Raw genomic sequence first — 67979 nt, 5'->3', positions numbered from 1 at the left:
CGGCCTGGGGCGGAGCGCTCCAAGCCTCACTCAGCGCAGAGAGGGGTGGGACCCCGATAGATGAGGCAGGGCGTGGCTCGGGTCTGCCGCCTTCTGGCTCCCCCCCCCCCCCCCCAGTACAAGGATTGGAGCAAGCTCACCTTGGCAGGGGAGATCTCCATAGTTGGGCCTCTTGTCCGATAGGGCGGGCAGGGACTTGGCAGTGGGCAGGGAGCCGCCCACCGAGTGTCTCTGAAATGATGGACGCGTGTGGCCTGTCACCCCCCAATCACCCCCCGGGGCGCCCCCCTCACTCCCCCCTCCCCCCGGAGAGGCCCGGCCCTCACCTGCATGGGGGACACGGCGGCCGCTGGGGGCGTCTTCAGAGGACTCGGGCTCAGGGGGGTTCGAGGAATGGCAGTGGCGGGGGCGGGGCTCGGTCCTGTCAGAAACGAGAAGATGGCAGGGCTCGCGGGCACAGGGACCCCACCAGGAAGGGCCGATGCCCCCAGCCCAGCCTCTGGCCTGCCCCAGCCCCGCGCCCCACTCCCCAGGCTTCTCCCCGGCCAGCCCCCCCAATCCATGACCCCCCAGGCCGCAGCCATCACCTTGGGACGCGCTGTCGAACGACTTGATGAGGGTCTTCACGGTGGGCGTGGGCTCGGAGGACGCGGACGACCGCCTGCTCAGCCCCATGCCCTGGCGCAGGGCGGCCAGGTCCCTCTCCACCGTGTTCATGTAATTGTACACGCGGCCCCGCTCCTCCTCCTGCCTGCCGACGACCGAGGGGGCGTTACAGCGGCCCAGGGCCCCCGAGCGGCCTGAGCCTGGCTCCCCCAGACCTCCCGGGGGGGGATAGGGGGCGTCTCCACTTGGGTCCTGGTGGTGTCCCCCCAACCCGGCAAAGGAGCGACGCCCACTGAGGCTCCTCCCGCAGAGAAGGCCTCGGCTTCTGCGCCCCTCCCCCTCCATGGCACCTTCTCCCCCCATCTCCCCATCACCACTTCCTCCCCTCCTCAGGCCCCCATGAGTTCTTCCTTGGTCACTGTCTCACTTTTCTGGACTGTGGACGCGGCTGGTGCCGTGCCCAGCCCCTCCCCCGTCACACTGGGCCTGGGTCCTCCGGTTCCCCTGCAGGAAGTGCCCCCCGCTCTGGGCCTCCCCTGCCTTTTCCTGCTTCCCCCACCCCCGCACGAGGAAGCTCCGAGGAGTGTGTGGGGGTCCCTGGCTGTGCTCCCCCCTTACTTTCTGGACTTGAGCTCCTCCAGCTCCTTGGAGAGCTTCTCGTTCTTCTCTTGGGCCTCCTGGAGCCGCCGCTTCAGGTCCCCCACCTCCTCCTGGGCCTCCGACTTGATGTCGTTGGCGATGACCACGGCCGTCTGCAGGTCGGCCTGGAACTGCCGCCACTCGGCCGACTCCTCCTGCAGGGGAAGGTGTGATCCCGCGAGACCCCGCCCCTGCATGGATCCCCCATGGCCCCCTGACACCCAGCCCCCCAATGCCTGGGTCCCCCAAACCCAGGCCCCCAATGCCAGGCCCCTCCTACCCGCAGCCTCCGGTGCAGCGTCTTGACCTCTCTGTCCATGTCGTGCTTCTGGTCCTGCAGCTTCTTGACCGTGTCTGCGAGAACAAGGAGGGGCCGGGTGAGCCAAGGGGGAATCGGGCGCCGGGGCGACCACGGAGATGCAGACCACGCGGCCTGGGGGGCTCCTGAGCCTGTCCTTCCAGAAGCCCCAGGCCGGGGAGGCCCTGCACGGGGCACAGGCTGACGTCGGGCTGCCTCCCTTGACCAGCTCCAGCCAACAACTCCGTCTGCTTGGCAAGCAAGAGCTCAGGTGGGGGGGGGAGGGCAGGATCGTGGCGCCCATTCTGCCGTCAGGGAAACCGAGGCCCAGGGTCCCAGAGCCGGCGACCACCTGAGGCCGGACCCAGACGTGCTCCTTCTGACTTTGGGGGGGGGGGGTCTCTGGCCACCCCCTTGGGCATCCTCCGTCCATCGGGCCCTGCCACGTTTTCTGGCCCGTTCCATCCCGGGAGGGTCCTCTCCCTCTGCTCAGGGGCACGCCCCCCCCCCCCAGCTCCTGGCCCGCAGAGTCTCTCTCTGTTTCTGCCCTTCCACAGCCCTTGTCTGCCCCCCTTCCATGCCCCCAAGCGGGTCAAGCCAGAGAAAAGCAAGCAGATTTTTCCAGGCAGTTCCTCACATGGCCACGAGGGGGAACCAGAGCGCTGGGTCTCCTCAGTGCTACTGGGAGTCACTGCGAAGGTTTGCCTTAGTTTTCTGACTTGCCCGTTCTCTTGGCATTCTCCAACTCAGAGGAGGCCAGAAGCCCCTCCCCCATCCACAGCTGACCCCCAGAAGAGCCTGTTCCTCCCCAGGGAGAAGGCGGGCCACAGCAAGCTTCCCCCCTCCCGCCCCCCGGCCCCCCAAGCGGGCACGCACTCTCCAAGTCGGAGATGACAAGGTTGTCGTGGAGCTTCACCGCCCGATGCTGCTCCACCTCGTCCTCCAGCTCAAAGATGGTCTCCTTCATGTCTCCCCGCTCCGTCTCCTTCTCCTCCAGCTCGGAGCGCAGCTTCTCTAACTCCAGGTTGAGCTCTGCCATCTTCTTCTGGGCCTCTTCCTGGAAGCCCCCATACTCCTCCTGGACCTAAAGCCGAGAACCAGGGAGGAAGAGGAAGAGGAGGAAGGGTGCTCCCCCAGAGCCTCCTCCCCCAGCAATGGAACGGGGTTGGGGGAGCTGGAGGACTTGGGGGGATTTCTTTCTGGGTTACAGCTTTGAAAAAGTCCTGGCTCACCTTGGGGGCCAGAGGCCACAGGCTAGTGGGAGAGAGCAGGTGCCACAGGAGCAGAAAAGTGAGGAAACTCAGGGCACCGGGGACAGTCTTTGTCCCAAGGCCTGAGAGAAGCGGGTCTAATACCACCACGGGCCATTTCTGTCATTACACCCCAAAGAGTCCTGAAGCATCAGGCCCCCCACTCCCTGCCGGAGGAGGGGCCCTGGGCACCCCATCTGGCTGGAACATCCTAGCAATGTCTCAGGAGATCTGAAAACGGCCACAGTGGCAGGCAATCCTGGCCCCAACCACTGCGGGCACAATTCCGAGGGGCCAGGGGCCTGGGAAGTGAGGGCGAGAACAACCTACAGATTCACAGGTCCCCCAGGGAACACAGACAAGCCCAAACATGGAGGACAGCATCCAGCGTGAGACTCAGGCTCGGCAGCACTCCCTGTGACCGTACAAAGGTCAGAGCTCCAGCCGGCACCAGATCACTGGTGAAATGCAGAGAACATGGGCGGACAGACATCCGAGGCCGTCCTCTCTTCTCCCACCAGGCTCCTTCACTTGGGGACCTCATCGCTGCCTTGGGAGTCAAAGAGCCAACATCTCTGCTGACCCTCACTGTCACATCTCCAACCAGAGGTAGTGGACGTCCGAAACATAACCAGTCCAAAGCAGAACTCATTTTTCCCCCACCCCTTCCATTCCATCTTCCCTATTGCTGTTGAGGGCAACATCCCCTCCCCATCTTTCAACATAGGAGTCATTCTAGTCTCCTCACTCTCTCACCCTCCCTACAGCCAATCGGCTGCGAAACCTGCCCACTAGACTTTGGTACCATCTCTGGTCCATTTCACCTCTGCTACATTTCTTGTCCATTTCACCTCCACACTATCTCTGGTCCATTTCACCTCTGCTACATTTCTTGTCCATTTCACCTTCACACTATCTCTGGTCCATTTCACCTCTGCTACATTTCTTGTCCATTTCACCTCCACACTATCTCTGGTCCATTTCACCTCTGCTACATTTCTTGTCCATTTCACCTTCACACTATCTCTGGTCCATTTCACCTCTGCTACATTTCTTGTCCATTTCATCTCCACACTATCTCTGGTCCATTTCACCTCTGCTACATTTCTTGTCCATTTCACCTCCACACCATCTCTGGTCCATTTCTACCACCTTTGCAGGACCACTTCAATAATTCCTTCCCTCATGCCCATCAATTGGAGAATGGCTGAATACATTGTGGTATATGAATACTATAGAATATTACTGTTCTGTAAGAAATGACTAACAGGATGATTTCAGAAAGGCCTGGAGAGACTGACATGAACTGATGCTGAGTGAAATGAGCAGAACCAGGAGATCATTACATACTTCAACAACAATACTATATGATGATCAATTCTAATGGACGAGGCCCTCTCCAACAATGAGATGAACCAAATCAGTTCCAACAGAGCAGTAATGAACTGAATCAGCTACACTCAGTGAAAGAACTCTGGGAGATGACTATAAACCACTACGTAGAATTCCCAATCCCTCTAATTTTGTCTGTCTGCATTTTGGATTTCCTTCACAGGCTAATTGTACACTCTTTCAAAGTCCAATTCTTTTTGTACAGCAAAACAACTGTTTGGCCATGTATATATATATTTAAATTATAATGTAACATATTTAACATGTATTGGTCAACCTGCCATCTGTGGGGGGGAGGAGGGGAAAAATTGGAACAAATGGTTTGGCAATTGTCAATGTTATAAAATTACCCATACAACTATCTGGTAAATAAAAACTATTATTTAAAAAAAAAAAAAAATTCCTTCCCTCCTCTGACTGCCCCCCCCCCAATCCAAGACTACTAGTAGCTCCTGGGGACCTGCTTCTCCCCACTCCAGTCCGTCCTCCATTCAGCCTCCAAAGCAAACTTCCTAAAACCCAGGTCTAAGCATATCACCTCTCAGTCAACCAGTAGTTCTCTATCACTTCCAGCATCAAAGAGAAAATGCGATTTGACATTTAAAGCCCTTCCTCCCCTGGTACCTCCTTTTTCTAATCTTATGGCATCTCACTCCCCACCCTCCCTCTGACCCTCTATCAGCGGTTCCCTCCCTGAAACGCTTGCTCTCCCTGCTCAGCTCTGACTGCTGGCTGACCACCCTGGCTTCCTTTCATACCAATTAAAACCTCACATTTTACAAGACTTCCCTGACGGCTCTTAATGCCAGGGCCTTCCCTCCAGTCTTTCTTTTTTATCCCACATAGAGCTTGCTCCCTACCTACCTGTCAACACGTTGCTTCTCCCATCAGATAGTGACCTTCTTCGCCTTTTTTTGTGTGCCCAATATCTAGCACGGGGCCCGGCATGTAGCGGGTGATCAGTCCTTTCTGTGATCATTGCTCTCTCTCCCTGTGAGCACCTCACCAGTCAGCCCTGGTGCCCGCCTCCTGTCCCCCTTTGGGTTGCTGCTTACCTTAGTGATGGTGTCCTGTAGACGGGCAACGTCGGCCCGGGCGTGGTTCAGATCCTCTTGCAGGCCGCTGGCTAGGGCCTCGGCCTTGTCCTTTTCCAGGCGCACGCCATCTAAGAGGTCCTGGATGTCGGACTTGTCCCCCGAGCTGTGGAGAGAGTAGAGCTCGGCCACGCGCTGCTTCTCACTCTCCAGCTGGGCGCGCAGGCGGCCCAGCTCCAGCTGGTCCCCAGCCACGGTGGCCTGGTGTTGCTCAAGAGCGGCGGTCAGGGAGGAGCTGTTCTTCTGCTCAGCCTCCAGGGCACGCTCCATGTGGAGGTTGCGCTCCTTGAGGGCGCCGATGAGCTCCTGGGCATCTTTGTTATCCTGCTCGGCCATCTGCAGGGCGGCACTGAGGTGTTGCTGCACGCCCAGCAGCTGCTCGCGCTCAAAGCGCGCGTTCTCCATCATCTCGAGGAAGCGCTGCTCGAGCTCCAGGTAGCGACTGCTCTTGACGTCCTCGTCGAGCACGTAGGCGACGTGGTGCTCGTCGAGCAGCGAGCGCAGGTACTCGAGCTGGCGGCCCAGGAGCTCCAGGCGCTCGCTCTGCTGGCACAGGGACTGCAGCAGCAGCAGCCGCTCCTCGCCCAGGCGCTCGTTCTCGCCTCCCAGCTCCTGCGAGATCTGCTGCAGGTCCGCCAGCTCCTGCAGCGTGGCCTGGAGCTCCTCAGACGTGCTGTGCTGGTTCTCCTCCATCTGCTGCAGGCGCTCCGTCAGGCACGCCACCGAGGCCGCCTCACCCTGCTCCCGCGCCCCCCGCCGCTGCCGCCCACGGCCCCGCAGCCCCTCGGCCTCCGAGCACGAGGACGACGCCGAGGGGGAGCGGGAGGAGCCCCGGGCGTCCAAGGCGTCGTCGCTCGATGTCAGCGGCTGGTAGACCTCGCTGCACTCGCTGTCCAGGTTGTCCAGGGACGCGCTCTGAGGGCGGCCCATGGGAGCCGGCTCGTCCGAGGTCAGCAGGTCCTCTAGAGAGCCTTGGGCCGAGCCCTCGGCCGACGAGGCCAGCGTGCCCGCGTCCCCGGGGCTGCCGCTCGGCGCCGCCGCCGCCGTTATCTCGGGGCTCAGGGACTGGCAGTCGAACAGTTTCTCGGGCTGATCGAGCCCCTGCTCAAGCGAGAAGCCCAGGGCGTTCAGCCGGTCCTTCAGCATCCGGTTTTCGTTCTTCAGCTGGTTGAGCTTCTGGTGGACGCTGGCGTTCTGGTCCTGGAGCTGCAGCAAGGTGGACTCTGCGTGGGCGGCGCCCTCCGGGGGCTCCTCCCGCAGCCCCAGCTGCCCCCGCATGTCCCGCAGCTCGTTCTGCAGGTGCATGATCTCCACGTCCTTGGCCTTGGCCAGCCCCAGCAGGTCCTGCACCTTGGCCTCCAAGGCCGCCTTGTCGCTTATCTGGTTGTCCGACTTGGACTTGCTCATGCGCACGTCGGTCTCGGCGCCGCCGCGGCTGCGGGAGCGCTTGGTCGGGGCCAGCGTGGGGTCGCTGGGGCCCTGGCCCGGGCCGGGCACCCTCTTGCTCAGGCTCAGACGGGAGCGCTCCCGCAGCCGCTCCCGGGCAGAGCCAGACTCTTTGCTCCCAGCAGATGTGTTTCTTTTGGAGTTGGCCCCTGTAGGGACAGAGAAAACCAGGCTTTCACCCCCGTCCCGGACTCCCCAGATGCCCCCTAACTAGAAGCAGCAGAGTGGCCCTTTGGGGGGTGACCCCCTCCACCCGGACAATGGGGGAAACTCAGGAAGCCCCGAAGGGTGAAGAGATTCTTGTTGCCAGCTCCGAAAGCAGGGATGGGCTTCCCAGAGCAGGCCCTCAAGGGCCTTTCGGGGAGGGTCAAGGGTGAGGCTCTGAGCCAGCGTGGGCAGGGGAGGCCGGACAAGACACTCCCCCCGCCCTGCCCCCGGCTTCTTCAGCTTCCTCCCCTGAGAAATCGGGGTTAGCTCCAGGCGAGATGAGCTCCCAGCGTCCTCCTGACCCAAGGGCTCCGGGCACCTCGGCCTCCAAGTGAGGGCGCAAAACTGGGCCCATGGGCCCAGGACGCCCCAGGTGGGGAGCGGGGGAGGACACTCGTTCTGTCCTGCCAGGGCCGGGCATGGGCCTACTTCTCACAGGGCCACTCTGGACAGAAGAGCGAATTCCCTGAGGACCAGAAACGCTCCCAGATGGGGACAGCAGCGCTGAGCAGACCCCGCCTCCTCCACGGGGAAGACTGAGGCTGGGGGCCAAGGCCTCTGGAGAGCAGTTTCTCCCCGCAGGCCCAGGAAGGCCGAAGCCCCCTGCCCTCGGGCCCATGAGGATGGATGGGACAGCCCCACGCCCCCAAACTGGCCCACCCAGACCGAGGCCAAAGTGAGACCCCCCCCAACCACCAGGCCGTGAGGGAGGGAGGGGTGCCAGGACCTGCGCTGGGCTTGGGCTTGCCCTCGGTGGCGCTGGCGGCGGGGACGCTGGGGGCGGGGGTCGCCGCCGGGCAGGGTTTCTTCCCTCTCATGCTGTTTGTCCCTGGGGCTCCTCCAGCAACACCAGCCAGGAGGTCATCGTTGCTTTTGGCCTGTGGGAGAGAGAAAAACATGGCAGCCCCAGAGCCACAAAGAGGAGGCCCGGGGCCATGGTCCTGCTCCCTGGAGATCTGGGGGGGAGGGGATGGGACAGGAAGAATCAGGGCTGGCGTCACCCCAGGCCCTGGACACAGCGGGACCAAGGCCCAGAAAAGGGAGGCCGGGCAGGGAGAGCAGCCGGCCCGGGGGCTCCCTCCTCCCCCCTTTGTCTTATCCCCGACAGGCTTCAGACCCGGATGGCTGACCCAGGGGTCCCTTACCCAGCAGCCTCTTCTCCCCGACCTTCTTCTTGGCCTCCGGGACACTGATACCCTCTGTCTCTCTGACTCTCCTTCTCGGTCGCTGACTCTGTCTGTCTCTCTCTCCATGTCTCTTTTTCTCTGTCTGAATCTCTGTCTGTCTCTGTCTCCCTCAGGCTGCTCCTTCTGTCCCCACCTCCTCCTGGCCACGCCCTCTAGCCATGACTTAATGACCCTCTTTAGGACTCTACAATTGGCCTTTCCTCCCTGACCACTCCTGACATGTGTTGGCTTATACATACCCCCAAAACGCCCGTGCAAGCGCCTGTGCGCACACACACCAACACACACGGCCCCTCCCCTCTCCCTCCCGGAGATCAGCAATTACTCTGATTTTTCTGGGGGGGAGGAGGCGCTTAGCTCCTGCCGCCCGTCAGAAGACCAGAGAGGGCCGGACTCTGGGGACAAAGCAGGCTTTACGGCCCAGCTCCCGTGACCGGCCCGCTGCTCAGACCCAAGGCCGGAGGGCCAGCCCACTGTGGGGGCCCAAGCCCCAAGAAAACAGTGGCGGCTGCCGCAGGAGGGTCCAAGCCCTAGCTCCTCAGTGCCCCCCGCCCCGTACCTTGGTCAGCGAGCTCGAGCCGGACTTGGGGAGCTTGGCCCCCGGCGGGCCGTCCAGCTTGCTCTTAGCTGTCCCCGGCGGCTTGGGCGCTGAGGTGGCGGTCCTGCTCGCCTTCTTCATCCTGGGCCGCCTCGCGGTGATGCATTGACGGGCGACTCTGGGGGGAGAAACGGGGTCACCTGACCTCCCGTGGGGCTGTTCCGAGGAGAGCCACGGGCCACCCCGTCCTCAATACCCGCCAGATCTAGCCGCAGGGGCGACCCCGACGAGCTCCGGGAGGTGCCTCCGGGCCTTGGCACCGCTGGCCAAGAGGACGGGGCTGAGGAGACCCGCTGAGGGCTCTGAACGGCAGGGATGCGCCCTTACTCCACCCGGGCGTGCGCGGTCTGCCCAGCTTGGACCCAGACGCATTTCCATCCCTGAAGCCCCCGTCCCAACTGGATCCTCCCATGAGTGACGGCCCCCAAGGACCTTAGGCGTCCCCCGGGACAGACGCCGCCCTGCCAACGGTCCCCCGGCAGAGGCCCACGGGGAAGCGCACTGGGCATGCTACTGAGGAGGGTCCCCAAACCTCGCCTGGGGGAGACGCCCCTATTCCCGGCCGGGATGACCACCTCCTCCCTTGGAAGGCAGGGTCCGTCTTTTCCCTTTCTCTGGGGGCCCAGGCTCCAGGGGCCACACGTCACCTGGAGAAGATGGCCAGGCTGGAAGCAGCCCCGGCCTGGCCGCGCGCTCCCCTTCGGGCCCCTCTGTGTTTCCCCGCCCCACGGCCTGGAATGACCCGCCCGCCCCGCTCCACAAGCCGTGGCCCCGGGCATCCTGCCAGGGAGGGCCCGAGGTCTCACGGGGCCTTCCCCGTCCCGATGCCCGGCGGTCACCTCCCTTGGGCCTCCTGACCCGGGGCCCTCGCGTGCCCTCCCTGCAGACCCCGGGGGCCCTCTGCTCATCTGGTGGCCCAGCTTCCATACCCGCCAAGCCGGCCAGACTCAGCTCAGGCTCCCTCCCCGGCTCTCACACCCGAGGCTGCCAAGAGAAATCTCCCAGAGGCCCTCGGGCCAAGCTGCCATCGGTCCCTGCTTTTTCCTGCCAAGGAGCCAAATGGGCCGGCCAGCTGTTAGTCCGGCCCTGCCCGGCGGCCAAAGGATCACCAACCCCGTGGCCGGGCCGAGCCCGGCAAGGAAGCGAGCGGAGGGCGCGGGGTCTCCGGCGGGTGGGGAGGGTCCGCCGACGTGGCCCGGAGACCCTCTGCCGGCGGCCGGCTGGGGCTGAGCAGAACCAACGGGACCCGAGCCACGCTCGCGGCCCAGACTGCAGACCGGCTGCGCGGGCACACAGTAGGCCCTTTCTTCCTAAACACAGGCAGACTGCAGTCGCTGCCTCAAAACGGGCACCCGAGGCCCTGCCCCCTCCCTGGGACCACCAAACCAAGGCCTCAGGGTGGGAGTGCCCCCCACATCTTCTGGGTGAAACGGCGTTCCCTTCTCTCCTTCTGGGGTCACCCCCAACCCCCTCAGCCGCTCCCGGGGCGCTCTGCCCCACGTCCTTCTGGGCCGCCCAAAAGGAGGGACGAGGAGGAAGCCGCCGAGACCCGCACAGAAAACCAGGGAGTGAGCCCTTCTGGTCAGCCGCTCTCCCACAGCTGAAGCCCGATGACCGACCCCGGCCCCCCACCCACCGTGGGCCCTCAAGTGACCCCGGGCCCGACTGGCCCCGGGCCCCTGACTGACCCCGGCCCCCCACCCACCGTGGGCCCTCAAGTGACCCCGGGCCCCTGACTGACCCTGGCCCCCCACCCACCATGGGCCCTCAAGTGACCCCGGGCCCCTGACTGACCCCGGCCCCGACCGACCCCTGGCTGCCCACCCACCATGGGCCCTCAAGTGACCCCGGCCCCGACTGACCCCGGCTCCCCACCCACCATGGGCCCTCAAGTGACCCCGGGGTCCCCGACCGACCCCAGGCCCCTGACTGACCCCCGGCCCTCAAGTGACCCCAGCCCCGACTGACCCTGGCCCGCCACCCACCATGGGCCCCCGACTGACCCCAGGCCAGGGCAGAAGGGGAGCAGAAACCTGGGGGCCCCGGGGCTGGGCTCAGCACAAACCAAGAAGTTCAGAGCAGGGACCAGGTCTGAGGGGAGGTCACCACTGCCAGAAAGGGGGGGCGAGGGGGCGCCCATCCACAGAAATTCTGCTCACCCCAAAAAGAGCCCCAGGGGCGCCCCCCCCAGCAGGCAAGGCGGTCCCGGGGTCCTCCAGGGCCCACGTCGGCGCTGACCCCTCGCAGGGAAGGTCCCATTTCTGAGGGGCCCGTGGGGCCAGCCCCCCTTTGGGACTCTTCCCTTCCTGGGACGCAGCCTCCCGGGGGTCGGGGGCCTCCAGTGACGGCGAAGTGATCCCGGCCCCGGCGCTCCCCAGGGGCATGCTCCCACTCTACAGATGGAGAAACTGAGGTTGGGGGCGGGGCCACACCTGGGGGGGGGGCTTCGAGAGCACAGAACGCCAAAGCCGGAAGACCAGCTTCCAGCCGGAAGGGGGCTCCCTTCTCTCCCCTCCCCCCAGGGCGGGAGAGATTGGGAGGAGGGCGCGGGGGGCAAAGGCGCGGCAGCCCCTCCCCCTCTCTCACCTCGGGCCTCCTCCTGCTCCTCCTCCTCCAGACTGTCGCCGCGGCGCAGGGACGGCCTCGGGGCGCGGCTTGGGCCGAGGTCTCCCCTCGGACCCGGACCGGGACCGGACCCCGCGGTGACCGAGGGCGCGAGGAGAGGGGCGCGCGCCGGGCCCGCGAGGACGCCAGGGCGCAGGCGCGGGGCCCGCGGGGACGCGCCTCGCCTGATAGGGAAGCGCGCTTGCGCAAACTGACGTGAGGGGGCTGCCACCGACGCACGGCCGCGCCGCCGCCCGGCTTCTCCCGAGCGTCGGTCGGCCCCTGTGGGCGTCGTCGGGGCGCATGCGCGAGGTGACATAGGGAGAGCTGCCACTGCGGCTGCGCAGCAAATCGGCTTCTTCCGAACCTCGACCCGTGGTTATAGGTGTAGTCGTGGCGCATGCGCGCCTCAGGGCCTTCGCGAGGTAGTCGGTCCTTCGGTTGGCATGCGCCTAGGCTCCCACCCCGTGCGCATGCCTCGGAGCCAAGCTAGCGAGAAACTAATGATTGGAATTTCTATGGACGTTTTCCTGGGCGGGGCGTTGTCGGGGATTATCCCTTCCCCCCCTCCTCCTCCTCTTCCTCCTCCCCCTCCTCCTCCCCCTTTCCTCCCCCTTTCCTCCTCTATCCCCAGTAGATCCCTCATTCCCTTCCCCTGTCCTCATTTCCCCCTTTCTCCCCAATCCTCGCCCCCTTCCTCCTCCCATCTCCCCCTTTCTCCCCATTCCGACCCCCGGCCATTGTTCGCCTCTCTCCTGCACCCTCCTCCATCTTAATCAGAACTAGCCCTGGGCCCCCGCCCCGCGCTTAGATTGCCCTCTCCTAATTAAGCCTGACCGCCGCCTCAGGCTGCTCCCTGGGGCTCCTCCTCCGGCCGCCATCCCCCCAAATCTCTCGCCTCCCGCCTCCATCTTCGCTGGGGCTCCTCTCCTTCCTTTCCCCATCATAATTATTAAGGTCTCCTGGCCCCCACCCCTCCTGGTCAGGTCCAGATCCTCCTGATGTGTTACTCTCCCCTCACTCCCCTGACCCTCACTGGGGTTTCCATCACAGTGGCTCTCCATGGTCGCAGGCTCCTCTTCCATCTGGGCAGCTCCTTCCTCACCTGTTCCCCAGCCCACGGAAAGTGGGATGTTGACTAAAATGACTTGCCGAGTGCCCTGGTCAAAGGACCCTGGGACCCTGAAGTTATTGAACCAAGGCCTTCCTGGGGACGGAGCCTGAAGCTCCTCACCCCTTCCGAACAGACCTGATCCCGCAGTGGGCTCGGCTTGGGTGTCTACAGCCCGGGAGGAGAACCTGGGCCTTGGGGTTCCAAAATTTCTGGAGTGCCTGCCCCAAATGTGGAGCTGAGCACACACGAAGCTTTAGTGATTGACGGCGCCCTTCCTGGCGCTGGAGTCCCCGGGGCTCAGGCCCGAGGGCCGATAACCAGAACCGGCCACTGGGCTGTGCCCTCCCAGCCCCAGCATTAAGGACAGCCGCCTCCCAGACCCTGGCCCAGCTGTTTGCCATCCTGGGACAGCCAGAGGAATGTAGAAAAAGGGAAAGCGCCCAAGTTTTACCGGGAACCGAGTGTTCTCAGATGTCTGTGGGACCAGGTGGCGCCCCGGGCTGCCTCCCAGCAAGCAAGGTCTGTGCCATAGGAGATTTAACAGCTGCTGGGGCCAGTCCCCCAGCTGGGGAGGCCTAAGGCCCAGGTCTGGCAGGGCATCCCCCTCTGGACCCCAGGTTTGAGACCCAGGCCTGGCCCTTGGAGGGATCACAGCCTCCCCACGCCCTTCTTTGAGCCCTCCTTTAAAAAGCAAGGAACAGAAGTACTAGGCTCTTCCTAGGGCCTTTCTCAACCCAAATAAAGACCTTTAGGGCTGGGGCGGGTATCAGGGAGCCCTCTGGCTTTCCACATTAACCCTGAGGAAGGAATATAGGAAAAGAGAATTGGGCTCAGCAAGGGAAGGGCATCTGGGTGCTACCTCAGGGGCCCAGGGGCTTCAGAGAGATCTGGCTGAAGACCTCAAGGGGAGCCTGGGCTAGTGCAGCCATAGGTGATCCTTCAATAGAGATGGGAAATGGGGAGCATAAGAAAGGGAAAAAGGAAGGCAAAGAGGAAAGGAAGGGGGAGAGAAAGGAAAAGGAAGGGAAGGGAATAGAGAGGGAGGAGAGGGGGAGGAAGAGAAGAGGGAAAGAAGATTGTCTCTTTAATTTTTAAATGCAACACATAGAGGTGTCGAATTAGGAGGGGTTGGGGACTGCAGAAGGGGAGATTCTAGCTAGTATTTAGAAAAAGCCTGGGAGGGTTTAACTGGAGCAGAAGAAGCAGTGTTCTGGACAGGAGGCCAGACCAGGAAAATGCTCCAAACAGTGAGATGAAGGGTGAAACCGCCAGGCCAGGGTCTTTATAAAAGCAAATGTGCTAGGGAATCAGGGTATAAGAACACAGAAAAGGGGGGAGGGGCGAGTCGGGAGTCGGGAGGGGCTTTGAAAGACAGAGCCTTTTGTCTCTGCTCCAAGAGGCCATAGGGAGCCACTGGAGCTTATTGAGTGGGAGAATGATGTGATCACTTTAGGAAAATCACTTTGGTCACTGAATGGAGGGTTAGATTGACCCCACTGCCCTCGGCAGCTTTGCCATTGTCCGGGTCGACCTCAGGAGGGAAGAGAGGGCTTTTCCAGAGATGCTGCAGAGATGAAATGACAGGAAAGGTTGCAGTGATGAAATTGATCAGAGGTAATGAAGTGAAATGACAAATGTTGCAGTGGTGAAATTGACATGAGTGAACTCTATAATCACTCTGAAACTATGTTCCCTCTTGATCTGTAAAATTAACGCTCTGAAACTATGTTCCCTCTTGATCTTGGGGGGTCTCAGACTCTCCTGGGAAAGCATATCTTCCCAGACAAGTGTTAGTCAACTAGAAATCTTGGTCAAAAAGCCCCCGATTGGTCTTTTGGGGATGCCAGACACTTTCAGGAAATTCCAATTGGAGATCTGGGCTGGATATTGATATGCATCTAAGCCAGGGATTTTGGCTTTCTTTTCAACCTGAAACCCGAGCCTCAAGATTCCTTTTTAAAGGGCAATTTCTGAACTCATTCTTTGCAGAAGGTCCACAGCAGCTTGCTCTGCCTCTTTGGGATAGTGACCAGGATCCTGCCCACTGAGAAGACATTCTCTTCTGAGTACTAGCCTCCATTTCCCTAATTGGACTTTGGCACTAAAGAAGTCAGTCTCTTAGCAAAACTGGCTTCCTACCCAACAATAAACTTCCATTTTTGCCATTTAATATTTTGGGGTCGTGAATTCTTTCATGAAGAACCTGCACCGACCAAAAGGGGATTTTTAACGACTCTTGGACTGCCACTAAGTTCCTCAAAATCGATCAAAGATAATGAAGTGAAATGACATATGTTGCAGTGGTGAAATTGATCAGAGATAATGCAGAGGTGAAATGAGAAATGTTGCAGTGGTGAAATCTATGAGAGATGGGGCGGAGCTGAAATCTGCCAGAGATACAGCTGAAATCAGCAGGCCTTAGCACTGTATTGGTCTGGGTTGAGAGAGTGAGGAGCCTAGGATGAGAACCCAAGGGACTGGGAGGATGGGGGTACCTGCTACAGCAGTAGGGAAGGAGAGAGTTGGAGAATGTTTAGGGGGAACAAGAGTGAGGACAAGAGTTTAAGAAGTCTATTGGCCACGTCTGAAAGGCCAACTGTAAAAGGGGGGCAGAGGCACTGTTACTATCCCCCTGGCCAACAGTACCTCCCTCCGAGTTGTGATAACCACATGAGATAATACGTGCAAACACGGAGCCTGGCATATGGTGTTACATAAATGCCAGCTATTACTACTACTACAGACAGTGTCAGAGCTGCAGCAAGAGCAGGGAAGATGAGAATTGAGAAGAGGCCATGGGGTGTGTCTACCAAAAGCTCACTGGTGAATTGGAGAGATTTCGGAGGAAAAAGATCAAAAGGGGGGGGGGGGGCAGAGAGAACCTTCTTTGGGGCTGCCTTCCCCCAGCTATCCCACCTCCCTCTGGCTGATCCAGGTCAGACACAGACCTCATGAATGAGTGTCCCTCCTCATGCCCGGTCTTTGCACACTTGTGCTCTCTCCTCCATACCAAGGTAGAAATGTGAGTTCTTGAGGATATAGGGAAACTTCTAATTAATCTTCATTATGCCTCGGACACTTTGGCTAATCAAGGACTGTTAATCATATTTAGGGTTATGCATGGCTAAAATCTGACTGGTGGAATAAGGATAAGAGAACTTTGGGATACCTCGGGGGTCAGCCGGAGCTGACATTTGTGAACCATTCTCTGGGTGCTGCCTCGTTATGCATGCGTTGGCCCATGGTGAACCCTCTAGATAGAGCTGAACCTGTAACTTGCCTCAGTTTGCTGGTCTGGTTTTTCGATGTGCTTTATTTCCTTCGGGCATGAGTATGATTGTGATTCTGTTTAATGAAGTTGGTTCCACTTTTGAGGACTGAGAAGATGGACCAGGCTGCCCTAGGTCAATAATGATTTCTCGGACATCACGACATGGATCCCAAGGAGTTGGGCTCTGAACCTTGCTCAGGGTGATTTTCTGCTTCCTAAAGCTGTGCTGGAGCCCAGAAAGCCCCGGGTTGAACTTCAGGATTTCTGCATCGTGGTAGGGTTACTGGCCAGCAGTTTTGTACCACGTGAAAAATTTCTCCCATACCAAGGAAATTCGGGATTTCTTCACTTTTTGTCTCTTCCTGCTCCCCTCCCACCCCCCACCCCCAGAACCTGGCACAGGGCTTGGTGTGAACTTAATAATAGCTTGTTAAATGTTTAACTGACACAAAGACTGCCTTGCCCCAAAACCCACCTTCATTCTTAAGTTTTAGACCTTTTTTTTTTGGGGGGGGGTAGGACATTATCCCGGGGGGAGGGAGGTGGCCACTAAATGCAGAAAGGACCCCCAGCCATTCCACATCTCTGACATTGCCTCTAGACCCCTGCCCCCTCCAGACCATCCTCATGACTCCTGTGACTACTCCCCATCTTCTCCAGCCCTTCCCGAAATACGGTTAGCTCAGCCATCCAAGGGGGCTAAGAACGAGGCAGAGGCCCACACTTCCCTCTCAGCTCCCCGTGCCCTAGCCAGGGGCCTCTCTCCACTTCAGCACTGGGGACCCTCCCTGCCGTCCGGCCCCAAAGCCCCCGCCTCCATCCCTTCCTCCTAACCCCCCAGGGATGCCGCGGGACTTGGCCAATCACTGGAGTGGTTCCTGAGCCTCTGGCTTCGGTGCCTTTGCGTGTCTGCTGGCGGCCGTTGGGAATGGCCTGGAAGGGCATGGGGCCCGGAACGAGGCAGCTGAGGCCGGCTGGAGCCAGCTCTGGAACCCGTCACTCCCACTTCTTTCCCTTCTCTCCTCATTTAGCTGCTGTTTGTCCTTCCTGCACAATTCCTGGCTGACCCCAGAACACGGGGGAGAAGCCCCTGCCTACTTCCCTGGGGCTCCTGAGGCCTTCCCTGGCCTTGGACCGGGCCCAGAAGGAAGCATCGGCTTCCAGGGACCTCTGCTCAACCCGAGAGCCATTTGGTAGCCTTGGGCCGACTTCATCGTGTGAGACTGGACAGATCGCTCCCCTTTCTGGGCCCGTTCCCTCAGAAAAGGATTCCGGAAGGTTCCTGCCAGGGGGATGTGATGACAGGGGCCATTGGGGGGTGCCCATGATTTGTTGTTGCTGTTGTAAGATTTTCATTGGACCAAGCCTCCTCCCAGCCCTGACTGAAGTTACCTGCTCTGCTCCTCAGTGGGACTCTTCTCTAAGCCACGCCCTCTAATTAGGGGCTCCCCGCCCCACTGGCTCTGGAGGGGAAACTGAGGCAGCTGACCTCGCCCTGCCCTCCCTCCAATCCGATTCACTCTCATGTCACAGCATCCCCTCCCTGACGCCGGACAACACTCTCCTGCCTCGGTCCTGCTGCCCTGGGTCTCCCATATCCTCTTCCTAGCCTCCTCGGGCCGGCCTCCCGGGAAGCCTTTGCCCATCTCGAAGTGACCCACAACCCGGCCCAGCCCTTCGCTGGCTGGGAGCCGCAGGAGGCCGGGGGCATTTGCTTCTCCCTGCCCCCGGCACTTAGCACACTGCCAGCCCAGGGGGGCACTTCGACTGCGCGACAATCTCTGAAGAAGCAAGCCTCCCTCTCAGGCTGCGGACCTGGGGCCCCGCCGGGAGCAGGTGCCTAGGGCCAAGGCTTCGGGTGTCTCCCCACCGGAGGCGAGCTCGGGGCCCCTCCTCCCCAGGCTGAGGAGTCTCGGGCGGGCTGCTGGGATGGGGACTGGGACGGCAGGTGGCCGGCTGCCTGGGGCGGGGCTCGGGCCCTCCACCGCCAGCCCCGAGGCTCGGGGACCTCCCGGCTTCCAGGACGGCAACCCCCTCCCAGGCCACAAGACTCGTGGCCCAGAGATGGGCCCAGGAGGTGCCCGGGCGCGAGGGAGCTTGCGGGGCCTGGCTGGGGGCGCACCCTCCCTCCCGGCCGCTCAGTGTAAAGGCCTCGGGCCAGTAAAGCCCAATGCGTGGGTGGGAGCCCCAGCTCTGGGGGGGTCATGAGCCAGCCCCTCGCACCCACATGCAGAGGTCTGCTCGTTAAACTCTACAAGCGGGGGGGGGGGGGGGGGGGCGTCCGTGGCTTCCCAGCCTGGGCCCCGGGATTGCGCCATCTCCTCCTCCGTATAAGAGTGGGGGGGACCAGACAAAGGGGCCCCCACGCCTTGGCTGGCTGGCTTGCAGGAGCAGCCAGAGGGGAAAGGGCAGTGGGGGGGGCTCTGCCTCCCCCGCCCCCTCCCGCAGAAACTCCGGGGTAACGGAGACCCATCCCCGCCCTCACGAAAGGCTGCTTGGGCCGAGACGGAGGCCGCTGGCTGAGCACACTGCCCATTCGTGGCAGGGAGCTTGGTGGGGGCGGGCCCACCCGGGCCCCCAGAGTCGGGGCATCTGCAGCAGAGGTTCCCCACGGTCTCAGAAGCCGTTCTGGCCAGCCCGCCCCCCTCGGCCCCACCCCTGGGCGGCGCGGGGTCAGCTGGATGGCAAGGGGCACGGGGCACAATAAAATCTGTGGTTTAATAGTCAACATTCCACGTCCTATATAAATAAGAACTGAGGGGGGCGGGGGGCCGGGCAGGACCCCCCAATGTCTACAAGCCGCCAGAGATGGAGGGGGGAGGAGGAGGGGGAGGGGGAGGAAGAGGAGGAGGAGGAGGAGGAAGGCCCAAACCTTCTCACCTGCCAGAACCACAGGGATTCGGAGGCAGAGCAGGCCGCGGGTTGCCACCGAGGGCCCGGCCTGGCCAGATGGGCCCGGGCCGGATGGGTGGGGCCCTGGACAGGGGACGCAGGGCCCGGGAGGAGCTTCCTGCCCCCGCAAAACTCAGATAGCAGGAGAGGCCGGAGCCACCTCCCCCAGAGAAGGCTTCGCTCCCAGGCCGCCCGGCCCCGTCAGCGCAGGGGGCCCCAGAGAGGGCGGAGGAGATTCAAGTATCGGAGTCTCTTCAGACACAAAGTCAGAAGTCGGTCAGCAAGCGGAGGCCGTGGGGGCCACTGGTGGCAGTGATGGCTAAAGAAGGCCGGGCCAGGACCGGGGGTGGGGGTGGGGGGCCATTCCCCCCTGGCCCTGGGGCAGGGCCCGGATGCGCACGAGGAGGTGGGAGAGGGAGAAGCGCACAGGGGGTCTCGGGGGCAGGAGGCCTCCCGGGCCGTCCCCCTGCCTCCCTGAGAACCCCTGGTGTCCTCCCGGTCGGGGAGCCCGCCAGCTCTGGCCTCGAATCCTTGCCCTGCGGCCTCCGCTTCCACGGGAAGAGGGGCTCCTGGGCTCACTCAGGCCCCCGCAGCCCCGCCCCCACTGCACACGGGCCAGTGGTCATGTCACACTTCGGTGGAAAAAAGGATGCTCTGTCTCTTGGTGTCCGGGGCTGGCAGCGTCTCCAGCTGCAGGAAATAGAGCAGCACCTGGACCTGGGGGGGGGGGGGGAGGTGAGAGGCCAGCCTCTGCAGAGTGGCCCCAGAGCGTGAGCGAGATGCCGGGCGGAGGGCACCAGAGGGAGGATGGGCAGCCCACTCCCGGGGGTTCTCAGCTTAGCCCCGGCCTGCAGAGCCTGGCCCCCCGCCCCGTGTACGCCCCCCGAGAGGCCCCCTTACCTGGGCCATGACCTCCAGGGACCAGCTGTCCGCCATGGTGAGGGGCTGGCTCGGGGTGGGCGGCACCTTGCTCTCCTTCTCCGAAGGCCTCAGCAGGGTGGGCCCGAAGACCGTGGCCAGGTTGTGCAGCGACATCTTGTTGACCGTTTCCTTCTCGGCCACCCTGGGGGGGGGGGGCAGTGAGGGCGGAGCCCCAGCCGCCACGAAGGGGAGGAGCTTGTGTCCACTGGGCCCGTTCCCTCCCCCGCCCCCTGGGCCCCTACCTTTTCAGATGGTCCAGAAGGAAGAGGAAGGTGAGGAGGCTGGGCTCGGGCAGAGACAGCAGCAGGTTCAGCATGCAGCTCTCCTTGGCCACGGGGTCGGAGAGTGCTGCCGGGAGAGGGGGAGGGAGTGAGGGCCCCGCAAGGAGGGGGCCGCGGCCGGAGTCCCTCCCGCCTCTCACGGGGCCCTGGGAGAGCACAGAGTCCGGGGAGATGGGCACCGGGGGCACAGGACCCGGGGAGATGGGCACCGGGGGCACAGGACCCGGGGAGATGGGCACCGGGGGCACAGAGTCCGGGGAGATGGGCACCGGGGGCACAGGACCCGGGGAGATGGGCACCGGGGGCACAGGACCCGGGGAGATGGGCACCGGGGGCACAGAGTCCGGGGAGATGGGCACCGGGGGCACAGGACCCGGGGAGATGGGCACCGGGGGCACAGAGTCCGGGGAGATGGGCACCGGGGGCACAGAGTCCAGGGATTTGGGCATCGGGGGCACAGGGCCCAGGAAGATGGGCATCGGGGGCACAAGGTACCAGGGGGCACAGGGCCTGGGGAGAGCCTTCCCGGAGGAGCCGCCCCAAGGACGTACCGATGCCCTCGGCAAAGCTGGGGTAGAGCTCGTCGGTGAAGAGGGGCTCGGGCAGCTCCCGGAAGTAGAGCTTGAGCGTCCCCGCGATGGCGTTGACGTCCATCTCGCTCATCATCACGGACACGTCTTTATTGTCTGAGAGCAGATTGGGGGGGGGTTCGGACTGACCTGGGGCGATGCGCCTCCCCCCTCCCTCCAAGGCCCGGCTGCCCCCGGGGCCCCCCATCCGCACCAGTAACACTCATTTCCCCCCAGCCCGGGCCCCCCACGCCCCCTGACTCTGAACTGCCAGATCCTGCTGGGGGCGGGGCCAGCCGGCTCAGGGGAAGGGGGGTCCTGCCGACCCCACCCCCACCCCCGGCCTGGGCTCCCGGTCACTCAGGAGGAGGCTCTGGGAGAACTCACTGACGTCGAAGGCGGCCTTCAAGGCCTGGATGTCGGTGGCCACCCCCGACACGCGGTAGATGCCCACTTCCTCCATGCCCCGGCGCTCGATCTCCTCCACGCACTGGCGCACGATGTACGGCACCTTGGACCTCTCCCTCCTGCCGGGACACAGAGCCGCGGGGAGTGAGTGCGGCCCGTTCCCGGCCTGCGAGCGACGGGGAGGGAGGCAGGGCCCCTCCCCACTCTGCACCCCTCTTCTGGGGAGGATCCCAGGCTAGGATGGAGCTCAGGGTCCGGGACCCCGAGGAGAAACGAGGCGGGCCAGAATCGGGGCTCAGGAGGACCATGGCACGTGGGGGCTGTCCTAAGGAAGCTGCCCCATGACCCTGTCTGGACAATGGCCACGAGGGCCCGGCCCAGGCCTCGGGGACCCCATCTGAACAATGGCTGCGGAGGCCGGGGCCAGGCCTCGCCTCCCCCATCCCAGCAGGGCCAAGGAGGCCTTGAGCTCAAAGGCCGAGCCCCGCCCCCCCGCACAGGCCGTAGCTGGGGAGCCCCCTCCTGTGCTCGACCATCCCCCGGCCCCTGGCATTGCGTAGCTAAGGAAACTGAGGCACAGGGAGGCTAAATGACTCCCCAGGGCTTCAAGCCCGGGGTCTCTGCACCCCCTGCAGGAGGGCCCGGCCCAAGCCCGGAGTCTCTGAGCCCCCTGCGGGAGGGCCTGGCCTAAGCCTGGGGTCTCTGCGCCCCCTGCGGGAGGGCCGGCCGAAGCCCGGGGTCTCTGCGCCCCCTTTGGGAAGGCCCGGCCCAAGCCTGGGGTCTCTGCGCCCCCTGCGGGAGGGCCTGGCCTAAGCCTGGGGTCTCTGCGCCCCCTGCGGGAGGGCCCAGCCAAAGCCCGGGGTCTCTGCACCCCCTGTGGGAGGGCCGGCCGAAGCCCGGGGTCTCTGCGCCCCCTTTGGGAAGGCCTGGTTAAAGCCCGGGGTCTCTGCACCCCCTGTGGGAGGGCCGGCCGAAGCCCGGGGTCTCTGCGCCCCCTGCAGGAGGGCCCAGCCAAAGCCCGGGGTCTCTGCACCCCCTGTGGGAGGGCCGGCCGAAGCCCAGGGTCTTTGCACCCCCTTTGGGAAGGCCCGGCCCAAGCCCGGGGTCTCTGCGCCCCCTTTGAGAAGGCCTGGTTAAAGCCCGGGGTCTCTGCACCCTCTTTGGGAGGGCCGGCCGAAGCCCGGGGTCTCTGCACCCCCTTTGAGAAGGCCTGGTTAAAGCCCGGGGTCTCTGTGCCCCCTGCAGGAGGGCCCAGCGCAAGCCTGGGGTCTTTGCACCCCCTGCGGGAGGGCCTGGCCCAAGCCCGGGGTCTCTGCGCCCCCTGTGGGAAGGCCCAGCCAAAGCCCGGGGTCATTTGATCTAAGCGCCATCTCCCGCCCATCCCGCTCCTGGTCTGGCTTCCCGCTCACTGCCCCCCCCCCCCCCCGCTGGAGCCCCCAGGGGAGCGGGCCCTGGAGCCTGGCCCAAAGGCCTGGGGGGGGTAGGCTCAGCCGGCGGGCCCACCACTCACTTGGTGACCACCCCGATCTTGACCCCGAAGACGCCCGTCTGCTTGCGGGAGGGCATCCTCTTCAAGCTGAACTCCCGGCTGGTGAACTTCACGGACAGCTTCACCTCGATCTGCCCGGGGAGACGGGGGTCAGGGGTCGCCCTGCCCGCCCGGGCCCCGCCCCACCCCCCGCCGGCCCCACACTTACACCATTCATGGCGATGATGGCCCGCTGCCAGTCTTTATCCTGGAGGGCCTGGGGGTCCAGCTGAAAGACAAGGAGGGGCCCTTAGCGCCCGGCCTGAATGCCCGCTCCCGAGCACCTGGCCCCGAGGGCCCGGCCGTCGAGCACCCAGACCTTGGGGCTCGGGCCGGCGCGGAGGCTCCTCCGGGGTTCCAGGTTGGCAGGGAAGCCCGCGGAACAGGGCAGCCCGGGAGCTTCAGTGGAGGCCGGTTCCGGGGGCTTTCCCTGAGACCATCCGCCCCCGGCACCAGGCACGCAGCAGGGGGTCTCGTGCCGGCAGCCCCGCCCGGGCCCAGGTTACCTCGCCCCGGCCCGCTCTGCGGCGGATGTGGGCCCACAGCGTCCGGCCCCGGCAGAGCCCCGGCAGGGCCATGGGGAGGGCGGACCCCTCCTTCATCCTTGGCCTTGGGGCGCTGGGGTCTGGGCCGGGCTGGTGGGCCCGGCTTTTAGCTGCTCTCTCAGGAAGGCCCCGCCCCGGCCCGGGATTCCAGGGTTCCGGGAAGGGACGGCCGCCCTTTGTTTCCAGGAGCGCTCGTTTCCTTTCTGAAGCGCCTCCTTTCCAGCCGGGGCGGGGGGGGGGGGGGGGGAGCCTCAGCAGGGGCCTCCCTGGGGGACAGACCCCGTCCCGCCCGCGCCCTGCCGGCCCTCCGCCACCTCATGAGGGCTCGTCCTAGGAGGCTTCGGGGAGATCCCCGGGGACGGGGCGCTCCCTCCCCCTGCCCGTGGCCTCCGGGTGCCCAGCGAGTGGATGCCTGTTTGGCCATTGCTGTCCCGGCGGGCCGTGGGCCCCTGGAGGGGAGGGGGAAGGCAGAACACGCCGCTTCCGGCCCTTTGTGTGAGCCCGGCACTTAGCCCAATCCCCAGCATACAGGAGGCGCTGCATAAATGCTGGTGGATGACTGCAAGTCACCAAGCCTGTTCCTGGTACAGGCCACACCAGCCCCTCCCCACGGCCCCCATGATGCCCTCGAGCAGCCCCTTGCCCCCCAGAATAGCCCAGCCCGCCCCAGGCCTCGGGATGAGAAGGCGGAGGGGAGGGCCAGAGGGAGGCCCTTGGTCGGAGGAAGCTCTGGGGCCGACTGGGACTCGGGGAGTACCAGAGGGTCAGCGGGAGGAGGGAGGGAATGGGGACAGAGGAGGCCGGCGCCGGGCAGCGGTGGGCATGCCTGCCCCCTCGGAGTGCCGGCAAAAGGCGCCCGGGGGCACGGCCTTGGCTTTGGGCACGGGAACCCCAACCCGCCCCTGGGCACTTCAGAGAGCAGCCAGTGGCCTGGAGGTGCCACCAGACAGGTCGAGGGCCCCGGCGTCCATGCCCAACACATGCCCCAGATCTCTCAAAGCTCATCCTTAATCAGCCCCCCAAGAGGGGCTCACACAAGCTGGTTCCCCAAAGGGTTTAGTGCTGGCGCCCGCACGTCAGCCCCCCAGCACCCCCCAAATGCATCTGATTCCGGAAAGCTGGCGCTGCCCACGCTTGGGAGGCTGAGTAAGGAGAGCTTCCGTTCACACCAAAGCAACAGCGTAAGTCATGGAAAAGAGGGGGCTCCCTCCCTCCCTCCCTCCCTCCCAGAGGACACCCCCTGCCTCCGGGTCCAGCACTTCCTCCGTCAACAAACACCGCTGCATGGTTTCTAAGGGCGTCGGCCCCGGTGGCCGCTGGCTGAGCGGCAGGTGATTCACCCACCCCTGCCGGGAAGCCCTGGGGGGGGGGGAGCCTGCTCTGGGGCGAGCTCGGGGGCACAGCCCGGAACAACCAGCCCCAGGGCCCGGCCTGGCACCAAAAGCCAGCCCCAGCCGGCCGTTCCTAAGAGAGGCCCAATCTCCTTCTCAGCTGGCAACGGGCAGCCCGAGTCCCAAGGCAGCCTGGGATTTTGCCCGCTGAATTCTGGCTTCCCTTGAAGCTCAGCTTTAGGGTCCCCCCACTTCTCAGTCACACCCGGGGCCAGCGGTCACTGCCCCCCATTTTCAGCCTCACACCCGGGGCCAGCGGTCACTGCCCCCCATTTTCAGCCTCACACCCGGGGCCAGCACTACTTTCCCTCCGGACATCCACTCTCCTGCATATGTTCAGGACAATATCATAAGGGTCCCTCCCAGTGACAACCTCCATAAGGAAGGCGGGGGCCGGTCCCTGCTCCCGGCAGCGCGTCCCCCTGCTCCGTCGCGATCCCGCCGTCCCCACAAGTTACCGTGCTTGCGTCACCAAGCCGGGAGGCCGCCGAGGAAGCCTGGGGGGTTAGGGACTCGGCCCAAAATCGCTGAGGAGGCCGCAGAGCGCTGTCTGCGCTCAGAACTTAGGGGGCGAGGACTCCTTCCCTTGGGCCCTCTTCCTGCTTCTCCAGCTCCGGCCCCGGCTTTGAGAGGACGGTTCTCACGGGGCCCCCGGGGCTTTCGGCCTATGACATTCCTGCCTTCCGGGGCCTCCTTCACAATCCCATCTGTGGGAGCGCCCTCCTCATCCTCCCGGGCCCGCCTCCCCTCAAGGCTCAGGCCCAGATCCCCCTCAGTCCTCAGCGACTGCCAACCGCACTCGGCCGTCCTGCCCGCCGTATCTCTACTGCCCGCTTCAGCCCCTCGTCTGCCGGAGCCCCCGGCTCCCACCTCGGACTCGGGGCCAGGCTCCGGCTGCACCCCCACGGTGGCGTTTCCGAGGCCCTTCCTGCTCCCGTCCTGCCAGAGGAGGAGGCCGGAGCTGCCACCTTCCTGAGACGCGCCAAGGGCACACAGGACGGGGGCATAGAGCTGCTTAATTCCAGAGAAAGAGGGTACCGGGGGAGGGACAGGACCCCTTCCCGAAGAGGGAAAACCAGATGGAAGAGAAATCCAACCAGGAAAGCCCCAAGGCCGGAAGGAGGGCCCCTAGCTGGGGAGGGCCCGACGGAGTCACCAGCGTGTTCTCCCGCCGGGACGCAAAACCGCTGGCCGGGACCCTGGGCCCGCCTGCACGTACAGAGAAAGGGGTGGGGAAAGCAGAGGCAAGCTGCCCTCACGGCCCAGAAGAGGAGAGCTGGAGGTCCGGCTGGCAAAAACCGGGCCCCGTGTGCGAGGTTCCCTCATCCTCCCAGAGCCCAGACTTCCAAGCGCATCGCCAGCCCCCGGAGAAGCCCATCCCTCGGTGGATTAAGAGGCAGACGCAAGGCCTTCGAGGCTCTCTGGAGCGGGTGCGAGGAAGCAAAGTGCCAGTTCTGGAAACCAAAGTCCTCCCCAGCACAGAGCCCCTGGTGTGAAGGTCCCGAGGGACGGATCGGAGGCCGGACTCGCTCACCGCCAGTCCCTCACAACAAACAAGTGTCAGTTGTCTGCCCCTCCTTCACATGATGGGTGCGGCCCGCGGCCCATTGCAGGGCCAAGATGAAATCCCTGGGGATGGCGCGGGGGTCTCCAGCCCGTGACCCTCACAGGGCCGCCCCATCCACAAGGGAAAGGCCAAAAGGATTGAACGAGGCCGACGGAACGAGTCGGCCGGATGATCCGTGGGGCTCACTCAGTGCGCCAAGGACGGCAAAATGCCGGGGATCTGGGAGGCGTGGCCCGAAGGCCCTCACGAGAAATACGTGGGCAGCCCGAGGGAGAGAGCTGGCGCCCAGGCCGTGGGCGCCCAGGCACGCAAGAGAGCCAGAGTGCAGGAGGAGAACCCGCTGAGGGACTGGGAGAGGGAGGACCGCCACAGACACGTGGGAGCCCAGTCCAGGGCCTTCAACAGCACTTCAACAGGATCTTGGCCCATAGAGGAGGAGGGAGGAGCAAGGCCCATAGAGGAGGAGGGAGGAACAGGGCCCATTGAGGAGGAGGGAGGAGCAAGGCCTATAGAGGAGGAGGGAGGAGCAAGGCCCATAGAGGAGGAGGGAGTAACAGGGCCCATAGAGGAGGAGGGAGGAGCAAGGCCCATAGAGGAGGAGGGAGGAACAGGGCCCATAGAGGAGGAGGGAGGAGCAAGGCCCATAGAGGAGGAGGGAGGAACAGGGCCCATTGAAGAGGAGGGAGGAGCAAGGCCTATAGAGGAGGAGGGAGAAACAGGGCCCATAGAGGAGGAGGGAGGAACAGGGCCCATAGAGGAGGAGGGAGGAGAAAGACCTATAGAGGAGGAGAGAGGAGCAAGGCCCATTGAAGAGGAGGGAGGAGCAAGGCCCATTGAAGAGGAGGGAGGAGCAAGGCCTATAGAGGAGGAGGGAGGAACAGGGCCCATAGAGGAGGAGGGAGTAACAGGGCCCATAGAGGAGGAGGGAGGAGCAAGGCCCATAGAGGAGGAGGGAGGAACAGGGCCCATAGAGGAGGAGGGAGGAGCAAGGCCCATAGAGGAGGAGGGAGGAACAGGGCCCATAGAGGAGGAGGGAGGAGCAAGGCCCATAGAGGAGGAGGGAGGAACAGGGCCCATTGAAGAGGAGGGAGGAGCAAGGCCCATAGAGGAGGAGGGAGGAACAGGGCCCATAGAGGAGGAGAGAGAGACAGCCCATAGAGGAGGAGGGAGGAGAAAGACCTATAGAGGAGGAGGGAGGAGCAAGGCCCATTGAAGAGGAGGGAGGAGCAAGGCCTATAGAGGAGGAGGGAGGAACAGGGCCCATAGAGGAGGAGGGAGGAACAGGGCCCATAGAGGAGGAGGGAGGAGAAAGACCTATAGAGGAGGAGAGAGGAGCAAGGCCCATTGAAGAGGAGGGAGGAGCAAGGCCTATAGAGGAGGAGGGAGTAACAGGGCCCATAGAGGAGGAGGGAGTAACAGGGCCCATAGAGGAGGAGGGAGGAACAGGGCCCATTGAGGAGGAGGGAGGAGCAAGGCCTATAGAGGAGGAGAGAGGAGCAAGGCCCATTGAAGAGGAGGGAGGAGCAAGGCCTATAGAGGAGGAGGGAGGAACAGGGCCCATAGAGGAGGAGGGAGGAGCAAGGCCTATAGAGGAGGAGAGAGGAGCAAGGCCCATTGAAGAGGAGGGAGGAGCAAGGCCTATAGAGGAGGAGGGAGGAACAGGGCCCATAGAGGAGGAGGGAGGAGCAAGGCCTATAGAGGAGGAGAGAGGAGCAAGGCCCATTGAAGAGGAGGGAGGAGCAAGGCCCATTGAAGAGGAGGGAGGAGCAAGGCCTATAGAGGAGGAGGGAGGAACAGGGCCCATAGAGGAGGAGGGAGTAACAGGGCCCATAGAGGAGGAGGGAGGAGCAAGGCCCATAGAGGAGGAGGGAGGAACAGGGCCCATAGAGGAGGAGGGAGGAGCAAGGCCCATAGAGGAGGAGGGAGGAACAGGGCCCATAGAGGAGGAGGGAGGAGCAAGGCCCATAGAGGAGGAGGGAGGAACAGGGCCCATTGAAGAGGAGGGAGGAGCAAGGCCCATAGAGGAGGAGGGAGGAACAGGGCCCATAGAGGAGGAGAGAGAGACAGCCCATAGAGGAGGAGGGAGGAGAAAGACCTATAGAGGAGGAGGGAGGAGCAAGGCCCATTGAAGAGGAGGGAGGAGCAAGGCCTATAGAGGAGGAGGGAGGAACAGGGCCCATAGAGGAGGAGGGAGGAACAGGGCCCATAGAGGAGGAGGGAGGAGAAAGACCTATAGAGGAGGAGAGAGGAGCAAGGCCCATTGAAGAGGAGGGAGGAGCAAGGCCTATAGAGGAGGAGGGAGTAACAGGGCCCATAGAGGAGGAGGGAGTAACAGGGCCCATAGAGGAGGAGGGAGGAACAGGGCCCATTGAGGAGGAGGGAGGAGCAAGGCCTATAGAGGAGGAGAGAGGAGCAAGGCCCATTGAAGAGGAGGGAGGAGCAAGGCCTATAGAGGAGGAGGGAGGAACAGGGCCCATAGAGGAGGAGGGAGGAGCAAGGCCTATAGAGGAGGAGAGAGGAGCAAGGCCCATTGAAGAGGAGGGAGGAGCAAGGCCTATAGAGGAGGAGGGAGGAACAGGGCCCATAGAGGAGGAGGGAGGAGCAAGGCCTATAGAGGAGGAGAGAGAGACACAGCCCATAGAGGAGGAGGGAGGAGCAAGGCCTATAGAGGAGGAGGGAGTAACAGGGCCCATAGAGGAGGAGGGAGTAACAGGGCCCATAGAGGAGGAGGGAGTAACAGGGCCCATAGAGGAGGAGGGAGGAACAGGGCCCATTGAGGAGGAGGGAGGAGCAAGGCCTATAGAGGAGGAGGGAGGAGCAGGGCCCATAGAGGAGGAGGGAGGAGCAAGGCCCATAGAGGAGGAGGGAGGAACAGGGCCCATAGAGGAGGAGGGAGGAGCAAGGCCCATAGAGGAGGAGGGAGGAACAGGGCCCATTGAAGAGGAGGGAGGAGCAAGGCCCATAGAGGAGGAGGGAGGAACAGGGCCCATAGAGGAGGAGAGAGAGACAGCCCATAGAGGAGGAGGGAGGAGCAAGGCCCATAGAGGAGGAGGGAGGAACAGGGCCCATAGAGGAGGAGGGAGGAACAGGGCCCATTGAGGAGGAGGGAGGAGCAAGGCCCATAGAGGAGGAGGGAGGAGCAAGGCCTATAGAGGAGGAGGGAGGAACAGGGCCTATAGAGGAGGAGAGAGAGACACAGCCCATAGAGGAGGAGGGAGGAGCAAGATCTATAGAGGAGGAGGGAGGAGCAAGGCCCATTGAGGAGGAGGGAGGGACAAGGCCCTTACAGCACAAATGGAAGGGTCTCCCCATGGGCAACCCCCAGGGGTGAGCCGGCGGGAGGGAGAGGGGCTCACCTGCATCTGCCCCTTGCCCATCATGCGGTCGGTGGTCTCGCCATCCTCCCTGCTGAGCTTGGTCTTGTGGTAACACTTCTCGTAGCACAGGAGCCGCAGGGTCTGCGAGCCCTCCAGCTCGATCTCGAACTCCTGCCCGGGGAGGGGGGAGCCAACGGGTCAGCGCCCCGCCCAGCTCCAGGGGCAAGAGGAAGGAAGATGGCGGGCATGGGGGGGGCAGCAAGGGAACAGGGTGGGCGGAGGCCACGAGGGGGGCGAGGCCAAGGGGGGGGGGGCTACGGGGCGCCCCTCCCAGGGCACTTCAAAGAAACTGTCTCTCCAGGGAAAAGTCTGTCCCCAGCAGAAGTCATTTCCAGAAGAAGCTACTCTCCTCCTGTGCCCCCTTCCTGTCCCCCAGCCCTCACCTCGTTCCAGTTGGGCTCGGCCGTGTCCCTGTAGACCCGCGTCTTGGCTTTGTTCACGAAGTAGCCGAAGGAGTCGACTTCCAGGGTGCAGTAGAGATCTGGGGGGGGGGTGCAGTGGACTCAGTGCGCGGACACCTCGGGGCACAGGAGCTCACTGCCTCTCAGGCCGGCCCTCCCGCCAGCCCTTCCCCCCAGAAGACACTCTCCCGCTCCCACAGACCCCCACTATGAGTGAGGGCCAGGGGGCCGGGGTGGGGGTGGGGTGCAGGCCCTGGGGCCGGAGAGTAACAACAGCGATAACAGTGAGTGCTCACAGAGCACCTGCAGGCCTGTTTTATCCTCCCCACAATCCCCAGGGGCAGGAGCCATTATGATCCCCATCTCAAAATTGAGGAAACTGAGGCAGGGGATGGTAAAGGGGCCCGGGTACAGCCTACCACTGCGCCCCTGAAGAGGAAGATGGGGGGGGCCAGCAGAAGTGTCAGGGTGGAGGGATGTGGAGGTCAGGAACCAAGTCCCAAAGCAGGGAGTCTTGGGGGCTCATGAAGGGGGAGACCCCCGCTGGAGTGTTCTCCCTGGACCTCCCCAGGATGGGGGCTCTAGTCTACCTAGACCCCCCCACCTGGAGCACTCCTGAGGTCTCACAGGGACAGGGCACCTCTACTTCCCCAGAGCCTCATTCCCTCTCAGCTGGGCTATGGTAATTGTCTGCCTCAGCTCCCTCAGCTCAGCTCCTACCAGTGCTCCCGCTCCTCGTCATCCCCCAGGCGCCCCCCAGCCTCCAGGAGCAGATGTGGAATGCTCCATCTGCTGCCCAAGCCCGCCGTGCCCAGTCCCCTCCTCCCCTCCGCCCCTCCCAGCTGGATTTCCTGCCTCTGGGTTTGAGGGCAGCTGCCCGGCCCAGTACCCAGCCTCTGCACGGGCTCCCCGCCCTGCACCTGGGAGCACGCGCCCTGCTCAGCCCCCAGTCACAGGGGCCCCTGGGGGCCACGGACTCCCTTGCTTTCGTCCCACCCACACCCGGGCCATGGGAAAGGGGGCGCGGAGCCGCCCACAGGCCGGGGGCCGCTTACTCGAGCTCTGTTTGAATCCTGCGGCCGAATGGACGATGACGTTCAGAAAGCCGTAGAGTCCGGTGGATTCATCATCTGGGAGAGAGGGGGGGGAGGGTCAGAGCTGGGGATGGGGGCAGGGAGGGGGAGGGGAGGGGGGCAGGGGGAAGAGAGATGGAGGAGAGGGGGGAGAGAAAAGGGGAAGGGAGGAAGGGAGGAGAGGGGAGAGGAGGGGAGAGAGAGGAGGAGGGAGATGGGGAGCGGGGGAGGGAGGCAGAGGCTGGCCTCACCTTCCTTGTTGATGGTCAGGGGGATGTGGTGGACCGTCTGGAGCTTGACGCAGGAGTTGGTCAGCATCTGGATCTCCAGGGAGGTGAGAGAGAAACTCTTGAAACCTGCGCAACAAGGGGAGGGTTGGGGGGGGCAAAGTGGCCTGTGACCTTCCAGGAGAGGAGAGGGAGGGAAGAGACCAGGAGGTCTGGGCCCCCAAACCCAAGGGGCACGACCACATTGCTGGGCTCCAGGGCCTGGGGCCTCCTGAGAACCACAGACTCCTCGTCTCGGCTCCACGCAGCATCCCCACTCCTTGCTCCTTCCCAGCAGAGCGGGAGGATGCCTGTGAGAAGAGGCCTGAAGGCAGCACAAGGGGGTATGGGCACTGGAGAGGGGGCTGGAGGGCCAGAGGGCAGGGAATGGCGCAGGAAGGGGCCGGGGCGAGAAGGGCCGGAGCGGTGCCCGGTGCGCAGGCCCAGAGGCTTTCTTGGCCCGGCCGGAGCCCCCGGGACCACTCACACTTCTTCTGCTGCTCTCGGACATTCTCCCTCCACTCTGCGCGCTCGTAGTCAGACGAGATGAGGAACGTGTAGCTCTGGCAGGAACACACAGAGCCGGCCCGTCACCCACTGCCTCGCTCCACAGGTGGGCGCCCCAAAGCTATTCTGGTCGCCCCCCCTCCAGTGTCCCCCACTCTGGTGCCTCCTCCTTTCAGTGTCCTCCCCTCCGATGTTCCCACCCCCAAGTCCACCGCCCCTCCTCCGACTCTTCCCAGCAGCACGAGCCCCTGCCCGCTACCCACGCCCACCTTGCCGTGGCGGTTGTGGACCCTGAAGGCCATGCTGGGCGACATGAGCAGCAGCAGAGACTCTTGTTCCGAGAGCTTCTTCTTAAGCCTCTCAATGGCCTTGCTGCCTTTGTTGGCCCTCTGCCAGGAGAGAGCCGGGTCAGGAGGTCAGGGGCAGCGGGGGCGGTGGGAGGGGGGGAGCGGGGCCTCCCCTAGGCACCTCCCCTGGGCACCTCAGCATCTGACTAGGGCTCAATGCCCAGGGCACATTTGGGCTCCAAGGCAAGTGCTGGAGTACAGGAGGCCTGTCAAGGGGCAAGCCCTTCTCTGCTGGAAGCCCCTGCCCCTCCCCCAGAGGCTTCCTGCCCCTGAGTCCCCTTGCCCCTGACATCCCGCTTGCCAGCTTTGTGGAGGGGACTTAAGGCGGGGTCCTCAGGAGGTGAGGGGAAGACCCCACAGCCCCTTCCCTGCTCATGTCCCCCTCCCCTGCCTGGGGCAGCTCTGACCTTTTCCCGCTGAATGTCACTCTTGAGCTGGGAGATCTTGATCTTCATAGCGTCCAGCTCCTCGTCGGGCACCAGGGGGATGGCGGGAGCAGCCTCAGCCTCGTCCAGGGTCTGGAAGCTCAGGTCCGTGAGCGGGATGTACCACTTGCAATCGTACTGCTGGTTCTTCCTAGGAAGGGGAGATGTGGGGGGCCTTGGCGTGGGCCACAGGCACGGGGGAATCTCATGGGCATCTCGTGGGCCTCGGTTCCCCCAGATGTAAAGAGGTAGAGTGGATGATCTGCTCTGGATACCCTGAGCCCAGTGGAGGGGGCCCTGCCTTGCCTCCTCCGCGAGGCCTGTAAAAATCTGGGCACAGTAGCTCTGGGGGAGGGGCAGCACCCAGCCCATCTGGGTGCCAAGGAAGAGCCTGGGTCTAGAACTAGCCCCTGATGTCATGGAACTGAGGGGAGGTGGGCAGAGCCTGGCTAGGAGGCAGGAGGCAGAGCCCAGGGGCACAGAGGACATGGGGAGCTCACCCTCCTATCTGCTTCTTGAGCTTGGCACACAGGAAGAGGTCCGTGAAGAGGAAGACGTGCCGGAGCTTGCGGGCGCCCTCCACCAGCTCCACCATGAAGCTGTCCTTCAGGAGCTGCCGGTGCTGCCCCAGGGAGCAAACGCTGCTAAGGGGGGGGTGGCCGCTGCTGCCTCGTCCAGCCGACCCTCCCCCCGTCCCCACCTGAGGGGGCACCCATGCCTGGAGCTGGGAGAGGTGATCTGCCAGAGCCCACCACCACCGCACATCCACACCCTGCACACACACCGCCCCCGCAGGCACCTCCGGGGCACCTAGGCACCCGATGGGCACGCCTGTGCTCGGGACCCGCCCCCTCACACACACATGCAAGGTACCATGGCATGTGACGGCTGCCCTCGGGGAGCTTCCCTTCTCCGGAAGGGGAAAGGTCTCTAGCATGGCCTGAGGATGAGGGGGGAGGGGGCAGTAACCACGGCAAAGGGGGCTGCCCAATCAGAGCTGGCATCCAAGCTGAGCCTTGAAGGATGCCGGGATTCTAAGAGGCGGAGAAGAGGGGGCACTGGGTTCCAGACCGGAGGACTAGCCTGGGTGAAGGCACAGAGCTGGGAGAATGAGTACGGGCAGCCTCGGACGTCAGGGAATGAAGGGAAACCACGGGGAATGGACCTGAAGGGCCCTCCGGTCCCTCCTGGCTCAGATCCTCCCCTCTGAGGTGTTTACACCCAGGAGGGTTGTGGAGGGCAGCTGCTGCCACACAACCTGTGCCTGTGCTTGCCGTCCCAGGTAGGACCGCCAGAGGCAGGGCTTCACGACCTAAAGCCTGTGCTTGCCATCCCAGGTAGGACCGCCAGAGGCGGGCCTTCATGACCTAAAGCCTGTGCTTGCCGTCCCAGGTAGGACCGCCAGAGGCGGGCCTTCACGACCTAAAGCCTGTGCTTGCCGTCCCAGGTAGGACCACCAGAGGCGGGAGCAGGAGCCCAAAGCCGGCCACAGCCCAGCTCTCTACCTGATGCCTGACTCCATCCATTAGAATTCCCTGCTGCTGCTCTGAAAGGCGTTTCTGGGCCCAGGACACAAGGATCCCCAGCACCGGGGCCCAGGTTAGGAGCTCCAGACAGCTCCCAAGGGATGGCCACTGGGGTCAGGAAGCTGGGGAGTTAGGGTGTGAGCTGCATCCCTGACTGCGACCCCACTGCTACCACCTGGCCCAGGAGGGGGAGCCGTGTGGAGGCTGCAGGAGCTGCTGCTGTGCCCCAGTCCCAGGACTGGCAGACTCTTCCTCCAGTTAAGCCACTTTGCTCTGCTGTCCCCAGAGGCCCACTGAGGCTAAGGGCCTCGCAATGCCCGATTACCCTCCTGCAGCGGGCACTCTCAGACGGAGACAAGAAGAGCACTGTGTATACAGCTCCTTGGGCACATTTTACACATGAGCGGGCACAAGTAGTATCTGGGGTGGAACTCTAAATCTGTGGCTCCCACCACGCCCGAGGCTGCCCGCACAAGGAAGTAGCAGCCCCCTGGCCACGTCCAGCCCCAGCCCTGCACCCCTATCCTCTCTGGCCAACGACCCCGTGACCTCACGGCATGACTGCGCCACCGCCTCTGGCCAGACCGACGCCCCCTCAGAGCCCACAGGCAATGTGCCGGTCAAACTGGACTGCGTATTGCATCTCCTTCCTGTGTGTCTCTGCAACAGCGAGACACCCCTCCTGGATGGCCACCCTGCCCTGCCAGGCCCCCGCTCCCTTTTGTCTGCAGCTCGTGCTGACCTTTCGGTAAGCGGGGCGTGACTCCCCGGGGAACACCGGCTCCCTAGGGATGGGGAACAGGGCCCGGCCCACCAAATACTAGGGTAGCTCCCTCAGTAGATAGTGAGCTTCCCAGGAAGGAAGGTATTCAAGGAGTAGTCAGGGATTGTGTAGAAGGAATTCCCGCTCCAGGTTAAGGGATGGCCAAGCAGCCGCCGACTCTCTGAGCACTTATCACTTATTATCCTGTCCATCACCCAGGACTCCCCAAAGGATCCGCGCTCTCCCTTCCTCAAAGCATGCTTGAGCACTTGCTCACACGTTAGCTTCCTCCCCCATGTTTGCTCACTCACTCGCTCACTTCCTCACTCACTTCCTCATGTACACGTACTACACACTTACTTCCTTATTCACTTTCTCACTCGTTTCCTCATGCATGGGTACTTAGACACTTATTTCCTCACTCACATACTTCCTCATGCATATGTGCACTTACACACTTATTTCCTCACTTACTCTTTTCCTCATGCACATGTGCACTTATACACTTACTTTCTCACTCACTTCCTCATGCACATGGGCACTTACACACTTACTTTCTCACTCCCTTCCTGATGCACATGGGCACTTACACACTTATTTCCTCACTTACTCTTTTCCTCATGCACATGGGCACTTACACACTTACTTTCTCACTCACTCACTTCCTCATGCACATGGGCACTTACACACTTACTTTCTCACTCACTCACTTCCTCATGCACATGGGCACTTACACACTTACTTTCTCACTCACTTACTTCCTCATGCACATGGGCACTTGCGCACTTATTTCCTCACTCCCTTCCTCATGCACATGAGCATTTGTACACTTACTTCCTCACTCCCTTGCTTCTTCATGCACATGAGTACCTGCACATTTATTTCCTCACTTACTCTTTTCCTCATGCACATGAGCACTTGCACACTTACTTTCTCACTCACTTCCTCATGCACATGGGCACTTACACACTTACTTTCTCACTCCCTTCCTGATGCACATGGGCACTTACACACTTACTTTCTCACTCACTTCCTCATGCACATGGGCACTTACACACTTTCTCACTCACTCACTTCCTCATGCACATGGGCACTTACACACTTACTTTCTCACTCACTTACTTCCTCATGCACATGGGCACTTGCGCACTTATTTCCTCACTCCCTTCCTCATGCACATGAGCATTTGTACACTTACTTCCTCACTCCCTTGCTTCTTCATGCACATGAGTACCTGCACATTTATTTCCTCACTTACTCTTTTCCTCATGCACATGAGCACTTGCACATTTATTTCCTCACTTACTCTTTTCCTCATGCACATGAGCACTTGCACATTTATTTCCTCACTTACTCTTTTCCTCATGCACATGTGCACTTACACACTTACTTTCTCACTCACTTCCTCATGCACATGGGCACTTACACACTTACTTCCTCACTCGCTCACTTCCTCATGTACAATTGCACACTTTCCTCACTCACTCCCTTCCTCATGCACATGTGCACTTGCACACTTACTTCCTTACTCACTCCCTTCCTCATGTACATGTGCATTTACACACTTACTTCCTCACTTACTTACTCCCTTCCTGATGCACATGTGCACTTACATACTTATTTCCTCACTCCCTTCCACATGTGCACTTGCACACTTATTTCCTCACTCCCTTCCTCAGGCACATGAGCACTTGCACACTTCCTTCCTCATGTACAATTGCACACTTATTTCCTCACTCGCACACTTCTTCACACTCACTTTCTCACTTGCATACTTTCTCCTGCACATGAGCAGTGGCTCCTTCCCTCCCTCCTTCCTTCTCCCCATACACTTCTTCACTCACTTGCTTGATCGCTCACATGCTTCCTCTGTGCTTTTACACTCGAGCGGTCACAAGTAAGGTCTGGGCTGTCACTCACCTCGCCCTTCTTGACCGTCATGGACTGCCTCCGGGGCGTGATCTCCTCGTTGATACTGGACAGGAAGTTCTGGGAGATTCTCAGGGCGTCCTGCAGCAGGGGGTGGTCCGGGTGGCTGGGAGGGGTGTGCTTCAGCAAGTCCTGCCCCCCGAGGAGAGAAGGTGACAGTGAGCGGGAGGGGGGAGCAGCCCCAGGACCACCGGGCTGGGAGCCGGGAGCTGTCAGGGCAGGCCATCCGGCAGCTTCCTGGAGGGGGCAGGCATCGGGGGATGATCTCTTGGAGATGTGGCGGAGCTCACGCCTCTGGAAGGCGGCTTAGGTTTGAGCCGCCACCAGTGGGTGCCCACTGCAGCTACCCGGGGGCTGGTGGAAGGTGAAAGTGGAAGGGGACGTCCGGGCCACGGAGGCTCAGGGAGAGCAGGGCCTCGGTCCTTAGCTTCTGCACCACGGCAGGGCTCGGCCTCCTTTGGAGTCAAGAAGGGTCCGAGACACGGAAGATGCAGCGACCCCCCCAGTGCCAGCCTCCTGTGGGTGGGAAACTCCCTCCCTAAGGTGACCCAGGAGTTGCTGGCACAGCCAGTGGGGGATGGGGGGAGGGAACGTGCCACCCCCCCTGGGCACAGCCATCCACGCCCACGGCCCCCAGTGTCCGCATCCGTGCCCTGGACCTGTTAGGTGCTCACACACGGGCACACACTCACTCACACTCACTCACACACTCATGCTTTCCCATGGACTCACGTGAAGGACCAGAGTACTGCGGGTCACGCGGTCCACAGGCTTGTAAAGCAGAGCTGAGGACAGAGGGAAGGAATCAGGCCGGTTCCCCGCCTCGGGCCCCGACGGGAGGTCAAGGGAATCCTAAGGGCCCCGACCGGGGGTTTCTGGGCAGTTGGGACTCTCCGAGAGTGGGCAGAGGATCCGCGGGGCCCCGGGGGGACAAGCTGGCCCTGGGCTCATTCTCAGCCAGACATGGCTCGGGTTGGAGGGCCCGACCAGCTCGGAGGCCCGGGGCACCCCTCCAAGGAGAAGGGAGCCCTGCCCCACCTCCCCTCCCCCTCCACCCCGCCCCCGGGGCAGCAGAGCCTCACTTTCCAAAGAGTTTTTGGTTGTCGGATCTTTGGAGTCCTTCATGCTTCGGGCTCGCAGGTTCTGCAAAGGAAAAGGGCCAAGGTCCGCGGCGGGCCGGCAAGGGTCGGGGTGGGGGCCCCCGCCGGGGCCCGGGGAGGGGGGGGCTGACTGGCGCCCGCGGGCCCACCCCCGCAGACCGCTACCTCTGAGATCTCGGCAAACTGGGCGTTGGCCTGGCAGCACTTGTCCGCCATCTCTATGGCTGCCTCGTAGTTGTCCACGAAGGCCCGGTACACCCCGAGCTGGCTGGCCTGTGGGAGAGAGTCCGGTCAGGCCGGCCGCGGCCCGTTCTGTGCCCACCCCATGGCGACCCCGGCCCGAGGGGGAAGCCCCGGGCGTCCGGAGACCAAGGGAAAGAGCTCGGCAAGGGCAGAGGTTGGGGGACCGGGGGGCTCAGACAGAGACCCCCGAGAGTGGAACAAGCCCGGAGGATGGCCGGGCTCTGAGCCTGAGCCTCAGGACTCAGTGACAGTGGCTCAGGGGCCCCGGAGGTCACCGCCTCGGCCCGGGTCATCCTCCCCCGGACCCCTGATGTGGGCAGAGAGACAGAGACAGAGAGAGACAGACAGAGAGGAGGGAGAAGCTTCAGGGTCAGAAGGACCCGAGGGGAGGGCCACGGGCCCGCGGGCACACTCCCTCCGCACTCACCAGCTTCTGGAAGAGGTCCCCGACCTGCTGCTGCGGGCTCCAGCGCTCCACGCGGGGGCCCAGCCCGTCGTAGAACTCCTTGTGGATCTCGTAGAGCTCGGGGACGTTGAAGAAGATGGTCTCGATCTGCTGGCCGGTCAGCACCGGCTGGGACGTGGTGGCCGCGGCCTTGAGGGGCTTCATGGGCTGCGGGCGGGCGCCGGGTGAGGGGGGGGCCGCTCTGGGCCCACAGCCCTCCCTCGGGGCCCATGAGAAAGCGGGCTCTGTCCAGCCAGGCTGATGGGAGAAGGGGCCTTTGCCTGCCCCCCAGGCCCCGCTCCCTCCTCCCTTCCCTCCAGACTCACGAGCTCCCCCTGCAGGTCCCCCCTCCCTGCCTCCGACTGCAGAATGGTTTTGGAACCAACAAAGACGCTGCCCCTCCTCCCAGAAGCCCCCGCTGGGGACATCCCCAGGACCATCAGCTCCGTGGGGAAGGGACACACCGAGGCCAGAGAGCAAGGGGCGCTGGCCCCCCTCCTGGCGCTGGCCCTCCCCATTACCCCATCCGTCCTCAGCCAGCCTACCAGCAGCAGCGCCTCCAGGTGGCCCAGGTAGGTTTTTTCACTGTCCAAGATGGCAGACAGGACCCATCTTCTCATCTCCAGGCCCTTCTCCACGTCCAGCTCGCTCTAGGGGAAGAGAAGTTGGGGCCCGGCCAGGGTCAGCTGTGGGAGCCCCCACCCCCTCAGGAAAGAGAATCGGGGGGGGGGGCGTGTTCCTGGATGGGACGGACCAACCCCCGGAACGTTTCCAGCCCAAGGCCTCCTCCCTCCTCGAAGTGTTTTCTGCCCCGTCGGACCCTCACAATTGCCTTGGGAGGTCAATGCTATGGTGACTCCCATTTCACAGATGAGAAAACCGAGGCTGACAGAAGTAAAGTCAGGAGCTGGGAAGTGTGAGGCTTCCAACCTGGGCCTAGTGCTCCATGGGCCTTGGTGCTCCCCAGCGGCCACATGAGTGCTCCGCCCAGGGCTTTTCTGCTTCTTACACCTGACCACAGCCCCATGGCCGGCCATGGTCTAACATTCAAGGCCCCTAACCAGCTCCTGACCTCTCCTAACTCCCTTCCCCCTTCTGCCCCAGTCAGGGGACATCTCCAGGAAAAGGTTTGGGGGGGGAGGCGGTGCTGCCCCTGTTCCCACTCAAGCCCTGCCAGTCATCCCAGTCCGCCTCCAGCAGCGCCCCCCGGCCCGCCTCCAGTCTCCAACAGCCCCCCCAATTTACCTCTGGCACCCCGCTCCGGTCCACCCCCAGCAGGCCCCTCCCATCCACTCTTCGTGGGCCTTCCCTCCTTGCCCCTCCTTAGCACTCGTCAGGACCCGGACTCCTTCCCCTCCACAGAGGGCCCCAGGGGGGTGGACTGGCACTAATTCTGGCCTTAGCGAACATGGAGGGGCCCTACAAACGTCGATGCCCCCACGCGCCCTGAGCGGCGGCCTCCCTGTGGCCGAAGACGCCCGGGATCTGCTGCGTGGCGGAGCCAGGCCCCCGGCCCCCTTCGTGCTCGCTGGGGCGCTCGGACCGGTGCCCGCCCATCCTGGCGCCCCCTGCGCCGTCCAGCCTCTTCCTGAAGCCCCCCGGGCCCCTTGGGAACAGCAGAGAGGGGCCGGGGGCCGCTGTCCTAGCAGCACAGGGATTATTCTCAGGCCCCCGAGGTTCGAGGCAGCCGGGGCTCAGGGTGTGTTACCTCGATGGCCAGCCTCATGTCACGAGCCCCGAGTTCAGATCCCTCACAGGGCCCCCCCCCGGACTGACCCTGGGCTGGGCCCCCCCCAACAAGCTGACCCCGGGCTGGCCCTTCACTGTTGCCTGCCCCAGTTTCCCAGCATAAAGGGGGCACCACTCCTCCCAGAGATGCTTTTTGGGCTTTTGGGGGCACACAGTTGGTGTCACATAAACGCTCATTCCCACGCCTCCTTGGAGCGTGTTCCCCGCCCCTCCCCATCCCCGCCAGCACTCACCGTGCCCGAGGTCAGCACGTCGTGGCCGACCCTGCTCTGGCCCCCGAGGCGCGGCGAGGAGGAGGGCGAGTCGTCGATGAAGGGCATGCGGTCCTGCTGGCGCCTCTGCTCCTCCGCGTGGTCCGCGTCATAGGCGTAGCCCGGCGGGGTCCCGAACGCCGAGTCTGGGGGTGAGGAGGCGAGCGAGCTCAGGGCGCGCCCGGGACCACAGGCCCGCGCCGAGTGGAGGGCCCAGAGCCCCCCAGGGACCGGAGACTCTGGGGGAGTGAGTGGCTCGGGCCTGGCTGGAGGCCGGAGCACTCGCTCTCAGAGCCTCCCACGAGCAGCCGGGGCCCCTCGGACGCCTGAGAGAGCGCGGCGGTCACTGTCCGGAGAGACGGGGCCGAGGCAGGACCGCCCGGGGGTCCTAGCTCCGATGCAGCGGGGGGGAGGGGGAGACCCATGGGAACAGACTGGGGCCCAGTCAGGGCAGAGGGCAGCCACCGGGGCTGGCTCCCTGCTGGGGCTGGGCCAGACCCAGCCACTGCCCCCCCCGCCTGTGGTGACAGGTCACTGCCCCAGGCCTGGGAGAGGGCCCCCCAGAGCTCAGAGCTGCTGCTGCCCCCCAGGGGGGTCCGTGGTGACCCCCCCAGGGATCAGAGCCAGGGCTGAGGCTGAACACCCCCCGGACAGGAATGTGACGCCTGGGGGGGACCCAATGGCCGAGCCCTAGGCTGTGACACTGGCAGGGGATAATGGAGCTTCCCTTCCCCCTCATCTGAGCCTCCATACCAGCCTCCCCTCCTCCTCTCCCCTCCAGCCTCCCCCAGAACGCACCTGGTGCCAGGCCAGGGGAGAGTCCTGCAGACCCCTCAGCGCGGGCACCATGCCCACCTCCGTGCCCAAGGTCTCTGTGGGCTTGATACCCCCAGACTTCCCCTGGCATGAGCACCCGGAGGTGAGCCCCAGCCCTGGGTGTGGTCTGGCCAGACTTTGTCCTCTGGGCCGCCTGGGCGGGGTAGAGAGGAGGCTGGGAAAGGCCCAGCCTCCCGGCCTCCAGCCTGGGGCCGAGCCACCTGGCAAAGTCCCGTCTCTGACTTTGGGCTCCCGGCCTCTACCATCTCCTCCAGATCTGGGGTGTGACGATCAGGGCCCCACGGCCCATGAGGACAGAGGCTCTCGGCCCCCACAGACGGCGACGAGTAGCAGAGCCAAAGGGAAGGCTGGGGGGCTCTGGGCGGGGTCGCGACCACACGTTGGGCCCGGCCCCGGCACCCCCAAAACTCATCCTTCTGAGGCACTACCTCACCCCTATGGAGCAACGCAGGGGGAAAAGGACAAATGTTGGAGGGAACGTGGGGAAAAGGAGGTGTTAAGGCATTGTTGGTGAAGTTGTGAACTGATTCAGCCGCTCTGCAGTGCAGTTCGGAGCTATGTCCAAATGGTTATAAAATCATGCAAATATCACTATTAGCTAGGGAGCCCGCAAGAGATTTTTTTTTTAAGAAAAGAGAAAGAAAGAGAGAGAGAAAGAGAAATGAAGGAAGGAAGGCAAGAAGGAAGGGAGGAAGGGAGAAAGGGAGGAAGGAAGGAAGGAAGGAAGGAAGGAAGGAAGGAAGGAAGGAAGGAAGGAAGGAAGGAAGGAAGGAAGGAAGGAAGGAAGGGAGGGAGGGAGGGAGGGAGGGAGGGAGGGAGGGAGGGAGGGAGGGAGGGAGGGAGGGAGGGAGGAAGGAAGGGAAGGGAGGGAGGGAGGAAGGAAGGAAGGGAGGGAGGGAGGGAGGGAGGGAGGAAGGAAGGAAGGGAAGGAAGGGAGGGAGGAAGGAAGGAAGGGAGGGAGGGAGGGAGGGAGGGAGGGAGGGAGGAAGGGAGGGAGGGAGGGAGGGAGAAAGGGAGGAAGGAAGGAAGGGAGGAAGGAAGGGAGGAAGGAAGGAAGGGAGGAAGGAAGGGAGGAAGGGAGGGAGGGAGGGAGGAAGGAAGGAAGGGAGGGAGGGAGGGAGGGAGGGAGGAAGGAAGGAAGGAAGGGAAGGAAGGGAGGGAGGAAGGAAGGAAGGGAGGGAGGGAGGAAGGAAGGAAGGGAGGGAGGGAGGGAGGGAGGGAGGAAGGAAGGGAGGGAGGAAGGAAGGAAGGGAGGAAGGAAGGAAGGGAGGAAGGAAGGGAGGGAGGGAGGGAGGGAGGGAGGGAGGGAGGGAGGGAGGAAGGAAGGAAGGAAGGAAGGAAGGGAGGGAGGGAGGGAGGGAGGGAGGGAGGGAGGGAGGGAGGGAGGGAGGGAGGAAGGAAGGAAGGAAGGAAGGAAGGAAGGAAGGAAGGAAGGAAGGAAGGAAGGAAGGAAGGAAGGAAGGAAGGAAGGAAGGAAGGAAGGGAAGGAAGGAAGGAAGGAAGGAAGGAAGGAAGGAAGGAAGGAAGGAAAGGAAGGGAGGGAGGGAGGGAGGGAGGGAGGGAGGAAGGAAGGAAGGAAGGAAGGAAGGAAGGAAGGAAGGAAGGAAGGAAGGAAGGAAGGAAGGGAGGGAGGGAGGGAGGGAGGGAGGAAGGAAGGGAAGGAAGGAAGGGAGGAAGGGAGGGAGGGAGGGAGGGAGGGAGGGAGGGAGGGAGAAAGGGAGGAAGGAAGGAAGGGAGGAAGGAAGGGAGGAAGGGAGGAAGGGAGGGAGGGAGGGAGGGAGAAAGGGAGGAAGGAAGGAAGGGAGGAAGGAAGGGAGGAAGGGAGGGAGGGAGGGAGGGAGGAAGGAAGGAAGGAAGGAAGGAAGGAAGGGAAGGAAGGGAAGGAAGGAAGGAAGGAAGGAAGGAAGGAAGGAAGGAAGGAAGGAAGGAAGGAAGGAAGGAAGGAAGGAAGGAAAGGGAGGGAGGGAGGGAGGGAGGGAGGAAGGAAGGAAGGAAGGAAGGAAGGAAGGAAGGAAGGAAGGAAGGAAGGAAGGAAGGAAGGAAGGAAAGGAAGGGAGGAAGGAAGGAAGGAAGGGAGGAAGGGAGGGAGGGAGGGAGGGAGGGAGGAAGGAAGGAAGGGAAGGAAGGAAGGGAGGAAGGGAGGGAGGGAGGGAGGAAGGGAGGGAGGGAGGGAGGGAGAAAGGGAGGAAGGAAGGAAGGGAGGAAGGAAGGGAGGAAGGGAGGGAGGGAGGGAGGGAGGGAGGGAGGAAGGAAGGAAGGAAGGGAGGGAGGGAGGGAGGAAGGAAGGAAGGAAGGAAGGAAGGAAGGAAGGAAGGAAGGAAGGAAGGAAGGAAGGAAGGAAGGAAGGAAGGAAGGAAGGAAAGGAAGGGAGGGAGGGAGGAAGGAAAAGAGAGAGAGAGGAGAGGAAAGGAAGCCAGCGCTCTGGTAGAAGAGGGCCTGGCTCCCTCTTGCCCAGGTGACAAAGTCCAGGAGGGAGCCGCAGCAACCCAGGCAAAGGTCAGCGGAGGGCGAGCGCGGAGGGCGAGCGCGGAGGGCAAGGGTGGAGGGCGAGCGCGGAGGGCGAGCGCGGAGGGTCTTGGGGAGGCCAGGGCCCAACCCTCAAGGAGTCTGGGCAGCAGATGGGGAGCCAGCCCCGCGCCTGCGAGGACGCAGCCATTCGCCATTCGCTCTCTCTCCATCGGAAACAAGCTCCCAACTGGCCTCGGGAGGGGGCGCCAGAACCGGGCCACATTCTAACTGGGCCTGATTCTCAGAACAGAGAGGAACATGGGGGAGGAGCAGGACGGAGCCCTCGGGTGTCTGTGACACAGGCTGCCCTGCACCCCCACGTGCGGAAGCAGGGGTGGCTTAATCTCTCCTCCAATCTGCCAAGAAGCCTTTAGCCGGGTCTTAATGCTCCAAGTGAACCTGAGCTGCACTGCCCAGTGAGCTCAAAGCCTTGGGGGGGGGGGCGCCTCCCTCAGGGCAAGAAAGCCCTGTAGGTGGGACTGCCCAGTGCCGGGGGTGCAGATAACCGAGAGACTGCTGGGAGCCGGGAAGGGGGAACCTGCGTAGGAGCCGGCCAGGGATGCACTGGAAGGGTGTGAGGGACGGGAGGGAGGGGAGAGGCCGCAGCCAGGGAGGGAGAGAGGAAGCTCAAGATGGGAGATGTGCAGGAGGGGAGGGGGCTGCAGGCCCAGAGAAAGGGCCACTACTCTCTCCAACCAGATGAACCAAATCAGTTCCAACAGAGCAGTGATGAACTGAACCAGCTTCACCCAGCGAAAGAACTCTGGGAGACGACTAGAATTCCCAATCCCTCTATTTTTGTCCGCCTGCATTTCGGATTTCCTTCACAGACTAATGGCACACTGTTTCAAGTCCGATTCTTTTTGTGCAGCAAAACAACTGTATGGACATGGATACATATAATGTATTTAATTTATGCTTTAACATGTTGAACATGTATGGGTCAACCTGCCATCTGGGGGAGGGGGTGGGGGGAAGGAAGGAAAAGGTTGTAACAAAAGGCTTGGCAACGGTCAGTGCTATAAAATTACCCGTGCATATGTCTTGTAAATAAAAAGCTATTTTGTAAATAAAGCTATTAAAAAAAAAAAAGGGGGGGGCCACTGCATGAGGCGGGGCACAGGATGAGAGGGGGACCAGAACCAGAGAAGGGCCACAGGACAGGAGAGGGACCACCTCCTGCCTCTCAGCTTGGCCTTGGTCCTCACCCTCACCTGGCCCTCTTCTAGGTCTTGACCTTTACAGCAGAGCAGCTGCACTGGGCCGTGTCCTCCGCCCAGCCCCCTTGCCCTATCGCCATTTGCTTGTGGCCTTCCAGAGCCAATTTCACTGGGGTCGGATGAGGGAGGTGTGGTCAGACTGCCAACTTTCTGAAAAAGATCTGGGGGGACTAAGTGGCCCCCAGGCTCAGCAGAAGTCAGTAATGGGGTGCAGCGGGCAGGACACTCCCACAGCCTCTTGGGTTATGTTAAATGAGGAGGGACCTCCATGATGAGGGAAGGGGCCGTCCCCCTGCCTCTGTCCTTGTCACACACCTTCTGACCATTTCTAGGAGCCAACTTCCATTCGTTCGTTTGAGAGTGTCCAGAGAAGGTCAATTGGACCAACAAAGGACACATAGGGTGGGTCTTTTAAACATGTGGAAAGATGGAGCCGGGTTTAGCCTGGGAAAGAAGGCTGAAGGGGCTGGAACACCTCGGGGGGCAGTGCCCAGAGGGCCACGTCTGCAGTCAGCCAGCCTCAGACACTAACCAGCTGTGTGGCCCTGAGCAATCCAGGGTCTGCCTCAGTTTCCACATCTGGAAAGTAGGAAAGCACCTCCCTTCCAGGGGATTTAATGAAACCATAGTTGTAAAAAGCAGTCCCCGGCAGACAGTAGGCTACACAGGAGAATACTGGCAATTAGTAGGGTCCTTACTGGCCATCTTCAAGTGTCTAAGGCGTGGTGGCAGTGGGGGAGGGGCCCGGCAGGCAGCAGGATGAGGAGAGGCAGGGACAGGCGGCCACTGCCAGGCTCCCCTCCTTGGAGACAGCCAGGGCCCGGATTCCAGCCCAAGGGCCACTCTCTGCCAAGCCCAGGGATGAGCCTCGGATCTCTTCCTTCTGCCGCTTTCCACCTCAAGTACTTCCAGTGCCAGAGGCCGGGCAGCAGTCCATCTGGCCAGGTTCTGAACAGAAGGTCTGCAGGAGTGCCCAGGGCCCAGAGGGATCCCGCTCACCACCAACCCCGCCCGGCTCTGAACCGAGCAGGCCCAAAGCAGCAGGAAGAAAACTGCCAACTTAGGGGAGACTTTCATGTCAGGATCTCAAGCGATCACAACACGCGCTGATAAAGCTGGAAACCCCAGCCCAGCCCCCGAGGGCCAGGTACGCCCCCCCCCCAAGGACTGGCCATCGGGAAGGAGAGAGCGACAGAGATTGAGGCTGTGGCGGTGCTGAGAGATGTTGTGATAAAACTCACCGGGTGGAGGGATACACTCTTCTGAGCCAGCAAATGCTCTCTAGGTTTACAGACCCCGGGAAGGAGGGAGTGGAAGAAGCGTTGCTAGAACTCTTCTTATATGCCAGCCAATGCTGAGCCCATCACAATTTCAGCACTAGGAGACAGGTGTTATTTGGACCCCCATTTTACAGCTGAGGAAACTGAGACAGCAGGTAAAGGACTTATCCCTATCCAGGGATAACTAGGAAATGCCCGCGGCAAGACTCCAGCACTTCTGACTCCAGGCCCAGCTCTCTGGTGCCACCAGCTGTCACTAGCCAATTCAATTAGGCTCCCCTGAGGTACCAGGTTTCTACCTGTTCCTCTGCTGCACAGTAACTCTAATGAGCTTGTCGTTGTCCTCAGGGCTACCTGGGTCAAGGACTCTCCACCTAGCTTACTTACCCTGGTCAAAATGGCTCCAATAAGGACAGACTAAACCCTGGTGTCTCTGAGAGAACAAGAGTCCAGGCAGGGCAGTGCTTTTAGGTGCTCTCCTGGAACACAGGTGGGAAGCGGGCTCAAGTCACATCGGGGCTGGGCTCGAGCCAGCTTAGGCCCACAGGCTGAACTTTGGACCTTAGTATTTGCCCAGCAGCTGGTCCGACTATCTCAGTGATCCCACACTAGGAGACCCACCTCCTTGGTAATGCTTCACTCCAGGCCCCCACCCTCCTGAGGCTGTTGAGACCACAACACCCAGAGCTGGCTCTGGGGGCAGAGTTCCCTCGACTAACCCTGCTCTCAGGTCTGCCCCTGCCACAAGCAAAGCAGCATCTTCCTCTCCCCAAAATACGCAACCGCCTTCAAAAATCTCTTGGCCGGGCTAAACATCCCCAGTGATTTTTTTCTCTTATAATTAGATCCCCTTTTTAAAACCAAACTCATTGTCTTTTCCTCTAAACCACAGTATGTGTGTTTACATGGGCACATGCCTTCTCTTAATCCCTTGGCTCCCAATCTAAGGGAAATCCCAGGCTCTTGGCTCTCACCTCATCAAAAAAGGTGCCAAGGCCTATTGATTTCACCTGGCATCTCAGGTGAATTTCACCTTTCCTCCATCTCTGGTCAGTTTCACCTCTCCCACGATCTCTGATCAATTGCACCTCTTTCACCATCTCTGGTCAATTTCGCCTTTCCCCCCATCTCTGGTCAATTTCACCTTTCCCCCCATCTCTGGTCAATTTCACCTTTCCTCCATCTCTGGTCAGTTTCACCTCTCCCACCATCTCTGGTCGATTTTACTTCTGCCACTATGGCATTTTCCAAGTACACACTTCTCCCTTCTGATCCTACCCTACCCTGGTGCAGACCCTCATCAGCTCACTATAGCAATAGCTGCTAGGGGCAGGGGTCTGTTGATGTCAAATCTCTCCCCACTTCTGTCCATTCTCCATTCAGATATCAAAGTGATTTTCCTAAAGTTTAGGTTTGGTCACATCACCCCTTACTCTATAATCTGCAGTGGCTCCCTATGGGTTCCAGGAACAAATACAAAATGCTATCTGGCATTCAAAGCCTTTCATAATTCAGTCCCTTCCTCCCTCTACCTCCCATCCTCTACAACTCAACGGCTTCCTGACTGTTCCTCACAGACAATCTCCCCTCCCAAGCCTTGCCTCTGCACTGGCAGTCCCCATGCCGAGAATACTCCAGCTCCTCACTTCTATAGGAGGCTAGTCTAGGTCCTCATTTTCCTGGCTTTAGGACTCAGGCCAAAGTCCTTTTCTTCCAGGACTCTTTTATGTCTCTACTCTGAGTCACCCCTCCCCAAACACACCCACACCCACTTGTTCCTTTCCTCTGGTGAGCATCCTCAGTTAATCCTGCCTGCATCTTGTTTGTCTATAGCTGTTGGCATGTGGTCATCTCCATTAGATCTTGAGCTCCTTGAGGGCGGGGATAATGCACCTGCTTTGTGCCTGACACACAGTAAGTGCCTAATAAATGCCTGCTGACTGACCAACAGTAAAGAAGTTCTGGTAAGAAATTTCTTCTCCCAGGGCAAGTTAGCAATGTCCAGAGAGCTGCCCAGGACACTGAGGAGTTAAGTCCCTTGCCCAGAACAATAACAGGAACAGCTAGCCTTTGAGGTTTGCCAAGTGCTTGAACTATATTATCTCACTTGATTCTCACGGTGACCCCCTAGATGGGTCCCTGTCCTCTCTCCCATTTTACAGACAAGAACACTGAGACTCGGAGAGGTCAGACATCTGCTAAGGATGGAGCAGGGGCAGGACTCCATCTTATCCTGTTTTGTTCCCAAAGTGGCCCCAGATGCTCCAGGGGAGGCTGCCAAGAGGGTCAGAAAACAGTCTGTTCCCCACCAGCCACCGCCTCCCCTTGTCCTGCATGTTTGGCTGGGAGGCGGCCTCCTGGCTGTGCAGGATCCGTCCCCTGGCTCTAGGGGCAGTTGCCGCCCACCTTAGCAGGCCTAATCCTCTACACACATGATCTCAGTGGATCCAAACAAGCCCGTCTGTGGAGCGGGTGAGTCAGGCTTTATTATTTCCGCTTTCAATTGAGGGAAATGAGGCCACCAGATTAAGTGACGTGTCCAGGGCTGCCCAGCTAAGACTGAACTTCCTGACGTCCAGACCGGGTGGTCTAACCACCGGGCCATCCAGCTGCCCCTTGTTTCTGGTGTCCTGAGCGGGACGGGTGGCCGGAGCTGAGAGCAGTTTGTTTGGTGGAGACCAGTGAGCTTTCAGTGTCTGGGAGAGTTCAAGAACTCCTTAGGAAGGAAGGGGTAGATTAATGGACACGTGACAAGAATAAACATTTACGGGGCCCTTTGCAAAGCACCATCTAGGGCGAGTCATTTAACCAGTGACCCCAAAGAGACCCCGAAGCATCTGCAGGAGGTGCAGTCCCAGGCAGGCCGGGACCTCCCCTCTGGCAGGGATTAAAGTGGGGCTTGGGGAGAAAATTCTTGTGGAGGCCAGATGATGAAAGGGCCCCTGGGGCTCTGTCCTATTTAACACCTGGGCCTGCCTCAGTTTCCTCATCTGTGGAATGGGGATAACAGCACAACCTCCCTGGGCTACCGTGAGATCGTATTTCTCTAGGATCACCGACTACTAAACGCCAAGCCTTGCCCTCGGGTACCAGGCCCCATCCAAATCCCCTGACGGCAGGATGAGAGGAGCAGTTAGGCGGCAACTTGAAAAAGAACCCGAGGGTCTGAGTAGACCACAAGCTCAGTGTCAGCGGGACCAGAAGGGCTGATATGAGCCCGCTGATCCCAGGTGCCCCGAGAAGCCCAGCCCCCCAGAGCAGAGGATCCCACCGACTTGGGCCCGCCCAGACAGACTGGGGTCCAGCCGAAAGCCAAAGCTTGAGAAAAACAGTGTCTGAGGAGAGTGGCCCGCCCAGGAAAGGGGAGGGGAAAGCCTCCTGGGAACAAGGGATTCCCGCTCTGCGGGACAGCCTTGGGAGAGTGGGGGGCCCCAGCAGCCTGGCTGGCTCCCGAGAGCCCCCCACCTCCTACGGTCCCCGTGGGCCTTTTCTAGCCCCCAGATTTCAGCCCCTTGGCCTCTGGATCCTCCCCCAGGCACCAAGGGGGGAGGGACACCCAGGACTTCGGAAGGACAAGACTTAGGAACTGGTCCTGTCCTGGGACCCTCCCTCTCCCCGCCCCAGCCACAACCTCCTCAGGAGAGCTTCAGACCCGGCCCTGGCCGCCCCGCACCTTCTCTGCCCAGGCCCCCGACCAGCCCTTGCCTCCCTTGGCTCTCCCATGTCCTTGCCCAGAGCTCCCCCCCACCAACTACTTCTGCATCTGTGAAATGGGCCCCTGGGCAACCCTCCCTCTTTCCCCAAGGCAGGACACAGGCAGCTGGGGGGGCAGGGCAGGGTCCATCCCTCTGAGCCGGTGGCGACCAGGGAAGCTGGGAGCTGAGCCAGCTCCAACCGGGCCTGTGGGAGGGTGACTCCGGCCCCGGGGGCTCCTGGGCTGTTCCCAGGGACCAGAGCGGAGGCGACAAGGGCTGCTCCCGCCCACCGGCCCCCAGGCACCCGGCCCGACATGAGCAGCTGGCCCAGTTCCAGGCTCCAAGAAAGGCTTTCATCTCTCAGTTTTCCCAGCAGTGAAATGGGATAATGATCTCCTCTGCACCATGTCAGGCCTCCGGGAGAGGAGCAGGTCCCCACCCTGAGAGGTGAGAACCAGTCCCCTGCCACCCGGGTCCTGCCCACCCTCCCGGGCACCGTGCAGGGAGGAGGCCTTGCCAGGCCAGGAGCCTCTCGGGGGCACTGTCCCCGGCACCGCCAGGTCCCCAGCCCGCCAGACCCTCTTTTGGCCAGAGGCTGATCCACTGCCCAGGCAGAGCTCTCTGGGGCAGCAAGGGACGGGGGATGGCAGGTCCCGGGCTCTGGGGTGGGCGGAGGGGGAGGACGGGACTTCCCCCCAAGGCCAAGGTAACACCCTGCGTCATCTGACTGAGGAAGAGCCGTGGGCCCCAGAGGACCGCTGCACAAATCTCAGGCCCTAAAGCTGCAGCAGGCCGCCCAGAACTGGCTAGAGATCTCCCACCCAGGCCTTGATCCTAATGGTCACCTTCCTAAAACTCAATTTTGTCCTGGACCCTCCTGCCCTCCACCCGTGCATTTCCCTCCCCTCTCTCCCCCAGTGGGAAACTGAGGCTTGGAAAAGGAAGTTGGGAAACAGGCAGTGAGGGGCACGGGAGGAAAGCAGGGGAGGAGGGAGGGCCCCGTTCCCCAGGGGCTCTCCCCACCTGTACCCCCCAGGATGCCCAATTACCCCAGTGGGAAATTTAAGCCCCCCGCTTGGGGGGCCCCCTTTCCGCCAGCCCAGGACCCGCTTTCCTGTCATTCCCGGCCCCGTGAGGAGGCGAACAACAGGACGAAGGTTAGCGTAAGAACTTCCATCTGCCGGGGAAAGCGGGCCTCGAGCCACTGGCCCCCGGAGTCCAGCCACGGGGTCAGGGAGACCTCGGGCTCTTCCCCTGGCTGTGCTCCCCTCCCTGGGGGGGACTCCTTCCTGAGGTTTCCCGGCAGCCCCAGGCGCTGCTCCGACCGTGGCCACCTCTGCCAAGTCGAGGGAGCCGTGAGTCACGGGAGCCGTCAGGGATGGCGCCCGGAAGCCTCTGGAGCATGGGGAGAGCAGCCTAAAGGGAGCTGAAGGTCCGGGTGGGAGCCTCCAGAGGCTGGCTACCCTGGGGGGAAAACGCCCTGCCTGGCCCCAGCCAGCAGGGCTTCCCCAAGGCGAAATCTGGGCCCCCGGGTGGGTGTGGCCAGGACATGGCAGCCCTGGCACCCTGATGGGCAGAAGCAGCGACTACCCCCCCACGAGGGCGTGGGCCACAGGAGGCTCATTGCCCTCGGAGCCCCTGGGGGACGGGAGGGGTCCAATGGCTGAGTCAGACCAAAGGACTCGGAGAGGAAATCCCAAAATAATCACAAAGCTTCAGGCCTAACAACCTCCCCCTTTTCCATGTGGACATAAGGATCGGAAGCCCGAGGCAGGGAAAGGGGGTCCCGCCCCAGGGCAAGTGCCCAGGAAGGATGCCCTGGCTCCAGCCTCTGCCCGCCTTAGCTGCCGGACCAGATCCGGATGGCCCTGGAACCGTGAGCCTGCTGAGGGGGCCCACCCTCTGCCCGCCCGGGCCCCAAAGCCCCCAGTGTCCGGCTGCCACTGCTCACACAGCCAGGGCCCCCCCCGAGGGCAGGGCTCTGCCCTTTGTGTGTGCCCCCATGCTGGGCACAGAGCGATCACAGGGCTGGCGAGGGAGCGTACTCTGGGAGAATCCCCATAACCAGCAGACCAAAGGCCTGCTCACTGCCCCACTGCCCGCCAGCCTCCTGCTGCCCCCCGGCCTCCTGGTGCCCCTCCGTCCCACTGCCCCCAGCTTCCAAGAGAGCTTCTACCCAAAGGCCAGCCTAAGAAGGGCCTCGAAGGCCAGTCTTGAGCTCTGAGAAGCAACAGAAAGCCACTGGTCAGTCATCTTTGAGCTTCCGTGGCAGCTCAGAGAGGAAAGGTCAGCGAGGGGGCAACGGGAAGCAGGGAACCCGCTATGATGGCAGGGACCACCCTGTCATCAGCCCCGGAGGTCGGGAAGGCCCGGCAAACAGCCTGATGTGTTCTGGAGCAGTAACAGGCTTGATGCCACCCTGCCGGCCCCCCCAGAGGACCAAAGAGATCACCCGACTTCCACTCTGTGAGGCACATTCTTGGAGATCCCGGCCCAGCAAGCGCTCTGCCCGGCCCCCATGCGAGTCCTCCCAACTACCCAGTCTCCGAGGCCCGGGTGGCGCGGCCCACCTGTCGACAGCCATTCGAGGCGGCAGGAACGGCAGGAATGCTCTGCCAACCCGGCCAGGCCTGAGCTCACCCCCTGCCCTGTTGGCTCCAGCCTTTCCCGGGATTCCCTACCCAACAGCGACGAGATCAGGGGAGCAAGCGGGATAGATTGTGAGGACCCAAGACCCCGGAGTGCTGAGTGTGGCCTTGGGAACCCGGCGAAGATCCTGCCCAAGCTCCAGCTGAGCGACCCTAGACAAATCACTTTCCTTCTGAGCTATAAAACAAGCCTTGAGGTTCCTCCCAGCTGGAGATCCACCATCCCTTTGTAGCTGTCCAAGCTACTCCCATCACTTCCAGCTCCCTTTACTTCTTCTTCCTTTTTTTTTTTTTTTTTTTTGAGGCTGGGGCTAAGTGACTTCCCCAGGGTCACCCAGCTAGGAAGTGTTAAGTGTCTGAGACCAGATTTGAACTTGAGTCCTTTTGAATTCAGGGCTGGTGCTCTATCCACTGCGCCACCTAAGTGCCCCCTCCTTTTACTTCTAATATGCCCTCTGACCTTGGGGCGGGGCTTCATTCCCTCACACCAGCAATAACAGCTGCAGGGGGAGGTCTCAAGTCTCTCCCTGTTTCTGTCCGTCCAGGGTTCCCTTTCTCAAATTAGATGAATAACTAATTCCTGATAAGCAACATTTAAGCAACACTTACAAGCCTCTTTCATCTCCCCCATGCACAAGACTTTTTATTTTTTTTTTTTAAATAACAAAACTTGTTCAATCATATTGCTTTCAATCAAAATATTTTGAACCATTTCTGAAATTATACTGACGATAAGGGGATTTTTTTGGTCTTATTCACTATTTTTCAATAAGAATAAAGAAAATTTTTATCCTATTAAAATACAATTAAAATATAATTTTATTTTCACCTCATCCTTATTATAGTTGCTTTTGTACATATTGCTATAGTGTCAATACAGAAGGGCACATAGCTTGTTTATAAGTATACTAATATGTGTATGTGTGTGTATAGCTGTATGTAGATATAGATATATATATATAATCTAGCTAGATAGTTGGTGGGCAGGGTCAGAAGAGAGAAAAGGGCTACAGAGGGAAAATCCACCAGAGAAGCTAGAGAAGTAAAGTCTGCAACAAATGTAAGAGGTGATACTGACAAGAAAACCTGCTCTGGAGGGGAAACGGACAAGAGATGCTCTGGAGGTGAAAGCAACGAGAGATGCTCTGGAGAGTTATTTAGCCAATTCTTCCTGTGCAACAAGAAATTCGGTTCTGCACACATAGGTTGTATCTAGGATATACTATAACACATTTTACATGTATGGGACTGTCTCCATCTAGGGGAGGGGGTGGAGGGAAGTAGAGGAAAATTCGGAACAGAAGTGAGTGCAAGGGATAATGTTGTAAAAAATTACTCATGTATATATACTGTCAAAAAAAAGTTGTAATTATAAAACTAAAAAAAAAAAAGATCTAAAAAAAAGGATGCTCTGGAGGTGAAACAAAGAAGAGATACTCTAGAGTGAAAGCGACAAGAGATGCTCTGGAGGATTATTTTTACCTTCTGAATCCAATTCTTCCTATGCAACAAGAAATTTGGTTCTGCACACATATATTGTATCTAGGATATACTATAACATACTTAACATGTGTATAAGACTGCCTGCCATCTAGGGGAGGGGATGGAGGGAGGGAAGGGAAAAATCGGAACAGAAGTAAATGCAAGGGATAATGTTGTAAAAAATTACCCATGCATATGTACCGTCAATAAAAAGTTATAATTATAAAATAAAAATAAAATAAAATAATTTTTTTTTTTAAAGAGATGCTCTGGAGTGAAAGCAACAAGATATGCTCTGGAGGTGAAACCAAGGAGAGATGCTCTGGGGGTGAAACCGACAAGAGCTGCTCTGGAGGTGAAACAGACAAGAGATGTGAAATCTACAGATGCGGCAAGGTGAAATCAATGGGCCTCTGCCCCATGTTGGATATTAAGTGAGAGTGAGGAATACAGGGTGGACAGAAGACCTCCTGTGGCAGACCCTGAGGGTCTGGGAGGACAAAGTGCCCCTCACTGGGGGAAAAGTAGAAGACAGGGAAGGTTTGGGTGTGAGGTTCAGGTAAGGAGCCCTGTCTGAGGCAGCTCCTTCTCAGGTTCCCGAAGCTCCTCCTCACTGGCCAGTCACCCAGAGCGCGTAGTCTGCCTTCAGGGGAGAGGGGAGGGGAATTTGCCCAGTGGCGTCTGCACATCTGGAATTGTGGGTCACAGTAACTGCCCTTGGGGGCCTGTTCCTGGTCTAGAAGGAGCAAGTTGGGATCATGGGGAAGAGGCCGCTAACATGGCAGATGGGGCACGTCTGACCAGCACATTGGAGACCCCTTGATGAAAGGATAAAACATTCTAACAAAAGGCCATGCCTGGGTATGGCATTCAAGGCCCTCCACAAGACTCCTGCTTTGAGAACCAGGCTTCCAACTGAATATGCCGACTCTTCTATCCTCACCTACAGCCCAGGGCAGAATGTAAGTTCCTGGGGCAGGGACCATTTCCCTGAATGCCCTTCAGGGGCCTCCGGTCCAACCCAATCCGGATCTCAAATCCTTCTATAATAGATTTATAAACAGTTATGCTACCCCTGCTCAAAGATGACCAGGAAGGAAAGCCCTCCACCCCGAGGCAGCCCCTTCCACACTGGCACAACACACACAAGGAAGGCGTCATTCCTGGTGTCCAGCACGACCTGCCTCACTGCAACTTCCCCCATAGCTGCTCATTATCCCATCATCTGGGCCAAGCTGAGCACGGCTCTTCCCTCCTCCGGACCCTTGAAACCTCCCGGGCCGCCGTAGGCTTTATCGCAGAGAGACCCGCACAGAGCAACCTGCGAACCGATGTGGGCTGGATGGGATCCCAACCCGCCACAGGAGGGCAGTGCTCTGAGCCACGGCTGGCCGGGAAAATGCACGGAGATCATGGGCAAAAAAAAGGATCAGGCGCCCAGCCCAGCCTGCCCCCCACAGCGGAGCCTAGCCCTTCCAGCTTCACCCTGGGGAGAGGAAGAGGGAGAGGGAGAGGGAGACAGAGAGACAGAGGAGGAGGAAAGGAGGAAGAGAGGGAAAGAGGAGAGGGAAAGAGGAGAAGAGGGAGGGGGTAGGAGGAGAGAGGGAGGGCTAAGCTTTCCTTTCTGTCCAGAGCACTGGCCCCTGTGCTGAGGCAAAGAGGTCCGAGAGGGCCCAGGGGATGACCAAAAGGGCAGACGGGCACCACGTGGAGGGTGGACAGCAGCTTGGGCAAAGCCCCGGAGGTGGGGGCAGGAGGAAGGGACAGAACGAGGAGCCAGGCTCTGCCCGCCTGGGTGCCCAGCTGCCTGGGGCTGCTGGGGGAGGGGGTGCCGGAGCTATCAGCGCAGGGCGGCTCCCGAGCCGGGCTCACCGACAGGCATTCCTCAGGACCGGTCTTTCCAGAATCTCGGGCCTTCCCCTCAGACGGGCCGTCGATTGGGCCTGGAGGGGCCTGGGAGAGCCCGGGCTGGATGGCTCAGGGCCAGACTGCCGAGGGAGGCCGACGTGGACCAGAAAGGTCAGGGTGGGCCGGGATGTCGCAGGGCGAGGCTCGCCCCTGAGCCGTGGGCCGAGGGCAGGGAGACGGTCACCGGGAGGCGGCGGGCGCTGGCACCGCCCCTGCTATCCTGAGCTCCAGACACACAGGGCAAAAACCAGGCCGCCCAAAGGGGCCAGGACACGATGGCGGGGCAGTGGGGGCGGCCAGAGTGGCCACTTACGGCTCCTGGGCGGGGCAGCCAACTGGAGGCCCCGGGGGTATCGGGCAGCCCGGCTCTGCTCCTCCTCACTGCCCCAAGGTGCAGAAGCAGACCGGGGCCCAGGGGCAGGGGCCGGAGCTGAGGTGGGAGGGAGACGGCCAGCACTGGGGAGCACGGCCTCCAGGGGCGCCCCCGCCCCATCCTGGCCAACAAACAGGCACCTGGAGGGCAGGCCCATGGGAGCCCCAGCCGTCACATGTGGAACCCTGGACAGCTCAGACCGTTCTCTCTTTGGCCATGTCTCCGCGCGCTGACCGGAGGCCTCGTTCTGAACCAAGGTGTCCGTCCTTGGGTGGGGTGGCCACAGGGGGCAGGACGTGTTGGGCAACCCCCGGGCCCATGGGAGCGGCTCTCCGGCCGGCAAACATCCTCAAACCAGCCTTGGCTTGGTCGGGGCCAGGAGGCTCCGGTAACCTCCCGGGAACCTTCCCCCCACGCTGCCCGGGGGATGCTCCCGGAGTCAGGGGTGAGCTCTGGCCAGGGCCCAGAAAAGCAGCTGGTGGCCAGCAACCGTGGTCGGCGCCCGGCTCTAGCGGCCCTCAGAGTCTAGCTGTGCCACGGGCACCTTCCATTCTCTAGCCCCTCGCACCCTATCCTTCTCTCTCTCCCCCCACTGGGCCTTACAGCCACACTGGGGCCCGAAGGAACTACAGCATCTCAGCTCTGGGCCAGGGTTAGATGCCTATCTCTAGGTCCTAGCGCCTAGACGATGGGCCAACGAGCACTTATGGAGCACTAATCCAGCACCAATGAGCAATGATGGAGCACCTCCTGTATACCTGGCACTGGTGAGCACTGATGGAGCACTTCTTGTGTACCAGCACCAATGAGCACTTCTTATGTACCCAGCATTGATGGAGCACTTCTTGTGTACCGGCACCAATGAGCACTGATGGAGTACTTCCTGTATACCTGGCACTGATGAGCACTTATGGAGCACCTCCTGGGTACCCGACACCAGTGAGTACTTCTTGTGTACCCAGCACTGATGAGCACTGATGGAGCACTTCCTGTGTACTCAGCACTGATGAAGCACTTCTTGTGTACCCAGCACTGATGAGCACTGATGGAGCACTTCCTGGATATCTGGCACTGATGAGCACTCATGGAGCACTTCTTGTGTACCCAGCACTGATGAGCACTGATGGAGCACCTCCTGGGTACTTGGTACTGATGAGCACTTCCTGGATACCCAGCACTGCTGGAGCACTTCCTGTATACCTGGCACTGATGAGCACTGATGGAGCACCTCCTGGGTACCCGACACCGGTGAGTACTTCTTGTGTACCCAGCACTGATGAGCACTGATGGAGCACCTCCTGGGTACCTGGTACTGATGAGCACTTCCTGGATACACAGCACTGATGGAGCACTTCTTGTGTACCCAGCACTGATGAGCACTGATGGAGCACTTCCTGGATATCTGGCACTGATGAGCACTCATGGAGCACTTCTTGTGTACCCAGCACTGATGAGCACTGATGGAGCACTTCCTGTATACTCAGCACTGATGAGCACTGATGGAGCACCTCCTGGGTACCTGGTACTGATGAGCACTTCCTGGATACACAGCACTGATGGAGCACTTCTTGTGTACCCAGCACTGAAGAGCACTGATGGAGCACTTCCTGGATATCTGGCACTGATGAGCACTCATGGAGCACTTCTTGTGTACCCAGCACTGATGAGCACTGATGGAGCACTTCTTGTGTACCCAGCACTGATGGAGCACCTCCTGGGTACCTGGTACTGATGAGCACTTCCTGGATACACAGCACTGATGGAGCACTTCTTGTGTACCCAGCACTGATGAGCACTGATGGAGCACTTCCTGTATACTCAGCACTGATGAGCACTGATGGAGCACCTCCTGGGTACCTGGTACTGATGAGCACTTCCTGAATACACAGCACTGATGGAGCACTTCTTGTGTACCCAGCACTGAAGAACACTGATGGAACACTTCCTGGAATCTGGCACTGATGAGCACTCATGGAGCACTTCTTGTGTACCCAGCACTGATAAGCACTGATGGAGCACTTCCTGTGTACTCAGCACTGATGAGCACTTCCTGGATACACAGCACTGATGGAGCACTTCTTGTGTACCCAGCACTGATGAGCACTGATGGAGCACCTTTTGTGTATCTGGCACCAATGAGCACTGATAGAGCATTTCCTGAATACCTGGCATTGATGAACACTTCTTGTGTACCCCTGCACTGATGGAGCACTTCCTTTGTACACAGCACTCATGAGCACTTCCTGAACACACAGCACTGATGGAGCACTTCTTGTGTACCCAGCACTGATGAGCACTGATGAAGCATTTCCTGTGTACCTGGCACCATTGAGCACTTCCTGGATACACAGCACTGATGGAGCACTTCTTGTGTACCCAGCACTGATGAGCACTGATGGAGCACTTCCTGTATACTCAGCACTGATGAGCACTGATGGAGCACTTCTTGTGTACCCAGCACTGATGAGCACTGATGGAGCATTTCCTTTGTACCTGGCACCATTGAGCACTTCCTAGATACACAGCACTCATGGAGCACTTCTTGTGTACCCAGCACTGATGAGCACTTCCTGGATACACAGCATTCATGGAGCACTTCTTGTGTACCCAGCACTGATGAGCACTTCCTGGATACACAGCACTGATGGAGCACTTCTTGTGTACCCAGCACTGATGAGCACTGATGGAGCACCTTCTGTGTATCTGGCACCAATGAGCACTGATAGAGCATTTCCTGAATACCTGGCATTGATGAACACTTCTTGTGTACCCCTGCACTGATGGAGCACTTCCTTTGTATACAGCACTCATGAGCACTTCCTGAACACACAGCACTGATGGAGCATTTCCTGTGTACCTGGCACCATTGAGCACTTCCTGGATACACAGCACTGATGGAGCACTTCTTGTGTACCCAGCACTGATGAGCACTGATGGAGCACCTCCTGTGTATCTGGCACCAATGAGCACTGATAGAGCATTTCCTGAATACCTGGCATTGATGAACACTTCTTGTGTACCCCTGCACTGATGGAGCACTTCCTGTGTACCCAGCACTGATGAGCACTGATGGAGCACCTCCTGTGTACCTGACACCAATGAGCACTGATAGAGCACTTCCTGAGTACCTGGCACCATTGAGCACTTCCTGGATACACAGCACTGATGGAGCACTTCTTGTGTACCCAGCACTGATGAGCACTGATGGAGCACCTCCTGTGTATCTGGCACCAATGAGCACTGATAAAGCATTTCCTGAATACCTGGCATTGATGAACACTTCTTGTGTACCCCTGCACTGATGGAGCACTTCCTGTGTACCCAGCACTGATGAGCACTGATGGAGCACCTCCTGTGTACCTGACACCAATGAGCACTGATAGAGCACTTCCTGAGTACCTGGCACCAAGAAGCACCTACAGAATGCCTCATTGCTCTCTGGCCAAGGCCACAGAGCGATCATGGCAGTGCTCTATGGGGTGAGTCCAGGGCCCATTTCCTGCCAGCCCAAGAACTCTCCAAAGCGGCCCTCAGGGACTTCCTCTGCCTCCAGGCTGGCCCGGTAACTCTCCCGCCCTCCAATTCCACTAGACAGACCAAGAACCATCCCTAGAGACAGCCCTTTCCGGGCTGCTCTCGGGTGTCCGGCTGGCAGGCCGTTCCTGGGGGGCCCGGCCGCCATCCCCAGCGGGGGTCTGCCTGCAGTGACGCAGCCGCCGGCTCTTTGCGGGGGTCCTTGCCGCCCATGGACAGCGGGGCAGCTCTGGGAGACCCTCCTCGGCCTGGGAGGAGGTAGGCCGCCTTTCTCGAGCAAAGGCCCTCTGCCTACTTCGGAGATGGAGCCGGGCTCGGGGATCCTCCTATTGGGGGGCTGGGACCCCACTTCCAAGGAGGGCATGTGTTTGTTCTGCCCCCAGGGTTCTTGGGGGGGTGCCACAGGAGTCTTCCCAGGGGAGCCCCCAGCCCTGTGCCCCCGGAGGATCCACCAACGTCCAGGAAGCGTTTCAGGCTCCGGAACAAATGTGCAGTGCACCCAGTTACCTTAGGGGCCTTTCGAGAATCTGCACTCCCACAAACTGAAGGCCCCCGCTAAGCCAGCGCGAGGGACACAAACACAAGTGACAATTGTCACATTCATCAGTGAGGGGCCAGACCCAAACCGACGCCTCCCCGCACGGACCAGGAACCATCATGCCTGACACCCGGCGGAGCGATCCAAGCCAGCCCCGAGGCCCCAGAGGAAAGTTGGGGTGCCCCCAGATCCCAGAGGTCAGGACCACTTGCTATCAGATAAAGAGCGCCTCAAAGCTAATGGGGGGGGGGCCAGGGGAGGATGAGTTCTGGAGGCGCTCCTGGGCCCTCCAGGTAGAGGCGGGACTGTGAGAAGAGAAAGATAGGGAGAGACAGGAGCCCACGAGAGCCCCCCAAGAGAGGGCAGGAGAGGTGGGGCCCTGGGGGAGAACCCCAGACCTAGAACCATCATAGAACTGGGGCAGGGGGAGAACCCCAGACCAACCACTGTCACAGAACCCAGGAGAGGGGGTCCCTCTGTTCATTGGGTAACAAAGGCAAAGCAAGGCTCGGGTCCGGCCCAGCCGTGGGTGTGGGGCCCGAGCAGCCTGGCAAGGGGTACCCACCACACACCATCCTCGCCTACTGGTGGCCTGAGGCCCAAAGAACCGGGAAGCCCCCCCAGGCCGGACCCCCATGGCCTCCAAATGCTCACTCGGGGGCTTCTTGTCCCCCCCCCCAAGTCTCACAAACCTCCCAGGAACCAGGAGAGCTGCTCTGGGGTACAGGGAGGGGGAAGGGCCTTAAGAGCTGTGGAGGGCGGCTCGGGAGAACAAACACCCCCAGATCCTCCGCCAGCCCTCGCCTACCATGGGCTCCTCCCCCCACGGCTGTCAAGGGGAGCTTTGGGGAGGTCGTGGGACTCGGGGCTTTTCCCTCAGAAACACCGACGTGGCCCAGGAGCGGAGCCCCTCGCTGCCTGCCCTCCTTGCCCTCCTGCTGCCCCCCTCGCCCCCAGGCTGCCTGCCCTCCTTGCCCTCCTGCTGCCCCCCTCGCCCCCAGGCTGCCTGCCTTGCCTTCCTGCCCACCCACCTGCCTCACCTGCGGGCTGCCTGCCGCCCACCCGCCTCCCTTGGCAGATCCCTGCCCTAGGATGACAAAGGATGACGGGCCGGGGCGGGGAGCCGGGGGCTAAGGTGACTCAGCCCTTGCTCACAGTCGGCCGCTCCGTCCTTCCCCCCTGACCCCAGGCCGAGCCCCCCAGGGCAGCCTGCTGGCGCCCATCAACTCCACGCTGCCTGCAGCCCCCATGGAAGGCATGGCCCGGAGGCACAGGGGAAGCCGCGGGGACCCTCCGGCCTTGCACGCCCGAGCTTGCCCGCTCCTCGGGACCCAGGCCAAGGTCGAGGAAGAGAGCAGAGGCCGGCTCAGCCTGACAGGACCCTCTGCAGAGCCCCGCGGGCAGGCGTGGCTGGGGGGCACCCGGGCGCCCGCTTGGCCGTCGGGGTTCGCCTCCGGGTCAGTTTTCCTCATCTTTCTTTTTCTGAGGAATTTCGACAGGCCGCGGGCCCACAAGCGACCCCCAGAAAGCAGATGGCGAGCCTGGCTCCCCAACGGCAACGCCCCCCCACGGTGACACTGAGCCGAGGCTAAGAACCCTGGGACCCTCCAAGAGGGGGAGCACCAGTGAGCCGCCCAGCCCGCTTCCCGAGGAGGCGCAGATTTCCTGGCTGAGCCCCCGGGGGGGGAAGCTCGTGGCCAATCCCCCCCACCCCGCCACAGTCCTAAAACGTTGCCGACGATTGGGGTGGGATGGGTGGGGAAGGCTAGTCTTGGGAGGTGCAAGGGAGGTCCGGCTGGGCACAGACGGCTGCCCTGGAAGTCCAGAAACCCCGAGTTCAAACTCAGCCTCAAGCACTGGGGGGGGGGGCAGGGGAGGGGACTGCCTGCCTCAGTTTCCTCCTCTGACATGGGCATAATCCCAGCAGCACTCCCTCCCTCCCCTGGTTGTTGTGAGATCAAATGAGGGAGACAGTCCTAAGTAAGTGCCAGCCATTCCTCATTATTGTCAACAAACAACCCTGTCCGCCTTCCCAACAGCCCGTCTATCTGCTGGAGCATCCCGCTGGTCCACGGGCACTGCCCGCCTTCCCAGCAGCCCCAGGCAGGCAGGGAGCAGGCTGCCCATCCCGCTGGACCACGGGCACTGCCCGCCTTCCCAGCAGCCCCAGTCAGGGAGCAGGCTGCCCATCCCGCTGGTCCACGGGCACTGCCCGCCTTCCAGCAGCCCCAGTCAGGGAGCAGGCTGCCCATCCCGCTGGTCCACGGGCACTGCCCGCCTTCCCAGCAGCCCCAGGCAGGCAGGGAGCAGGCTGCCCATCCCGCTGGACCAACTGCAGAGGCAGAGCAGGGACAGTCCCAGTGGGGAGCTTTGGTGACCCTAAGCCCCGCCCCCTCCAGCCTCCCCTTGGGGAGCAGCCCTGCCCTCCCCCTGAATGGGCTTCAGAAATGGGGGGGTCCCCAGCCCCCCAGGCCTTGGCCCAAGCAGTTGGGGGGGAGGGGGCGGCCTGAGGGGGCCGGGAGTCACAGCCCCAGGTCCCTCCTCTGCTCGCCACCGGCTCCCGTGGCCCCTCCCCCTCGGGCCCCATCACCACAGCCCTAGGCCACCTGGGTTAAAAGGCCCGGAGGGGGCGGGGATTCGTGCCGGGCGGCCCGGACAAAGGCGGCTGGGGGTGGGGTGAGGGCCGGAGCCGCCCGCATCTCCCCAGAGAGGCTGCCCCCTCCCCCGGCTTGGCAGGGAAGGGGGGCGGGGCGGAGCCCAGAGCCGGAGATTACAGAGCAGCTTCTGCCGGCCCCCCCCCCCCAGTGGGCTGGGACCCCCTTCCCTGGGCCCCCTCTCTGTGCCGCCCCGCCCCCCCCCCCCGTGGTCCCACACTTCCCTGCTCTCTCGCCGCCGCCGGGCCCAGGCTCCCCGCCCCTGCCCGCCGCGCGCCCGCGGGTGCCCACCTGGCTCTCCGGGGAAAGCCCCCTCACGGGCGGCCGCGCCGTCGTCCCCGGGCCAGATCTGGCCGGTCCTCCGGACGCCCACGATGGTGGCTTCGGCCACCACCACCTGGCCCGGCCGGGGCCGCTTCTGCGCCTGGGGCGTCGGGGGGCTGCTGCTGTCCAGGGACTGCTGGGAGGTCTGCGACGGCGAGCGGCTCTTGCGGCGGTCCGAGTGGCCCCCGGCCGTGGGGCTGGGGCCCGACGAGAAGTCCTCCTCGCTGGACGTGAGGTTCTCGTTGGAGCTGCAGTCGGGGGTGTAGCCGCCGCCCGCGTCGTCGAAGGCGCGCGGGGAGTAGGAGCGGCGCGGCCAGGTCAGCGGCTTGGCGTGCTCGCGCCAGGCCGCGGCGCCCCGGCTCTCGTCGGCCGCGGGGCCGGGCGGGCCGTCGGCGGGCCGCGCGCCTCAGCAGGTTCTCGCGCAGGAAGCGCGGGTTCAGCTCGGCGTCCCTCGTAGTCGGCGGCGGCGGCGGCGGGGGGCTCCCAGCAGGCGGGCCGCGCGGCGGGGGCGGGGGGCTGGCCGCGGCGCCGCTCCTGCTGCATGGCCAGGCTGCCCAGGCCGCTGAGGCGCTCCGACACCTCCCTGTCGTTGACCTTCACCAGCCCGCGCTCCTGGTGGTACTCCACGTTCACGTAGAAGGGCTTGTCGTCGCCGCCGCCGCCGCCGCCGCCGCGGGCCCGCTCGAAGGTGGAGCGCAGGGCGGCCACGCTGGGCGGCTGGCCCCGGGCGCGCGCGCGGGGCGAGCCGTCGGCGGCCGGGGGCGTCCGCGGGGGCTGGCCGGGGCCCTGGCGCTCGGGGGGCGTCCGCGGGGGCGGCCCGGGGCCCTGGCGCTCGGGGGGCGTCCGCGGGGGCGGCCCGGGGCCCGGGGCGGGCTCGGCCGGGGCGGGCTCGGCCCCGGGGCAGCCCCAGCGCCGCCGGTCGTAGCTCTTCCTCTCCTTGGCCAGCAGCGTCTGCAGGTAGATCATGCGGAAGCGCTCCTGGTTGACCTCCAGCTCCAGCCTCCGGATGGACGCCTGGCAGCGCTGGAGCTCCTGCTCGATGGCGCTCACCGAGCCCAGCTCCATGCGGGGCGGCTCCGAGGCCGGGAACTGCGCCCGCCACGCCTCGGCGAAGCCCACGGGGTCCACCATGGCCGCGGGAGCCCCGGAGCCTCCCCCCGGCCGAGGCGGATCACCTGGGGGGAGGGGAGCCGGGCTCGGCTCACAGGCCCCCGGGGGGGACCCCCAGACCCTGGCCGGGCGGCTGAGGGGGCCGGGCCCCCATGGCCCCGCCCGCCAGCCTCGCGTCCGGACCTTCCCGGGGAACAATGCCCCCGGCCTGGGAGGCGGGGAGGGGGCCCTCCCGGTGGGGGGAGGGGGCCGCGGGAGGGGGAGGCGCGAGCTGGGAAAGGAGCCGGGCCGGGGACGGAGAGGAGGGGCTTCTCGGGGGAAGCCGGAGCCGACGGGAGGACCTGGCGGTGGGGGAGGGGGGAGCCTGGCGAGGGGCGGGGAGGAGGGGGCTCCTCCCGCTCCGGCTCCGGCTCCGGCTCCGGCTCCCTCGCTCGGCTCGGCTCGGGTCTGTCTGGATCTGTCTGGGGCTGGGTCGCGGCCCGGCTCTCTCAGCCTCTCCCGGTCCCGGCCCCAACCTCCACTGCCCGGTTCGGCCCCGCCCGCCTCCAGCGCAGGAAGGGGCGAGGCCACGGTGGGGCGGGGCTCTTAAAGGGGCCGAGGCTGCTGCGGCCGCCGCCTCTCCCTGGCAGCCCCGGCCCTTCCCCGGTGCAGATAGCGCCTCCTCCCTCCCCCGGGGCAGCGCTAGCTCCCCGGGGACCTCGGGGCCGGAGGAGTGGGCGGGGCGGGGACTCCGGAGGACCTCCCATTGGAACCGGAGCCCCTGGGATCTGGATGACGTAGAAAAGAAGCCGCTGGGAATGTCCTCGCCTCCCGGGGCTCCTCCAGGACCGCCCCGTTCTGTCCTTCAGCCCGTTAGAGGTTTTTGGTAGAGACAGGGGAGGCCTTTGCCTTTTTCTGCTCATTTTGCAGATGAGGAAACTGAGTCAAAAAGCGTGATACGACTTGTCCAGGGTCACCCAGCTAGTGTCTATTCACTGTGCTGACCTCTCTGCCCACCATCAGGAAGGACCCCCCACTGCTCCCCTGGGGGGAGCAGCCCGGCACCAGAAGGAGGGGACAGCCCGGGGAGCGAGGATCCCAGCGAGGAAGGTCCAGAACTGGGGGGTCCGCAGGGAGCTGGGGGGGTCCGCGGGGAGCTGGACCCTCCCTGCCCTCTGGCTAGGACAGAGGGCAGCAAGAGCCTTGTTAGAAACAAGACCCCAGACTCGGCCGCTGGATGTTTTACTGGCACAGGGAGAGATGGCGGCGCGGCCTTCATCCGGCTCCTGTTTGTAACCGCACCAGCCTGAAGAAGATGTGGAGGGAGGGCAGGCGAGGGGGGCAAGATGCAGAGCATTCCCCCCCCCCAGCTTTCTGCCCAACTTCCCCAGGCCCGGGGCAGGAAGCCCACATGGGCCCAGCAGGCCTGGAGATAGGCCCAGGAGGCCCCAGGGCGTGCAGCCCACATGGGCCCAGCAGGCCTGGAGATGGCCCAGGAGGCCCCAGGAGGCCCCAGGGCGTGCAGCCCACATGGGCGCAGCAGGCCTGGAGATGGGCCCAGGAGGCCCGGAGGCCCCTGAGGTGGGCCCAGGAGGCCCCAGGACGTGCAGCCCACATGGGCCCAGCAGGCCTGGAGAGAGGCCCAGGAGGCCTGGAGGCCCCGAGGGGGGTCCAGCAGACCCTGGGAGTGGGCCCAGCTCCTCCCGACAAGCCGGCAGCTTCCTGGGGCTGCTGGGAAGACCAGAAACAATTAGCTGAGCCATGGCATGACGCTTCAAAGTCCTGTGGTCAGGAATGGTGGGCGCCCGGGCACCTGCCCCAGAAACCCCTGCTCCTCTCAGTGCTCCTGGCCTGCCCTGCCCCCAGCCCTGGGTGCCTGCAGCATCTCCCCTGGGCTCACCTACCTCCTAACTTCCAGGGCTGGGTGGGGGAGGAAGCCGGGGGAGTTTTCCACATCGATGAACTCACTTTGCTTATTCACATCAGGATTCGGTTTTTCCATACATGGAGCCAAAATCTGCGCCAGCACCTTCCACCTCCTGTTCTAGATCCTGCCGGGGGGCGGGGGGGCGGGGGGGCGAGGGGGAAGGGGAATAGGATGAACAAGGTCTGTGGCTGTGTGGCTGTGGATGCAGGTTCCCAGCACCCCCCCACCCTGGGAAACCTGCCCAGAGCCTCGGGTCTGCTCCCCTGCCCTTGGGGGGGGGGTCGGGCTTCCTCTCTCTCCCCTCCTTCCTGAGGATTCACCATGGCCCTCCAGGACAAAAGAAATGGTCATCAGAGGAGGAGGAGGGAGAGGATAAGAGGAGGAGAAAAAGAAGGAAGAAAAGAAGAAAAGGAAAAGGAGGAAAGGGGGAAAGAGGAGGAAGAAAAAAGGAGATGAAAGAGGCGGAGGGAAGGAGAGGGAAGAAGAGGAAAAAGCCAAAGGGAGGAGGAGGAAAAGAAGGAAAGAGAAAGAGAAGAAGAAAAAAGAGGAGGAAAGGAAGAAAATAAAAAGGAGGAAGAAGAGAAAGAAAGAGGGAGGAGGAGAGGAGGGAGGTAGAAGAGTGGAAAAAAGGAAAGGGAGGAAGAGGAGGAAGAAAAATGGAGGAAGTGAAGGAAGAGGGAAAAGGAGGAAAAGAAAGGGAAAAGGGGAAGAAAGAGGAAGAAAAAAGAGAAGGGGAAGAAAAAGAAGGGAAAGAAGGAAGGGAAGAAGAAAAGGAGGAGAAAGGGAAAAATGAAAGAAAAAGAAAGGAGGAGGAAAGGAAAAGAGAAGGAGGAGAGGGAAGAAGAGAAGGAAGAGGAGGAAAAGATAAAGGAAGGGAAGGGGGAGGAGAAGGAGGCAGGGGAGGAGGGAGGGGAAAGCGGGGCAGGGAAGGCAGATGCCCCTCTGGGGGACTGGAGCCCCTCAGGCCCCTGACATCCAGGCTCGCCCCTCTCTTCTAGACTGGGGTCGGGGGCTCAGGCCCTGAAGATGGCGGAGCCTGCCAGCCCTGGCGAGTCATTCGCCATCTTTCTCTGGTGCCAGGGGTGCCAGGACTGGGGAGGAGGGGCGTAACCAAGCATGGGACAGAGGGGAGCACCCCCAGAAGCCCCAGCTTCCTGGTCCAGGTCCCGGGCATCCAGGAAGGGAGGACGAAGGCCTTCAGGCCTCCCCCCCTTCCAAATTACAGGCAAGCCAAACCCTTGGCCCAGCAGCCCCCAAGGCCTTGCCCAGTGGAGCTGCCCTCCTCCGGGCCAATAGCAGCTGGCACTCGGCTTCCCTGGAGCCTTCCCTTTTGGAGGCAGCTGCCCGCAGCTGATGCAGGGGCAGACTCCCAGCTGGGCGGCATGGAGCCTCCCCGGGCTCTGTGGGCCTGGCTGGGCAGCCCAGAGCCGCCAGCCTCCACTGGGCCAGCAAGGGAGCCATCTTCCTCAGCCCTCCCCCATCCTTTGTGGACTGAGCTGTGGTCCAGCCCCCTCCCCTCCTCCAGGCAGGCACCAGTCATGTGACCAAGCCCTCTGTCTCTCAGGCTAAGGGAGGAGTGGTAGCTCCCTGGCTGGCCAGGGACTTGGGTGGGGGGGGAGAGAAGCAGGGAGAAGGCTCCTGTGCCCACCCTAGGAAGGCCTGCCAGTGGCTGGCTGCCGGGGGGGGGGGCAGCTGCCAGGGGGGCCTTGTATTGGCTCTGTCTGCCAGCCCATCCTTGCTGGCAGCTCAGCT

General features: G+C 62.0%; 2 protein-coding genes across 3 annotated transcripts in view; both read right to left on the bottom strand.

Annotated features, from left to right (window-relative positions):
- The window catches only part of SPECC1L (sperm antigen with calponin homology and coiled-coil domains 1 like), a 14507-nt gene extending 3069 nt beyond the window's left edge, over nt 1-11438 (bottom strand). For both annotated transcript variants that reach the window (XM_074290956.1, XM_074290966.1), the window contains exons 1-10: nt 11304-11438; nt 8679-8835; nt 7660-7810; nt 5241-6874; nt 2420-2627; nt 1526-1599; nt 1225-1400; nt 588-751; nt 327-421; nt 141-231 (exon numbers count right to left, since the gene is read on the bottom strand). In XM_074290956.1, the coding sequence (XP_074147057.1) occupies nt 141-231; nt 327-421; nt 588-751; nt 1225-1400; nt 1526-1599; nt 2420-2627; nt 5241-6874; nt 7660-7810; nt 8679-8798 (2713 nt within the window). In that variant the 5' untranslated portion in view covers nt 8799-8835; nt 11304-11438. The remainder of the gene's footprint in view (nt 1-140; nt 232-326; nt 422-587; nt 752-1224; nt 1401-1525; nt 1600-2419; nt 2628-5240; nt 6875-7659; nt 7811-8678; nt 8836-11303) is intronic.
- Nucleotides 11439-18405: 6967 nt separating this feature from the next.
- On the bottom strand, nt 18406-64860 carry BCR (BCR activator of RhoGEF and GTPase). The gene is given in 25 exon segments (XM_074290941.1): nt 18406-19315; nt 19499-19661; nt 19762-19867; nt 20352-20486; nt 20757-20896; nt 22288-22397; nt 22475-22534; nt 29165-29296; nt 29569-29666; nt 30642-30716; nt 30911-31015; nt 31413-31488; nt 31702-31821; nt 32187-32355; nt 32705-32826; nt 36414-36554; nt 37155-37207; nt 37505-37565; nt 37688-37795; nt 38193-38378; nt 38756-38860; nt 40193-40356; nt 63179-63618; nt 63620-63660; nt 63662-64860. Coding segments are annotated over 25 exon segments (3681 nt in total). The 5' UTR covers nt 64343-64860; the 3' UTR covers nt 18406-19225.
- Nucleotides 64861-67979: the final 3119 nt, after the last annotated feature.

The sequence above is a fragment of the Sminthopsis crassicaudata genome, chromosome 1 (genome assembly GCF_048593235.1).
Source record: "Sminthopsis crassicaudata isolate SCR6 chromosome 1, ASM4859323v1, whole genome shotgun sequence".
Lineage (NCBI taxonomy): Eukaryota > Metazoa > Chordata > Mammalia > Dasyuromorphia > Dasyuridae > Sminthopsis > Sminthopsis crassicaudata.
Note: the sequence above shows the minus strand (reverse complement) of the source record. Positions and strands in the feature narration are given on the sequence as shown.